This window comes from Pomacea canaliculata, linkage group LG8 (assembly GCF_003073045.1).
Source record: "Pomacea canaliculata isolate SZHN2017 linkage group LG8, ASM307304v1, whole genome shotgun sequence".
Lineage (NCBI taxonomy): Eukaryota > Metazoa > Mollusca > Gastropoda > Architaenioglossa > Ampullariidae > Pomacea > Pomacea canaliculata.
Genome location: NC_037597.1, coordinates 80,525 through 139,794, shown reverse-complemented (window position 1 = coordinate 139,794; position 59,270 = coordinate 80,525). Strand labels below are relative to the sequence as shown.

General features: G+C 38.2%; 2 protein-coding genes and 1 long non-coding RNA gene across 8 annotated transcripts; 1 reads left to right on the top strand and 2 right to left on the bottom strand.

Moving 5' to 3' along the window:
* Window positions 1-1,946: 1,946 nt before the first annotated feature.
* On the bottom strand, window positions 1,947-46,292 carry LOC112570622 (tricalbin-3-like). 6 transcript variants are annotated; one of them, XM_025249159.1, is made up of 27 exons: window positions 45,489-46,291; window positions 40,351-40,436; window positions 37,090-37,330; window positions 36,769-36,897; window positions 36,251-36,357; window positions 35,105-35,191; window positions 32,480-32,530; window positions 32,008-32,135; window positions 30,303-30,400; window positions 30,053-30,174; window positions 29,465-29,571; window positions 28,821-28,904; window positions 28,534-28,623; window positions 27,443-27,578; window positions 25,575-25,654; window positions 24,034-24,039; window positions 20,016-20,081; window positions 16,612-16,666; window positions 15,693-15,755; window positions 13,944-14,083; window positions 12,809-12,895; window positions 12,241-12,324; window positions 9,984-10,040; window positions 9,060-9,317; window positions 8,675-8,727; window positions 5,110-5,221; window positions 1,947-1,976 (listed from the first exon to the last, which is right to left on the bottom strand). In XM_025249159.1, exons 1-24 carry the CDS (start codon window positions 45,824-45,826, stop codon window positions 9,210-9,212), a joined length of 2,550 nt encoding a protein of 849 aa, XP_025104944.1. In that variant the 5' UTR covers window positions 45,827-46,291; the 3' UTR covers window positions 1,947-1,976; window positions 5,110-5,221; window positions 8,675-8,727; window positions 9,060-9,209. The 6 variants fall into 6 exon arrangements, with proteins under 6 accessions (XP_025104944.1, XP_025104947.1, XP_025104941.1 ...); XM_025249156.1 differs by lacking the exons at window positions 1,947-1,976; window positions 5,110-5,221; window positions 8,675-8,727; window positions 9,060-9,317 and having other exon boundaries at window positions 9,325-10,040; window positions 45,489-46,292; XM_025249161.1 differs by lacking the exons at window positions 1,947-1,976; window positions 5,110-5,221; window positions 8,675-8,727; window positions 9,060-9,317; window positions 9,984-10,040 and adding an exon at window positions 13,259-13,339 and having other exon boundaries at window positions 12,297-12,324; window positions 45,489-46,292.
* On the bottom strand, window positions 17,376-20,009 carry LOC112570625. The gene is made up of 3 exons (XR_003100665.1): window positions 19,263-20,009; window positions 18,554-19,147; window positions 17,376-17,851 (listed from the first exon to the last, which is right to left on the bottom strand). It is a non-coding gene; the product is annotated as an uncharacterized LOC112570625 (long non-coding RNA).
* Window positions 46,293-46,326: 34 nt separating the features above from the next.
* On the top strand, window positions 46,327-57,816 carry LOC112570623 (nucleolar and spindle-associated protein 1-like). The gene is made up of 10 exons (XM_025249163.1): window positions 46,327-46,498; window positions 49,355-49,447; window positions 49,747-49,872; window positions 50,187-50,382; window positions 50,930-51,193; window positions 52,433-52,519; window positions 53,011-53,195; window positions 54,459-54,747; window positions 55,166-55,421; window positions 55,571-57,816. Exons 1-10 carry the CDS (start codon window positions 46,424-46,426, stop codon window positions 55,653-55,655), a joined length of 1,656 nt encoding a protein of 551 aa, XP_025104948.1. The 5' UTR covers window positions 46,327-46,423; the 3' UTR covers window positions 55,656-57,816.
* The last annotated feature ends 1,454 nt before the right edge of the window (window positions 57,817-59,270 follow it).

Below are 59,270 nucleotides of genomic sequence, written 5' to 3'. Positions count from 1 at the left end.
GTCTTTTATTAGGTGTTCGCAACTGAGAGAAGAAGGGAGACAGTCTTGTGAAACAAGGCAAACATACAAAACAGGAGTAAAGTGTTAAAGTGCTGGCTAAGCTTTAGCTTGTCCTGAAGGCAACATTTGTAGCAAGACTTGTTCTCTATCTCAACCACAGAAGTTGTGGGATACATTCCACTCTGTATACACACACTTCCTGACTCCCCTTAGTGGTCAATGGCACAATAAATTCCCTTGTAGTGGTCAATGGCACAATGAATTCCCTTGTAGTGGTCAATGGCACAATGAATTCCCTTGTAGTGGTCAATGGCACAATGAAATAACATGATGCTAGAGCTGCCTTCTGTCAGCAAGTCACAACAACAGTAGTCCCAACAAGGCTGCAGTTGAACATTTGAGCTCTTGGACAAGCCAGGACATGATCAGCACAGGTAGGAGGTCACATGATGTCTGGTTGTACATGCATATGTAGTGAATAAGCCTGGAAGTTTGGCACAGTCATGTCACAAAACAGCCTATGACACGTTTTGTGAAACTCATTTACTTATGTGCAACACAACAGAGAGGCTGTGGCACGGGCGCATCATGGAGTATGTGAATCTGGCTATTATGCAAACACTTCCACAGGCATCATGGGACCTACACACACCATGGACAGAACCTTAACAAGTTACAGGTTTTATGACAAATAGACAATGTAGGACATAGGATAGACTATTTAATATAAGATACCATGTGATTAACTGGCTGTGACCAATAAAGATCATCAAACACATGTTTTATAAACTGTTCTTATTTTCCAAACATGCAAGAAGCATGTTGCATACTTCTTATTTGTCTGGTTTGTAACCTTTTTCATATGCTTTGGCCATGTTGCACACCCTATCCATGCTTTGACCATGCTGAACACCCTATCCACTCTAGTTGCTCGTGTTTGTCGGCCCCTAGCCTCTCATCTCAAGGTTACAGTTTACTTTTCTTTACGGAAGGACAGACTTTTGAAGACACTTCGTCTGTGGCGTGGGGAGTTTTGACCCAATGAGAGGGATAACTCTACTTCCACATTATTCTTCAGGGGCAACCATCGACACACTGCCTCAGAATCTGCAGAGGACACGCAAAAGGGAGTGTTGAGAACAAAATAAATTTTAAATAATTCATTTTTTTAATTAGTTCACAATATGTTACAAAAAGAAATGCTTCAGCTTTGTTGTGAAACAGTCTTTGTATTCCCAAAGGCATTTCCTATTTCTTCATTAGAATTAAAATTTATCTCGGACATAAAAATGTTGAGGTGAAGGCAAGTTGCACCAGACTGACTAGCCATCCAGTTCAAAGGGCAAAAACTAGGAAGGTAAAAAAAAATATTTTTATTTAGACAAGCAGGCCTGTCTACAGAAACAGTGAACTCACTAGAGAAGGCAGCTCATATGAAGAAATATAACTGTCAGCACACAAGACCTCTTAAGACACATTTAATTCTTCGAAAAAAACAGACACTTCTAGGAGAGAGATTTTCACAGAAGGTGAGAAATATATGAAAACAGGTTGAATCCTTTGGCGATAGATCAATAGGCTCTTCATAATCTGACTGAAGAAAACTAACCTTCTAGAATATGGCGCAAGGGTAAAGCTGTCTCTAGCTACATGGGTCGGTGGGAAGTCTTGATGTCCACAATAAGGACAGCATCTGGTGTTATCCCACTTCCCTTGTCCACCTGGAAACAAAACAGCTGTCATCCTCAGCACACATGTGCATGCACACACATCCATATCCATCTATTATGTACATTAAATGTTTACGCATACATGCTCTGTGTACAGGTAAACATTTGTGATAAATACACTTTTGCATCAAACTCTCAACACAACTGACCTCAAACTTGAGGTCGAAAATTGGCTGGGATGATGGCACAGGTCTAGACTTGCCCAGGACCCGTGAGCCAGAGAAGAGACTAAGGCGACTTCCAGGCCTGCCAATCACAGCCAAGCAAAATGTTATCGAAAACAAAGATGTTACAAGCCATATTCCATCTTACAATTTCTAAAGCCATCAGACACGATAACAGCGAGGAAAAAATATAATTTGTACCACATCTGTGACAACTCATTTATGCAAACTTTGAATGTCATTACCTACATACCAAGTATGCCTGTTCAGTACCTTATGTTAAAGCATCACTATGAGCTAGAAGTTTGCTTTAATGATTTAAATAAACCACCACTATTTCATGATCTTACCAGGTCTTTCTCTATATATATACACACACAGTCCTGACGTACTTTCACCACAATCTGTCCATCACAAATGTTGGGCAAGAGGTGAGGATGGCGAAATAAAGATATGATTCATAATTAGGGATAATGTTTAAGGAAAAATAATAGAGAACAGGCAGCAAAAATAATGAATAGAATCTGTATCTGTGTGCGTAAATATATGCACACATATACTGTATCCATGTGTATATACACATGCACTGTATCTGTGTATAATAAATATGTACTGTATATGTTTATGCACACATGTACTACACCACTATATGAATCAATCAATCAATCAATCCAACTTTATTATCTCAACGAGGAGAAATTGCAAGACGTAGTGAAACAACTGGCTTATAATAAAAACTTAATTCCACTCAAACCAATAAACTATCATCTCACACAAGCACCTACAATCCATGTAAATAACCCAACTAAATAAGACAGAAACATCACTGAAACTATATTCACAAAAACACACGCCCACACCCACACACTCACAAATCCTTACAACACTTGTTAAGCAAGACAACAGACTTATTTATAAAACTATTCCTGGAACGGGCATTGGACGCTTTTGGAACATTATAACGTCTCTTAGACGGAAGAAGATTATAATACTGTGCTAACACATGTGTACTATCTTTCACAATCACTCTCGCTTTCCGTACTACTCGTCTTTCATACAACTTACTCAGACACTCCTGTTTCTCCCCAATCACCCTCCCACTCACACTCACAACTCTATCTAGCACATTCCTATTACTAGACCTCAATCCTCCATACCAACATAAAAATCCAAATGTCAACACAGACTCAAGAAAACATCTATAAAAAGAACTTAAAACCTTTTTGTTGACATTCAGGGAACGGAGTTTTTGTAAACAGTACAATCTAGATTGACATTTCTTGTGAATGACCTCTGTGTTGGTGTTAAAAGTGAGTTTGTCGTCGATCACAGTTCCTAGATATTTGTACTGTTCAACACGTTCAACCTTGGCACCATCAATGTATAGGTCAGGATAACAGTGCTCTTGCGTCTGAAATCAATCACCAGCTCTTTTGTTTTCTTTACATTTAGATCAAGAGAGTTTTCTTTGCACCATTTATTAAATTTATCTACTGCATCAACATAGGCAGAGTGTGAGTTTGAGAGGTCTAGGAGAGCAGTATCATCAGAGTATTTAATCAAGAGAGACGAATCAGTGCCACGACAGTCATTGGTATAGAGGGTGAAGATTACAGGCGAGAGACATGTACCCTGAGGGCTCCCAACAGATGTATTTCTGGAAGAGGAGAATGCATGCTGGAAACAGACAGTCTGGGAACGTTTTACCAAAAAGTTAACAATCCAGAGAATGAGTTTGGGGCTTACATCAAGTTTAAGAAGTTTCAGAGCTAATAGATGGGGATGTATAGTATTAAATGCAGACGAAAAATCACTAAAAAGAATATGTACATAGGAGCCAGACCTGTCTAAGTGAGAGTATGCAATGTGCAGAAGAGTGAGTGTGGCATCGTCAGTAGATCTGTGCTGCTTGTATGCAAATTAAAAGGGATCGAGGTGTTGTTGTGTCTGTGAGAGAAGTGTGCGAAGGATGATGCGTTCGAAGCATTTCATAACAATGGAAGTCAATGCCACGGGCCTGTAATCATTTAGTTCAATTGGGTTTCTGGTTTTAGGAACAGGACAAATGATGGATTTTTTCCAGATGTTTGGTACAGTACTCACTTTTACAGACCAAGAGAATAACTGAGTAAAAACACAAGACAGCTGAGACGCACAATATTTCAACACTCTTCCACAAATATTATCAGGGCCACATGCTTTCCTCACATTTACCTGTCTAAAGAGGGATAAGACAGCATTTTCCTTAATCACAAAGTCATCCGATTCGCTCCCATGCTGCTCCTCCCCTACTCTCTCCCCCAAATCAGAAATCACATTAAATAGCTCCTCCCCAACATCATCCCTCTCAAAGCGACAATAAAATTCATTCAGTTTGTTTGCCTAATCTACTCTTTCCTCCAATGACATGGAGAGGACACTGGTCAGCGGTTTGTTTTGACCCGTCAATATTTTCAGGCCTTTCCATGCATCCCTCATGTTCCCACCCTCAAACTGCTTCTCTACCTTTCCTTTCTATTCCAACTTGGCTTTTCTAATTTCTTCGCTCAGCTTTTTCTGTACCCGCTTTCTATCTATTCTATCGCCTGTCTGAAATGCAACCTTCTTAGAGTTTATAGTGTTTTTCAGTAGCTAGTAATCCATATGTACTGTATCTCTACACCTATGAATATACAAAATAAGAGTGATAACTGATGGAAGTCTGAAAATGGTTAGCTGTATTTGTGTGTGTGCCATTACACACATGTACTGTATCCCTACACCTATGAGTATACAAAATAATAGCAATAGCTGATGGAAGTCTGTGTATAAATATATGTACACACATGTACAGTATATCTACACCTACGTATATATAAAGTCTGAAACTGGTTAACTGGCAGGGCTAATGAAGCTTGACAGATGTGTCCACAACACCAGAATGTAGGTGTGTATACATGCTGTATATATGGGCGTGTGTTGGGAGGGAGCACTGGATGTAAAGGCTGGGGTGTGAGCCTGATTGCCACAACTGTATACTGATGTCTTTAGTTACCATTTTGCTTCAGCATTAAGTAGTGAATTTTAAAAAAATAAATAGTGATGCCTCTTTGAATGTTATGTAATTTTATCTGATTTGCATACTGCAACTGCTGAATGCATAACAAAGTTTCCCCATGAGATTATGAAGTTGCATTGTATCTAGTGATATAACCAGTCAGTCAAGTGAGTCTTACAGTTCCAGACGAACTTTGCAGTAAACTTCCTCATTTGTTGTCATCATTCCACGAACACGATGAACAACTCCAGACACTCCGAAAAACTTGTCTGAAGTTGACACAGCACTGCCTGCAAAAAACAAAACAAAAAATTCTTGATGAGGTAAAAACTACAATATACCAAGTTACCGCAGGATACATTTTAAAAGGAATAATACATTAGAGTCTCAGATGGTCGCTTCAGCTACATCATATTTGATTTTCACTGCAGTCTAGTGTAGTATATGTCTAGCTCTTTTAGCAGACAAGTAGGGATGTTACATGTTTTCATTTCCTTCTTTCTTTTTCCACAAGCCCTGCTCTTACATGCATCTTCTTCATTCGCTCAGTGTTTCACATGTTTTAGATTCCTCATTTACATGAAGTGTTTGGTCAAGTCCTATTCTGCACACTACTGAGTTTCTGCTCATAATAAATTTTGTCCTTTTTCCTTTTTATGTGAGCTTGTAAGCATGTTGTCTTTTTGTCAAGCATCAGTTTTATTAAGTAAATGGCATACACAAAAAATCATTTCACAGTCAATTTTTTTGAAGGGAAATGAAGACAAATTATGCATACAATCTTGATTGAAGGGAAATGAAGACAAATTATGCATACAATCTTGACGACAAAACAGTAATATATTTCTGGTTTTATATCCTCCACCAAAGGGACAAACTTTATGATTGTCATCTGTTTTAGTCTCTCTCACACACACACACACATATGCATACATACATAATCCTTATTATCAATATGGTTGTATTATCATGATTTTTGTTGTCTATATGTGTATGGGAGTGTGCTATTTCATTTTGTATAGAGCCAAAGCCACGCTTTTTACTGTTTTGATTGCAGGTGCATATACTTATCACTAAGCTTGCTCAATCCACTACTAGAACTGACCAAGCGCGACTTTCACACAAAACAGTAGTAATTGCAGGCCAGAGGTTTTAATACCTGCTAGATGTGACAACAAAAATGGACTGAAAATAGAAACACAATGAGCAGGCCAACAATAACCAACTTCAGTGACACTGACAGTGCATGACATTTAATGTACAGTTATGACATGTTATGTATAATGTATGACATGCAATGTGCACTGTACTTTTCATGACATGCAATGCACAGTGTATGATGTTCAATGTATAATGTACAAGATACAATGTACAGTCTTTGACATGTAATGTATAATATATGACAAATTATATAGTGTATAGCAGGCCATGTATAATGTATGACATGTGATGTATACTGTATGACTTGCAATGTACAATGTATAATGTTCAATGCATAATGTATGATATATCATTTCTGAATGCATAGCATATGACATTTATTTAAGTTTTATTCCTGAAAGTGTAGACACTCAATGCAGTTTTATTTTGTAAATTCATAGTGCATGCAATGAAACAGTGGGTGCTATCAGGTTTGATTTATTGCACAAAAAAAACTATGCTATTCTTTGGTATTCTGTTGGCAGAATTCATTGTCTAATGTGCAGGCTTGTTGAAAATAGAACAAAAGTGTTCTAATAAACAAGTGTATAACTTTTAGTCTAGACCAGTAGTGGCCAACCATTTCTTGCCCAGGGCCGCACTCAACATGATATAATATATGCAGGCCAGAACATGGAATCATGCCAACATTAAAAAAGAAATTATGCAGAGATATATCAAAGCATAAGATTGGTTAGAAAGAAATCATAAGCCTGTGGCAGCATAGTGTGATATCCTACGTCCCGTTAAAATAAGCAGGCCACACGAGGCACCTTTGCGGGCCGTAGTTTGGGGCACACCTGGTCTAGACATCCTGGATGCACCATATAGCAAGTACAATGAAGACAGAATACAGCCAATCCAGTACAAAAAAAAAGCAAAATAAGTAACAGAAACAAAAGACAAAATCCTTCCAGCAATGAATGAGATAGTCAAGCGCTATAGAAGCCAGAACAGATGAATGTTAAGCTCCACAAAGCATATCACGATGAATGTCAATGCTAGCTTGCCTAATTAGTGCTGGTCAACATATGAAGCAAGTCATGCATGTTAGTGTTGGTCAGCATGTGCAGCCAGTCATGTATGTTAGTGTTGGTCAGCATATGAAGCCAGTCATGTATGTTAGTGTTGGTCAGCATATGAAGCCAGTCATGTATGTTAGTGTTGGTCAGCATGTGCAGCCAGTCATGTATGTTAGTGTTGGTCAGCATATGAAGCCAGTCATGTATGTTAGTGTTGGTCAGCATATGAAGCCAGTCATGTATGTTAGTGCTGGTCAGCATATGAAGCCAGTCATGTATGTTAGTGTTGGTCAGCATACGAAGCCAGTCATGTATGTTAGTGTTGGTCAGCATATGAAGCCAGTCATGTATGTTAGTGTTGGTCAGCATATGAAGCCAGTCATGTATGTTAGTGTTGGTCAGCATACGAAGCCAGTCATGTATGTTAGTGCTGGTCAGCATATGAAGCCAGTCATGTATGTTAGTGCTGGTCAGCATATGAAGCCAGTTATGTATGTTAGTGTTGGTTAGCAGGTGTAGCAAATCATGCATGTGTTGGTTAGCAGGTGTAGCCAATCATGCATGGTTAGTGTAGGTCAGTACAACATGCACAGTTATATCTCACCAGTTGTCTCCAAAGTTGTATTGTGCTCATCTTTCTCATCTGGGGTTAGTAGCAAACAGTGCCATATAGCCAATATGCACCCCACATCTTGACATGTCTAGACATCAGGTGCTTTAAGGTACATTGCCTTTGGCACAAATCTTAATACTCTTGTGACTTCATTACTTTGGAAAGTTAAAAAGAAAATACAAAAACTTAAAAGAAAATGAACCAGCTGTTGTATTGGAATGCACCTTAAAAGTCACCGTATCTAACAAGCCAAGGCTGACATATGCACATGCATAGGTGCATGCATTAGTGCACTTGCCTTTCCGTGGCTACAAGTTGAAAGCAAAACAGATCAACTAATGACAAATAAAAGAAGATATCAGCCCCTACCCCTCCACTCCCAATATCCAAAGCATGCCTCCAAAGTGTTCCTCCCTCAAAAAGCAGTACATAAAATGCATTCACTAACAATGAAACTGCCCCACACAAAAGTGCTCACTGCTCAAAATCAGTCAGCCATTTATAGTGCACACTGGCTGTTAAGATAAGGCAGTGAAAATTACCCCAATAACTATAACAAGGATTGTTGTGATATTAGTGTCAGACACTTCAACAAATAGTATCCAAGCAATAAACAAAGACAGACCAGCCTCTAAAGCACTTAGAGATCCCACAAGATAGAAAGAAGGTGTAAGAGGGGCGGTGAGCATTCTTCATTGTTTTGAATTTTGCTATCTACTTTTACCATTCGATTATTATTATGGTGATAGTTCTGTTGTAATTTCTAAAATCCATTACTGATTTGGTGACAGACCATTTTGTACTTTATCAAAGAACATCAAGTAAGTTTGCAAATTTTATAAGATCTGCTACAGTCTTTGTAACGAACACAAGATTAAGACATAGAAAGCTAAGAAGTATTGACATACTTAATGACACAGTGTCTCCTCTGTCCTTGTATCTCATCTCCACTGATCTCAACCTGATGAAGACACAAGCTTTGATGAGTGTTAATGAAAACATCAATCTTCATTACAGCCAGGTCATATCTGCAGGGATTATCTGATTCATCAAATTCAATTATTTATGACATTGTTAGCACTGTTTTCATGTGGGAAGAACTCTGAGAACAGGCACAACCGTTATTCCTGAGCATTTCACTGTCATAACAAGCAGCTGCTGCTGCTACTGCCAGCATCATTCTCACCAAGATTCTGAAGTATCACAGTTGTCAGCACCATTCTCATCAAGATTCTGATGTATAGCAGTTGTCAGGCACCAAAACATTAATCACAGCTGTAGCAAAACACTTACGAGGGAATTGCTTTTATGCCATGGCCACTTGAGTGCGTGAAGACGATTTTTGTGGCTGCAGTGTTTGTACTGTGAAGGTGGGAGGCCACACTTTCGGAGCTCATTTTGTTGATTGCTACATCAGAGACAGACCTTTGTAAGGCAGGTGATTCAGAATTGAGGAATATCAGGCATACCACTATAGCCATCAGAGCCACCCCCCTTATTGGAGCCCATGGATGAGGGAAATGAGTTGTTGATGGTAGCTGTGTTGGTCACCTGTGAAAAAAAAATGCAAACATCACTGACATCAACAGATCATTTGTTCTGAACTGAAGTATATATAGAAGGAGGTAAACAATATGTAAATCATTCAACAAAGGTCAAACATGTTTCTGCCAAACTATGGGCTATCTCTTGAATATGAAGCTGGCTGTTATTTCTGACAAGATGTACATAAACTGTGGACTATCTATGAGTATTAAGATGGCTGTTATTGCTGACAAGATGTACTTCAGCAGTTACATTTTGCTGCCCAACAAAATAAATAACCTGGTTTATAAATGACTGGTAGCATAGTTGAAATAAACAATGGGAACAACAATAATACAGCACATTTTATAAAGCGTCTTTCTCTAGCATCAGCCAGATTCAAAGCGCTTTAGATAGAGGCTCGTGAGTACACTGTTTTAGGGTGTCATCTTAACGAATACATAAACATGCAAGCACATTGCACCACAGAGTAGAAATTAAGCTAACCGAGACATGGATGCTGGTCTCAAAACAACAGGTAAAATCAATGCCTGACAGTTAAGAGTAGACAGAGACAACATACAGAGAGTGCATACCTGTTACCTGTTGAAATGAAGGACATAGTGTGACAAGAAAGGGAGTGCCTGCCTGTTGAACAGGAGGACATAATCTGACAAGACAAACAGTGCATACCTGTCTGTGGCTGGCACTATCAAACACTTCATTTGTTGCTAGGTCTGTTGGAGATATCTACAGTAAAACAAAAAAAAGAGAGAACCATTCAACAGGAAAGCATAGATATAAAACTCTAAGGAAAAATAAAACAATTTAAGAATGAAAATGATACACTTTTGTAGAACAATGACCAAAACTCCAGGTCATTTATATCAAAGTCTTCTAACCAACAAAAGTGGGAAAGACTGTAGACTAAGGACACAATAATTGCAATTTTTGGACAACTACAGAAGCATTCAACATGTCAGGTGACATTTGAATCTCTAGAATAAAGAAACAATCAACAAGCTGGGTGACACTGAAACACTATGAAATTTCTCATTGGTATTGCACCACAATGCATGGTCACTTTCATTTCCAAGGCATGGGGAGGCAGGACCACAGAAAGACACAGAACTGAGTAGTTATTTTTGTGGATAATTTGCAGGTTGGTCACCTTATTTTGGCAGAGGGTTAAGTGCAGGGCTTAGCTGTGCATTAATACCCAGCCTTTACAAGGGGCAAGAAACAACTGCATTTGAAGTGGAACCAACAAGAAAGTTAGCTAATGTTTGTATTCATGTGGAGCGTGTGATTGGTACAGTGAGACAGAAATACACTCTTTAGGATTTCACATCGTCATTAATAAGTCTTGATGAGAATAATATGACAGTTTTAGACCAGGTGGTGTTTGTCTGGTGTGATCTAGTTAATTTGTATCCTTCTGTTTTTTTTTGGGTTTTTTTCAGATGAAGAAGCCAACGTTGAAGTAACTGCAGTTTCCATCTTTAGTAATGATGTTAAGAAAGAATTAAGCAGACGTGGAGGGGTTTCATAATGATAAAGATATGCTGGGCAATTTGCAGTTTGGAATAGTTCCCTGTTAAAATATGGTATTAACTTACATTGATGATGCCATTTGGATTTGAGTTATGATTTGATGTTTGTTACTTTAATGGAGGTGATGTTTGTGCAATGTTTCGCTCTTGTTTTTCATGCTGGTTTTATGCATCCTGTAAACAGCAACCATGTCCACATCTTAATTTGCCATTTTGATATAATAAATTTGTCTTAAGACTTTCAGGTTTGTGGGGTGTGTATTGAATAAACAATCCTTGTATGTTATGCTAAGGAAACATGAAAAATAATCATGCTTAATACCATAATCAAAAATAATCATGCTTAATTGGTATCTATGGACACAAACACACACACTGCCAATGTGTACTAATAAAATAAACGCAGCAAAAAACCAAAAACACCATACTTGATATACTACTGTGCTAGTGATATATATGATTACCAGCACTAGCAACACAAAATTTACATGTGGATTACTGATGTGACAATGCAAAACAAAACAATAAACAATTCTTAAACATTTCTCAACCAGGTGTAAATTATGAAAACAACTGTAGTACAATAATTACACAAAGAAAACTTATAAAATAAGGAGATCCTGATTAAAACACTAGTGAAGGAAAAGAAAAAGATTCAACCGCTTTGAGTTTGATGCAACGATCACTTGGGCTTAACCTTTCCCTGGTTTCTGAATTGATGCTGTTTTCTGAAGTCTGGACAAATTAAACCACTAGCCTTTTGGAACAGATCTGAGGCTTAGACACTTGAAATTAAACCCTTAAATTCTTTCATTGTGCAGCTAATTTTGGCAAAAACAAGGTACTCCACAATATCATTTCTGGTGCACGGCCAGTTGTTGTGGTCTATGGAAAATATAGGTGCTTTGGCAGTTCATATGAGTCAGCACCGTCAATTGCATTATTTTTTGTATCTAGACAAAGATTGCTTGTCTAGATTGCCTACACGAAACCAATTGTTGTGTTATAGATAAAGTGAATTTCTTGTCCATAGTGTTGAGAAAATAGTGCGAATACCTAGAGCTATCAATGCTTCGGACTATGGCGTGGAGGCTTATTTGTATGCCAGATGAGTCACCCCACTTAAATTGTATACCATGTGATACACACTGTGCCGGAGCCTAATAGCAGAGAATTTACACAGTTTCCTGGGCTTGTGAGCTCATTGGATATTATAGCTATTTAATGTTACTTTTTAAATAATAGTGGTGATATTATGATAAATATTGTCATTTTTTGGATGAGGTGATATCAGGCTAATGATCATTTTGGTGATAACTGTGGTGATATTAGGGTAACGTTCTATTTATGGTCATTTTGGTAATAAGCATGGTGATGATTAAGCAAAGCACACAAACCAAAGTGTCTTTTGAGATGACATGGCATTTTAGCTGAATCATTCCAGTCTTTGTTCTTTCCAGCGTGAACCACTCTGTGGAATCCTGTCAAACAGAAAACTCAAGCATAAATATGCACCAGTGAGTACATTGCATACAATGGCATAAAATTGTGACAGTAAATCCTGCGCATCTAACTGGTTTACATCAGCATCAGTAAACATTGGGTTTTGGTGACATGTATAAACAGATACAGTGTGTAAGTTGGCGCACAATGTATCAATAGATATTGCGTGATAGTTGGCGTGCAACTGTATCAGTTGGTACTGTGTTTTTAACTGGTATACAGCTGTATCAGTAGGTCCTCTATGTTAACTGACATACAACTGCATTGACAGGAACTGTGTGATAGCATACAACTGTTATCTCTTAGTACTTTGGGTTTAGCTGGAAAAGTCTGTACTTCTACAATGTGTTAAAAGTTCAGACATATGTTAACTAGGTCTGCCTATATCAGTATACTTTACACATTAAAAGATAGTATTACCTTAACTATGCTCCACTAGGGGGCGAAAAGGAATAAGATTACCTTAACAGACAATTCTTTCAATTTGTTGGTATCTAAGGTGACTTTGCCTAGAAAATCTTTCGAGATCACATCTTTGTCAAACACATCCTGCAATAATAAATAAACAATATTAATTACTCTGGTGTGAGATTAATAGTTGTAACAACAACAACAACAACAACAACAATAATGACCAGTAATGATAAAAGGAAGACAATGGATGGTTAGATACCAATAGTCACACTGAACAGATGCAGTGTGCAGTCTTGCCATTACATGGAATCTACAATAAGTCAATAAAGTTGTGCATCTGAAATATGTGAAAGTTATTAAGACATTTGTATGGAAGCTCAACTCGCAATCTTCGGTGCAGAGGCCCAACTTTCGCAGATAGAAATATCATTCCATTAACTCAAGTCTTGTGAGAACAACATGCTAATGGTCATTGTAAGCTGAGCTTCCTGGAGATACCTGATGTCAGTCATTGCAGACTTTCCTGTATTGCACAAAAAGCTTGCTGTGACAGCTCCACATCAAATCTTTCTGAAGCAACTGCAGGAAGGTAATCAGAGTTGGATGTTGACACTGCTGATGTGTAGATCAAAAATCTAAGTAATGGCAAGATGGCACAAGATGACAGTAGAAATAAAATGGCACAGGAAAAGATGGAAAATAGCTGAGATACAGAAATCCATCCAGGAGCGTAGTAAATATCGTAACACATGTACTCATGAACATTAGACACAAAGCTTCATGAAAATCAATGGTATAATACGAAGAGTGAGGGACAGCAGTCACCCTCCAGTCAGCTAGGCAAAGGAACATCACTCTCCATTCCAAGGTTTGAGCCCAGAAGTAGATATACACGTCATGCTTTGGCACAATAAATGTGAACATACTGCTGAAGACATGACCAGTAGACAATGAGAAGAATAAAGTACTGACAAATTCTGCCATCAAACTAATGAATGAACAGTTGGCTTTATCCTGTATCAATATTTTGACATGTGTCTGTATGTGCTTTGAATAAGCAGTACAAATAATCAGACAACTGAGACAGGAAAACAGAGAATGTAAGCAGAGGCAAGGATGTGACAGGTGGACCAACAGACTGGCAAACAGAAAAGCAGAGATGGTAAGATGCTATAATACCCACAATGGTAATAGCTGTGTCTTCGTCCTTAATGTCCAGCGTGACTGTCTCGTTCCACTTAGGGAACAGTGTTTTCTTTTTGACAGCTGTGGTGAACACCTTTTTGCCAGCAAGGGACACAACACAGTAGGGATCACTAAATCCTGCAAAAAGCAAAGAAGCTGAACATTAGGCTAATAGAACTTTGATGACATTATGATGAGAAGGCAAAAGATGGAGGCAATAAGCACAAATACATTTCTGATGGCCAAGGATGGGGCAATACTGCTACTAGATGATCATGAATGTGAATGACAGAATGCAAACACACAAAAAAGCATGTTTTCAAAAACATGGTGGGTGGTAGTGGTAAACAACACAAAAAAAGGTTAACATACCTCATTTACAGCCAGGCGGCATCATGTAAGGCCCCCCCGACCCCAAGCTGAGCTACTGAGGAATGGAAGCAAGGCAAGCTGGCTGAGCTGTGCTACGCCTCAGAGAGCGCCTACCGAGTCCAAAGAGTCAGAATAGCATGCCAAGTCTATTGAGTAGAATCTAGTGAATGTGGAATCCAAACATCAGCCTACTGCGTTAATAATTTCTTTCTGGGCTACATTATGCAAGAATGCAAGGCTAGTTGCCACAGCTTGAACCTAGGCCCTGAACCAAGGAATCTGCTATGGGAGATTCACATAAGCTGTATGAACGACAGACTTAAACCAGTTGTAATAGTCAACACTGTAATGTCTATCCCACCTTCCCTCTAGAAAGAAAAAATTAGATCTGCCCTTCACCTAGTCATTCTTTTAAGTTAAATGCTCAAGGTGCATACTGGGTCGTGAAGACCTGCCCATGGCAGCAAGGTGACCTCTTGAAGGTGTTTTATAAGACTCTTTGTAAGAATGTAGAGGTGTGGTGGAACCGCTGTTACTCAGTGTAGAGGGATAAAGTATTAATGGCTGTCTAGCCTTATCTTATTCTCCTCTAAAAGATAAATAGTTACTTTCCCGCCAGGGTTTGTCTCTGACCACCTGCACCTTAGGAGTGGCAAATTAACAAAGTAAATTTCAGAGGAGAGCAGGCAGTGAGCACAGCGAGCATATTAGATCAGGGGTGGGCAATTAATTTTCCCAAGGTGCCGCATGAGAAATTGGGATGGTTTTAGAGGGCCGGACTAATATAGTTAACTCAGTTTTACCTAATACTGTGTATATAGTCTATATACAGGCGGGTGGGCGGGCAAGCCGGTCACAGACAGGAGGCGGGCCGGATCTGGCCCACGGGCCGGCCTTTGCCCAGGTCTGTATTAGATAATAAGAGACTTCACGGAACTTCACAGGCCACATATGGCTTAAACATGAAACCGCAGAAACAAGGTAGGTGAAACATGTTTTAACCGTGAAGTCAGGCAAAAAACTGGAGGAGAGTTCACTGGCTGGCAAGGTAGGAGTGGAGTGTGTGTGAGTTGGTTGATTTGTGTTTTCCCTGTTCACTGGTCAGATCTGACCAATTGGGATCGACAACTAGAACTGAGATAGCTAGTCGGATAACTCCATATAGTTATGTCATCTTGTACAGTACCAAGAAGAAAGTTGTGGTTGCCAGCAAGGCAGTTGACTTGCTGTCATGTCACTAGCAAGCAAGGCACTTGATTCACTGCCATGTTATCCAACAAGGCACTTGATTCCCTGTCATGTCATATTATCCAGCAAAGTACATGTACTTGATTTACTGTCATGTCATGTTAGCAAGCAAGGAGTGCAGGCTTACCATTCCTGTCCATGGCCATCAGGTCTTTGCCCTGTAGAATGGTCAGCTCGGCAATTAACTTATCTGAAAACAAAGGCCACCACCATCACATGACACATAGCAACTTGGATACTCCTCATTGTTACACAATATTATGCACATCACCTTGTCTTATATTACTGTAACCACCATAACATACAGCAACTTGGAAACTCATCATTTCACCATATTATGCACATCACCTTGTCTTATATTACTGTAAAAAGCTATAATTTTACTCATTCACAATAACTGTCTCCCAACAAATGAAAATAGCATTTAAGAAAATTTGGAATAATTACCTAAATTTCAGTCTACAGAGTGCACCTGTGTATAAGCTGTGTATAACTTATAAAACAAAATATTTACTCTATTCACAAATAAGCTGCACTGGTTTATAAGCCACAAATATATACACAGTTACAGAGAAGCTAAGGTTAGATGAGGGTGTAATGCTCCTGGAATCACAAAAATCAGCAAACAAGCCGCATCGCTGTTTAAGTTGCAGGGTTTAAAGCTGAAGGAAAAAATGTCACAGCTTATCATCCAAAATTTACAGTAGAAAAGATCTTGTATGATATAGTTAATTATTAATTTGGCATTGTACTCCTGCCCTCAAGGTGAGCATTTATATACTATAACCTACCCTACAGGTGGTCATTCAAACATGGTAATTATCTGTATCTGATTACTATGCTAAGCTATGCTAAGGCATCCTGGTGGTATCTATAGAGCAAAGCAGGGTTGTCTAGGCTGAAATAGGTGCAGATGTTAAGAGGCTGGAAGATAAGAAAAGCATTCTTGTCTTTAGCCCAGTAGTTATAACTGCAGACTGAAGGTGAAGCACCTCTCATCTATAGCTAGGGCTAAGGGTAATCATATATACACTGTTATCATTTACCTTCCAGATATTTGTCAACACACAGAGCAGCTGAGGTTGAGCGTCGAGGTGGTCCCTGAAACAAAAGCGTAAGCTTAGTGGTAATAGTTGAAGACATCACAGCCATGCTGCCAGCAACACTTAATCAGGTTTGGATTATTAAAATATTTCCCGAATTCAGATTTCTGTGAAATGTAATGTGATTCACTTTCATATTATATAAAAGTATCATATATATATATTAGAATACTATGGCAGGTTAAAAAAGCAATGGTAATACAAGTCTAAACGATGCAGGATGGCAAACAACAGAGTTACAAATAGTTCACTTTTTACACACATGAATGTTCATAACTAAAGCTCAACTGTGTTGGTACGGTTCCCAGTCACTTAATCCCCAGACACTTCATCCCCGACACTTCATCCCCTAGACTTTTAATCCCCAGACACTTCATCCCCAGACACTTAATCCCTAAACTAAATCCTTAACTATAAAAATTATGAAGTCAGCGAAAAATTTAATTGAAATTCAAATTCAAACCATGCTATTAACTTCAACGTCATTTGAACATCTACAACATTAGTTAAAGTTCATATAAGCTAGTAAATTTAATGTTCTTCAACAATATGATATGAAAATTGTTCTTGAGTGTCGGGGATGAAGTGTCGGGGATTAAGTGTCTGGGGATGAAGTGTCTGGGGATTAAAAGTCTAGGGGATGAAGTGTCGGGGATGAAGTGTCGGGGATGAAGTGTCTGGGGATTAAGTGACTGGACACCGTTGGTACACCCTATTGAATGAGTGAAAAATGTGTTAGCTTTCAAAGGTAAAAAAAAAATATTTTAAATTGGCAAGTACAAAAGATGAAATGGAAAGTGCTAGTTTCAGCAAACAAAAGTTTAATCTGTACATGAGCTTTAAGATGATCAACACTGTGGTAAACAAGTCACATTCATGGCCTTAAACTTTAACTGAGGTTAATAACTGTGAAATGTTACAGATTATTTGGATGAAATATGGAATTTATCCTGGCTATAGTTTACTAAAAAAAAACCAACAGCTCGAGTTGCTTTAACATTTTGAGTAAGTCAAAATGCAACTAAAATGTCAAACTGACTTAGAAAACCATCAACATTTATCTGAAATTTGCAATCACTATAGCAAAAGTATATAAGCAATAACAAGATTGCAAAAAACCTACAACTGTCTAGACAATAATAATAGACTAACAAGCAATGCTTCTTGGAGAAATGATCAATAACTATACAGGTAGTCCTCGGGTTACGACGGTCTCGAGTTACGCACTTACAGCGACGGTGATAACAAAGCAACTTAGTGGGCTTATTATTGAGATGGACAGATTATTGGCGCTTTGGTTGGAAGACCTAAATCAACGCCGTATCCCTGTGAGTTTTATAGTTATTCAGGAGAAGGCTAGGGACTGTTTGAGGCGTTGAAAAGAGAAAAGGGGGAAGGAAGTGAAAGTGAAGAATTTGTGGCGAGCATAGGGGTTGGTTTATGAGGTTTAAGGATCGTGCCAACTTCCATAACATGAAAGTGCAAGGTGAAGCTGCTAGTGCTGATGAGAAAGCAGCAACTGAGTTTCCTAATGCATTGGCTAAGATAATTGAGGAGGGTGGTTACTGTGCTCAACAAGTGTTCAACGTGGATGAGACAGGTTTGTTTTGGAAACGTCTGCCTAACCTAACACTGTTTATTACTGTTACAGCACTTACAGTACATTATTAAACGTACTGTACTACAATATTTTACTATACTTATGTTTATTGATGACTATGTAGGGTACTCTTTTAGGATAGGTGTTTGGATAGGCGAAGTGTTTGCAGTACTGTACTGTTATTATGATGGTACAGTACTGTATGAACGTATGATCCGACTTACGTCGAAATTCGGTTTACGACGCCGCGTTAAGAACGGATCCCCGTCGTAAGTCGAGGACTACCTGTATATATAGAGTGGCTCAAATGGGTGAGAAAACATAAAAACCAAAGAACATTCAAGTCATTTTCTAAATGCTTCATACAATGCAACATGCTCTGAATGACTAAATCATGCCCGAGACATATGCATTCATACAACATGCTCTGAATGACTAAATCATGCCCGAGACACATGCATTCATACAACATGCTCTGAATGACTAAATCATGCCTGAGACTTATGCACAGCAACATTGTGATCAGGCTGCTAGCAGCCACCTATCACACTACTAGGAAATGTCAAGTCAAATCGTGATAGTCTAAGAAAATAAATGGGAGAAAAGGGAATGTAGGTTGCATCAATGCGAAAGACTTCAGGAGAATCAAAGATAAGCTTAAGCACAATCAGAGGCCGAGTTTCTGGGTCCTGCAACTTGGGCCCCAGGGCTGGGCTGCACAGGATTCTTGTAGGACTTGACATTTAGCACTGTTTTTTGTTTGTTTGTTTTTTACTTTTGGCTTGACTTCCCAAAACTGCTTTGTATGTGAATTGTCTGCAGGTGAAGTTTTTAAAATGAGTCAAGTTCGCATGCTGTGTGCTGCATGCTTAAGTATACCTACATGTCCATAACATGCTTAAATATACCTACATGTCCATAGCATGCTGTGTGCTGCATGCTTAAATATACCTACATGTCTATAACATGCTGTGTGCTGCATGCTTAAATATACCTACATGTCCATAACATGCTGTGTGCTGCATGCTTAAATATACCTACATGTCCATAACATGCTGTGTGCTGCATGCTTAAATATACCTACATGTCCACAACATGCTGTGTGCTGCATGCTTAAATATACCTACATGTCTATAACATGCTGTGTGCTGCATGCTTAAATATACCTACATGTCTATAACATGCTGTGTGCTGCATGCTTAAATATACCTACATGTCTATAACATGCTGTGTGCTGCATGCTTAAATATACCTACATGTCTATAACATGCTGTGCGCTGCATGCTTAAACGCACACATGCATAATATGCAGCTATATTTATACACATGGAGAGAGACTTATGCATTGAGATTGAATGCCATTGCTAGAAGAGACTTTGGAAGATGAGGAGACCAGAACCAAGAAATAGCTGAAGGAAATGAGGTTAGATTAAAAGTGTAAAATGGATGACAAAAGATGCAAACCAGAACAAGTAAAACTTTTAACTGCCATTAAAATGAATATGGCAAAGTGACAGACAGTAAGCATATGGTAAGAAGCTGAAGATTGTTAGTGTCAGGCTAGGAAATCCAGTCTTGGCCAAATGACAGGGTTATGGCTAGACAAAATATGATATTTCATGCAAATGACCTATGAAAGAATAGGGGAAAACATGAAAACATAAGAAAAGAATGAAAACCAATTTCTTGCAAATGAAGGAAGCATTGCCATTCTTGACCTGAAATACCCTTAAAAAAACAATGATACCAAGTCTTTGTCTTTCTCATGATCACTGATGTCCCACAGCTGCCGTGGATGATAAAGAGTAGTTGCCTGTGTAACATTTAGCAAACACAAGTTGCCTGTGTAATATTCAGCAAACACAATTTGCATGTGCAACATTTAGCAAACACAAGCTGCTTGTATAGCATTCAGCAAACACAAGTTGCCTGTGCAATATTCAGCAAACACAAGTTGCCTGTGTAACATTTTGCAAACACAAGTTGCCTGTGTAACATTTAGCAAACACAAGTTGCCTGTGTAACATTTAGCAAACACAAGTTGCCTGTTTAACATTTAGCAAACACAAGTTGCCTGTGTAACATTTAGCAAACACAAGTTGCCTGTGCAATATTCAGCAAACACAAGTTGCTTGTGTAACGCTGAACAGATAGCAAATACAAGTTGCTTGTATAACATGCATTAAACTCTGCCTGTGTAACATTCAGCAAACACAAGTTGATTGTGTAACACTTAGCAAACACAAGCTAACACATCTTAGGGCTGCCCCTGTCCAAGTCTGGGCAACTTAAGTTGTGTACAAGGCCATCTAAAGATGTGTAAATGACAACTAAAATATGTATGCAATGGCAACTGAAGATGTGTAAAAGGGCACCTTAACTCAAACCCTTCCTGTGGTTTGTGAACTCATGGTTTTTCACAGAGGCATTCCGTGGACTACCCAATGCAACTAATATTTTTTAGTACAATGCACATACCATGCTGCTAACAACATTTCACAGTACAAACAATTCATACCATCCAACTAACATATTTCCCAGTACAAAGAATACATGCCATGCAGCTAATGACTACAAAGACATAATATGTAATTAGACTCAATGCATAATTTCATTAGAGACATTACCCTACATCAATAGTCCCATTCCCTCATACATTTCTGTCATATAAAAGTTTTTGAATATAGACAATGATGGTTTCAGTAAACCTGTCTGATGGAAATGATATAAAATATCACACTTTGATGCAAATCTGATTCTTTAGTGATAAGCATCATGCACACATCCCCTTGAATCCTCTCGCTTGTTTGTACCGCCAATGCCATCCACTCGATGATCCACTGCAGCTGGTGCTGGCTAAAATGCAGACTAATGAAGGTGATATTACAACTCCTATAATCCTTGACAGTTGATGCTGACTGTGCAGACACTTCAGACTGATGAGGACAACGTTATGACTTCTATAATCCTGTTTCTATCTTACTTTGCCCCCCTAAGCGATTCCTAAAATCCCTATGACACAATGAATACACAATTCGAAAAAAAACACCTTTTCTTTAAATAACAAAATCTCCAACCAAATGTTAAGATTTCAACTCATTTTTTCACCGCCCATTACAAAAATAACCATAATAACAATCACAAAGAAAAATACATATCCAATATGTTGTCTAGGCAAGAAATCACTTGCATTCCCAGTCTCAATCAAATCAAACTTTATTGTCTGTACGAGGAAGTCCAAAAACAGAAATTTTTTTTGCTCACAAACCCAACACATATACAAACATAATACATGTATGTTAGTTTAGTCCTTGTTGCTCCTCAAGGAGCATAGGGCTGCAACAAAACATGAGTGTATATATATATATGTACAACATAATAGGCAGACAATACATACCAAGACATTTAACATGCATGCACACCGACACCTTCTCACACATACATGTGAAACATCCTAAGGAGGATGATAGGTAGTATGGCAGCCCTATGAGTCCTTGTGCCTTTCATTTAGGATGGTGATGACTGCTAGCATGAAGGACCCCTGGTAGGCAGTTTTTCGCACACGTGGTGTTTAGCCCCTCCATGCTTCCCTTGCATTGCCCTCACTGTCGCTTTTCTACCTTCTTTCTGTATTCAGCCTTAGATGTTTTTGCCTTTGCTCTGAACTCTTTCTCTTTTCCTTTCATTTCTATTTATCTCCCTGCATAAAACCTGTCTTTTTTTTCATTGAGACAATGTTTCAGCTCTTTATTCAGTCATGGTTTATTTTATTTGGATAGCTGTAGGTCTGCTTGGTAGGAATAACAGATTCTTCACAGAAGGTGATGTAAGACGTGTCTGCCAGAGAGTCCAAGTTGCCTCCACAATTGATGGCCTCAAGGAAGCCTCTCAGTTGCTTCAAATGTCCGGCTCCTAATACACTGTGTTGTTGGATTTTCGTGCTTAAGGAGCTGTTTGTATGTCGGTAGCAGATGAATAATATTGTGGTCTGATCTGCCAAGCGGTGGGTGGCACTTTGAAACATAAGCGTGTAAGCATCCTGTACTTTACCAAAACACCTGTCAACACATGTCACTTTTTGATGGAGACAGGGAAGCAGGTTACTGAAATCCCAGCAGTTGAAATCACCGAGCAGAAGTACTGGCTGGTCTACTGATCTTGTCGCCACTCGATTCTATGTGTCCGTGATGTGCTCAGCTGCAAGGTTGAAGTCTGGACTGGGCACATAGGTTAGTATCACAGTGATTTGGATGAATTTAGAGGTAAATAGTGTGGCCTGAAGGACACTGTCAGTATTATTCTGTTCCTGAACTGTGTAGTTCGTGGCCCATTTAATAATAATACATGTAATATGTTGAATTTGTAAAGAGCTTTTTTCCCACCATTATAGGCAGGCTCAAAGCACGAACTAAAAAGAAAAAAACCACACAAACATAATAAGAACGGAAAAAACAGTTGTAGAGTCACTGTAGATGTGGTTTGGTGCCCTTTGAGATGGTAATGTCAGCTCCACTACTGTTATTATTTAGATGTTTCTTTTGTGGAACAATGCTAGGCACAGCCTGAACCTTGAATTTCACACAGAAAATCTTCACAGCGTCTTTCTACCTTGACGACTTGTTTGGGAATCACATACCTAAGCTCTCAACAACTACAGGAGTTCCAATGAACATTTTGTTCAGTCATGCGTTCTTCCATCAGTCATGTTCACTATCATGCATTCCTATCATACAGCCAAGGGCGACAACCCATGCTTCTTGTAAGTCAGGGGCGACAGCCCATGTCCCTGACTCACTACTGAACCTTTAGATGGACTAGTCATTGCTATATCTATTAACATCATTCACTTCTCTCTGCGTTCAGATGCATTAAGAACAGTTCTCTCCCCTGGAATAATACTCATGATGATGATAAAGTTGATTTATATAGCACTTTACCCCGCCATCAAAGGGTCACTCCAAAAGAAAATGTACACAGCTGGTCTTAAAAGCAAAGAGTTGATTGTGAGCCCTGTTAGTGTAGCTACTCATGTTGAAAATAAAATGAATGACATCAGTCTATAAGCAATCTACAGCCTTGCTGAACCTTCCTATCCAATGGCACACCCACCTACATACTACTACTTATATCTGTAATACCACCTTTTATATCCTAGAATATACACAACTGCTTTCTAATACCATGACAATTCGCACCACAAGTTAAAAGACAACATCAAGAATGAACAAAAGGCAACATCAAAGGCATAAGTGTACATGATACAATGTTAAAGGGTTGACTGAAACTATTCACTCCACAGAAACGAATATGAGGGTTAATGGCTGACAGAAGGAAAGTGAAGATGAGTCTGTCTGTACAGAGACTAAATCCATTCACATCATAGAACTAACCTAATGAAAAGAGAATCAAAGTTTTTTCTTAAGAGCAGACAACATGATAAAATCATGGCCACAGAACTAAACCCATAGACTTTAGAGATCATATGGCACAAGAAAATTAAGGTACAACTGAAGATTTGAGGTTTTATTTATTTTTTATTCCAGCACATAAAAAGCAAAGCTAAAAAATATTATGATCTTCCTAGTGTTAGCAATAAAAGTGAAGGGAATAAGTCTGAATATTAGTAATAAAAGGCTTAATAATATAACTGTACAGTCCACAATGCCTTGTTAGTCATAACTGATTTTATTAAATAAGTGTGAAAGCAAGAAGCAAAGGTGAAGCACAGCACAAGAAAGGATAAATGAAAAATGAGGAATACTCACCTTCATCTATAAATGAAAAAAAAACCCAGCAAATCAAATGTGAAACAATATAAAAAGGCAATGATTCATGGAAGTTTGTTGAGGACCATAACAAAAGAACACTAGAAAAATTATTATAAAGAACAATCAGTAGTTACAGAGAACTGTAACAATCTATAATTTAATTAAGGCAAAACATGAAAATGTCAGCCTCATCAGGGAATGATTTCTTCACAAACCAGCTGTTAAAATAGTTATACTTATGAAGCCCTCTGCTTGATAAGAGTGCAGTTCTCCTTGACCCCTTTTTATAAAAAAAACAGGACCTGTTCCACTAATATTAAACACTTGGTCTTTAATGATGGTGTGCAAATGAATTTTTCATTAGTGCTCATTGTGTGGACAGGTAACTTTTGAAATCTGGTATGCTTTATAGCATGACATGTGACAATATAAAAGAGTTTTATTAACTACAACAAAAGAAAAAAAGTTCTATCATATCAAACATGAAAATAACCTGTCAGTAAATGGAGTGACATACAGATTTTTAAGCATGATGAGCAAAACTGACAATGATGTTAATGCATGGAGAAATGCACAGAATCAGGAACCACAGATTATATGCCACGAAGGCAACAGTGCTGAAGGCTCAACACACAAAAGAAATGACCAAATTAAATTAAGCTGGCAACACAAAGATAATGCATTCTCTAAATCTGACCTACAGACACCTGACGCACAGCTTCAGAAGTGGTAGCAAGAAGAGTTATTCCAATGTCTGTATATCTGTCATACATAAATCTTAACACCTATCCATTCAGCTGTATGACCACTACATACTACTGCTTATATCCGCTAATACCTCATTTTATATTCTAGATGCCACTGTTTGAGATCTTAGATACTCAACATTCATGTATTTATGATGTAAGATCTTCTTTTATTTGGGCAAAAGGTAAAACTATGTGCAAAATATTTTAAAAGGTCCCATCCTATTCTTAAAATGCTATTCTCTAAACTATGTGATTCCATACATCAATGGCATTATTTTACCCAAATTGATTAATATCACTGCACATGTGGTAGACAAAAACAACTCACCAAATGTAACAAATAGGACTGAGAGAATGAAAAAGAAACCTCACCAGGAAAATAATCTGAGGCTCAAATGCCAAATAAAGTACTGAAGGAAGTGGTACAACAAACAATTATTATTAAAGTACTGAATGAATGCAGCAAAAAGAATTTCTTCTGCCACATGGTAAATGTTTCAAAATTTCTAAATTTGGGAACAATTAGAAGTATTATGCAGAGTTTGTATTTTTGTGCCAAAGCTCTTAAAAAAAAGAAAAAGAAAGAAAGCTCCTAAAGAAGGACAACTACTACTTACACAACAACGAGCAAACAATGTCAGCTATGGCTGACCAAAATGATGAAAGAAAAATAACCCTAACCCTACATGGGAGGGACATAAAAAAAGTACTAACCTATACTGTGGGAGGGATGTGAAAAAATTAGTAACCCCCGATTGTAGGAGGGACACAAAAAGAACCATTACTCACCACAGATGCTGGAGACATGAGATCTTCACAGTACAGATACTCATCACCCTTGAAACCAATCAATGAATCACGAAAGCGCTCTGAAATTGTAATCATAAAAAGTTGATCAAAATTGTTGTCATGGGTTTGTTTTTGTTTGTTTTGTTAGGCAGGGTAGTAGCTTACATCCCTTTTCATACCTGGCTCTTGTAAAAACCACAAATGACTTGCATAAAAGCAACGGGGCTATTTTGTTGTTTAGATTGTGTTCCTATGGCAGCATTCAATAGCATTTAGTGCTATGCACAAATCAAAATCTTGGTTTTTGTGTGTGTGTGCATGGCTTAGTTGACAATAGTCTGTAACATTGTGTCTTCTACAAGCAACACCATTGCAGCTTTACTGACATGGACTTTTTTTTTTAGGCCCTTCGCCCCTCCTGGGGCATAGGCCATCGACTACAGCCTTAACTGTTGTCGATGTTTTGGTAGCAAGGATTTGTTTTTACGGGGTGGGGGTGCTGGCCCCACGCCCAACCCTCCTCCTTTTTCAGCCGGGCTTGGGACCTTCCTTGGCGGAGACTGACATGGACTAGGAGCAGCTAAATAAAGGTCTGTGTGGGTAAAATCACTTTCACAGTTGCCTGCCCTTGAAGTAACAATTTTAGATAGCAGGCAAGAGAAAGAAAACAAAACAATGAAAGTGAGGAATGACAGCCTGAAAAAGTATAGAACAGTCTGCCTGTATCTGGCCCTTTCCTCTGGCGGAGGGAACATCTGTTGGGTGCTGCTATTACTGAAACCTTTCTGCCCAATTGAGAGGGATTGGAAAGAAGAGGTGGAGTGATTTGAAAGAATAAAGCAGTTTTCACTTGCTTGACTTATTTGCAAATACTATGCACTGCATATTACTCATCATCTCAACCATAAGCCCAATGTAATAAATGTATGGGCTTTAAATAAATAATTAAAACAATAATGTGCCGATGCACTTCTTTGTGTCTGTACTGTGTACAACATACTTTACGACTAACACAACTATTGCTAGGAAAATTATCTTCCTCCCCTCTCTTTTTGTGTGTATGTAGGAGGATGGATTGTTAATAAAAGTATTCTATTTCTTGTTTGTTGCTTATGTATAAATAAAACAAAAGGGATATATATATTGATGATTTAGCAAATGCATCACAGTGAAATTTAAAGGCAATAGGAAAAATATCACTATGCTTTTTTTTTTTTTTTAAAGTTGCTGGTGTAATGTATCTCTGTATCCATGGAGCATCTTTCATGCTACTCTTCTCCATGCTTGGCAAGGATGTTTGTACTTACAGAAACATGATCTGAAATCCTGATATAAAATGTTCACTGAATACTGTTGAGTTTGCTGTTTTCCCAGCTTTTAGCTATTTACCATCAGATAATAAGCATATAATAATTTCATACTATCTTTTGTTACATACCATTTCAACAATTTATAACACAACAGTGATCTTTTCCACTCATCATTTTGTATTTGTCTGTCTAGGTAAAGGTAACTGAATGCTAACAGCTACACTCCTGCCTTTTGCTTTGACCAGCAGCATGTGCAAATGTGTAGAGTGCATGCACTGAATTCTTCAACAAAACACCCTCATTGAGATCTATCTCACAACTACCATCTGAAGAGACCATTAAAGTGTGACTATCACTTGCTATTAACATAGTGTGCTGCAATAATGTTTTTGTCTTAGTTGCTGGCTCAGTGTTAAACACCCCCCCCCCAACCCACAATAATGTCAACCATATCTAAAAAACAAAATAAGAATAAAATATGGATCAAACTGGATGGATGGTTGGTTGGTTTTTATGCCATGCCAACATCAATCAAACTGGAGAAAATTAAGGTCTCACCTGACTTTGCCACAGATGCCACAGGCCGAAACACTAAGGAGACAGTGATCTGACCACAGGACTTGTCTGGAGTGAAACCTTCATTTGGTTTGTTGTAGCCCAGAACCAGTGTTTTCTTTATAACTACACTCTCTTCCTGACAATAGTGAAGAGAACAACCACATTTTCATAATTACACTCTGTTCCTGTGAACAGTTTTATGAGCAACCGTACTTTTATGCACTAGCATCTTCACAAAGATATAAAGTGTGCGCCTAAATATGAATGCATGTGTATATGTCTTGTAAATCATGTAGCAACTAGCACAGAGCCTGCTCAAGTTTATGTTGTAAATGACCCTGACTGTGGTGAGGCATGAATCCTTTCACAGTTGGAATTATCTTTAGTGTTTGATACCACTGATCACACGATTTCATGTAAGCAACTGTCCTTGACCTCCGTTGTTTGGATGATTTGAAACTTATGTAGATCTTGCAGTGCTATGCTACTGATAGAAAACAGACTGTTCTCATCTATGATTTCCACTTCCAATGTGCACCTGTCTAGACTGTAGTTCCTGATGGCTTCTTTTTCGATCCTCTACTTCTTCTCTACATCCAACCTCTGACTAAAGTACTTACACTCTAATATACAAATTTACTGACTGCAATGACCTGCGATCCTCTACTTCTTCTTCTCTACATCCAACCTCTGACTAAAATAATTACACTCTAATATACAAATTTACTGACTGCACGATGACCTGCAACTGTAACACTCAGTTTCCTTCTCTCTTCCACTGACATATGAATGTACATCTAATGTTAGAATTTGCATAATTCAGTATATATATACACACAACTGCATAAGAGACACAAAGCACTTACCTTCAACACTATGATGTTAGTGTATATTCAAAATAGGTAATAAAGCTGCTTTAGGTGTATGCTTCAATCAATATAATGTTAGTCATTTATATGTAGAACTATAGATGTTGTAAGGGAGCTCAATGGTCCAACAAAAATCAATGGTTAAGAAAGATCTTACTGAGTGATCACCAAGTGATCATCAGATCGATAAAGTAAAAGAAGAAACATCCATCTTTTACCCACCTTGCTCAAGGAGAGATGGGCCACACCCAGAAAATCATCGTCTATGGTATTTGTCCCATCCCAGTCAAAGACAAAAAATGACAATGTACTCTGCATTACAAGAGAAACAAAAATTCTTTGACAAATGTGAAATGGCCAGGAATGTGAGGAATATGTGAAATAGTAATAATAATAGTAACATCTTACATTTTTTCTATGCTGTTAATGTACATTTCTATATTATATGTCGCAAATGAAAGTGCCATTTCCTATCTCACAGTGTAAGTCACACCTAGTACCTCACTCACCTTGGTGAAGTCTCCCACAAAAAACTCAACCCAGGATTCCCACCGAGGATTGCGCGTGTCCATCACATATGGGGTTGTCAGCAGCTGAAACCGTAACAATTACAAACTGCAGCTTCAGAGAGCACCAAGCCAGCGTTTCACCACTGAACTACTGGGTGCCCATCTACTATACTTGCTGACAAGAAGAAAAGTATTTTATCACGGCACTATTGGGTGGTCATTTCTACTACCCTTGGTGGCAACAAGCCAGTATTTTACCACTGCATTATAGGGTGGCGCTATCAACTACCTTTGGTGGCAACATGCCAGTATTTTACCACTGCATTATTGGGTGGCGCTGTCAACTACCTTTGGTGGCAACATGCCAGTGTTTTACCAAGGACACTATTGGGTGGCGCTGTCAACTACCCTTGGTGGCAACATGCCAGTGTTTTACCAAGGACACTATTGGGTGGTGCTGTCAACTACCCTTAGTGGCAACATGCCAGTATTTTACCTTGGCACTAGTGGGTTCCTCCTGCCTACCATGCTCAGGTTGTGCTACATCCTCTAAATATCTTTTTCCTTTGTGAGGAGAGTGTACAGACCAGTGGCTATAAGCTTGTCACAGAAAAGTACAGCTTAGAAGAATGTAAAAGTCATACCCTTCGCCTGTCACAAAATAGAACACAGTATGGATCAGATGCTCCAGTCTTGTCTGCAGCCTTCACGTTGGATGCTCCATGGATACAGAGATACATTACACCAGCAACTTTAAAAAATAAACAAAAAACAAAAAAAAAACCAGGTGATTACAGGTGATCACACACTCTTATCACAATTTAATGCAACTCAGAAAACATATTATGTTGTATAAAATACAGGAACAACTATGATGCAGGTGATACTGTATAAAACTGATTGCACATCAGGGGTCATCATCACAATAATACAACAGTGACAAAACAAACAAGCAAGACAGATGATACACTGATACAACAATGCTGAAACTTCATGAGAGGTATCTGCTGCAGCAAAATTAGTGGTACATTAAATCAAAATACTGGTAGTAATAAAACCTCTACGAGTGCACATCTTACAGACATAAGATTGTGACTGTTACCAGCAAATGTTTATGAAGAACCTCTTGCTAAAATGATGCGATATACTAGTACATATCTTACATGCATAAGACTGTGACTGCTACCAGCAATCGTTTACGAACTGCCTCTTGCTAAAACAATGGGATATACCTTCTGTCGTCTTTCTGGGTGCCTCTGCATCAGCCTTACTGAGATCGATTGCAGGAAGTGCAGTGTAGTGCATCTTCATCTGAAGAGTGGATCCATCTTTATTTGTTATGGTTGTTTCAGCTCTACAGACAAAGATTAACATCCACTGAATGTATAAAAACTATGTGACAACATGTTTTGCTCAGCAAGCATTTTAATCGTGAAAAAATTATAATGTCAATAAAAAGGCTATCAAAAGTGAGATACTCACGAGCCTTTTACTTGTAAAGGAAAAGAAGCAAGGTTGACCTTTGTGTACTCCAGAGTTGTACTCATGAGCAATCGTCGGCATTTACTCTTCACCTGTATCTGTACGTCATGCATGCATCCATCAATTCTGCTGTTCACCTTTAACTCAGGTATCTTTTGTATACCAACTCCTTTACAGATAACTGATAATGCTACATGTATGTTATCCTTGTCATGGAGATTGAAACAAAGAAATGTCATTGCAATATTCTTGTAAATCACAGCAAAACCTATGTATATGCTTGAGATCCAATGTAAGAAGGAACAACCACATCAAGTGGTCGTGATTCTTTCTCTGCACAGCTCACCCTCATAATTAAGAATAAACTATGTGTAAATTATATATGTAAGAATCTATCCAGAAACGAATGACGGATTTGGCAAACTCCTTTTCAATACTACTGTGTCTAAACATTCTTTCTAAATAAAATGAATTTATACACAATGGATTTCACTTAGGGTATTTTAAACTTAATGCTTCAAAATTTGTTTGCTGACTATATTCTCCCAGTAGCAATGGGAAAGTGCTTTTATTCCCTTGTTTTTGACTTAAAGGGAGCAAGTACAGATGGTGATTAGGGTGTAGTGATGTCAGCGATTTTGAGGCACATTTGAGGTTTTGTACAATTCACTATCCTGACCAGTCCGTGCCTCCTTGTTTTTAGGAATATTTTAACCCCTTTGCGACTTATGGACTGCAAAGTGTATGTTGAATGTATGGCTGAGAACATTAGATGGGAAAGTGTTAACTGTGACAGAAAGTGTTTGGTGAATACCATTCAGCAGTAGGCTTTGGCGGAAACAAGGGAGGAAATTAACTCAGGCCTGGGATATCGAAGGAAGAAGACGTGCCTGAGTTACGAGTTGTAAATCTCCCTAGCTGAGATTAGTAAAGAGCAGACCAGGGTAGTGTCAATCGATGCTGGATGCAGCGTGGTACTGACCTGTTTTTGGATTAACCTTGCCTAGATGAGGTATGACATCTTTTTCTGTCATTGCTTATGGAATTATGATAGAATTCATGTATGTTTCAAAGTTGTACACATGAACATATGAGAGAAAAATGTGTGAATTGGAGAATATAGTTTAGAATTGTAGTATAGTGTAACCTCAAGTTACAGGTTTTAATTGTATGGGCGGATTTAACTGGAGCAATTCCGGATAAGGAAGAATCGCCTCCCAGGACCATTCCTTTGGTCCAGCACCCAGGCTAGAAGCACAGTTAGTCCCATGATATCATCGCGGAGTACATCCTCCGTGACCCCAGAAAACTGTTTTTTGTTTGTTTGTTTGCATTTAACCCTGTGCCAGCAACTAGGGCTATATTACGGCAACAAAAGGTAATCTTAGCATAACAAAAGGTAATCTTAACTTAACAAGTTTAGGGGAAAAAAACCTCTTTACTTGCAGTTATTAAATATAGTACTTTTGACAAAAAAAGGAAGCAGTTTTTTAAAAAAAACATGATTTTGCATGTTTTGGAGCAGAAAAAAGGAAGTGTGCTGCTCATTGCAGATTTCTTTGCTATACATTTTTGAACTCAGTATAGCTGGTTGTACAAAACCTAAAATGTGCCTGTTGATACCTTACCATTCATTGGATGACACTTCACCCTAATGCTTATGCTTTCTCTTTAGTGGTGATAAACAGTTATGCAGAATGATTACCTCCTCTTTGGCCAGATCATACATAAAGAAGCTGCAAACATCAGTCCACTCCTCTGTAGCAGGCACATCATGAGTTTGTCGCTTGCGATTTCTCAAAAAAAGCACAGTGTACCGTACATCTTCTGCTCCTAAAACAAGGCCATAATGATGATATGTTATATAGTTTTTACAAAAAGAAATTACTAGTCGGTTCACCTTGTGTGTCTTAACACATTTTGATTCATAATGATCTAATACCCAACCACAGACATAGGCTGCAACTGGCTTATCATGTTATGTAAAAGAAGCGCTCAACCTTCTTTTTTAAGTTTAATATTTCAGGTTTTTTAAAAGAATGTCCTGATATATCAGGTGGCCAGAGGAATAAAACAAGGGAAACTGAAAAAGGAAAGGTGCTCAGAAGTGAAGACACTAAACACACCCACAGAACCTCCCATATGAGTAGCAGGAGAGTCATCGGCCCAACACTCACCTGGATCTTTTGGAGGAGTGCCCTTTAGGTGTAATGTCAGGACTCCCTGGGCTGAAACAACAGAATTTTGTTTAATGAAACTGTTGGTCATATTCATCTATCCTGCTGCAACATTTTAATGTCGTACAACTGTGGAACAACTCCTTCTACCAGCAGGTTATGAGAAATATAATTAAATTTACTTTCTTTGAGATTTACCAGGTAACATGACCATAGGAGATAAAGGCTCACACTAGCTCTTTGAACATCAAAAGTTGTCTCCCTGACAGTGAGCTAGCATGTGCCTGGTGTGCACAGCCCTCTACTAGTCAAGTGAGCAACTGCCCTTTAACAGGGCTTTAAATGCAGGGTCAATACACCATTTTTTTTTTTAACACTCTACCCAAACCCCAAACAGTGGGTAGGTCAGGAAGACAACAGGACTTGAGGTGACACCTTTGCATGGTTGTCCCTGAGAGGCAGAAAAAGTTGACCTCAGTTTCCCCAAATCAACCAAGCACACTTCAGGAAAATGCAGAGATAGTTGGTTATTTTAGTTTTACACCATGCCGGCAACTATGGCTATATTATGGCGAAAAAAGGTAATACTACGTTAAAAGATTGGAATACAAGACCCCTAGGTGATATAATAACAATACCCTTAATAATACCCTTAATAATGAAAACCAACATAAGGAACAAGAACAATATATATGGGTAAGTAATATGTTAAAAAGGGAGTTGTGGCTCAAAAGGTCGTAAAACAAAACATAAAAAAACTTAAATTGGATGATAAAGCTCTACCGTCTTTGAAAAAAATAGCTGCAAATGGGATGGACCTAAACCAGGAAAACAGACAGCTGTAAAAAATTTCTGGCAGGTACCCTGAATGTCAGGTCAAGTTATTAAAACATGTACAACAGTAAAATGTCCTTGGCACCAGGAACAAACTGGTGAAGGCTCACTTCATAAAAGGTGGAACTGCGAGGCATAGGCGTGTCTCATTCTGTCTACTAAGTACTATCTCCTCTCGCCTCACAGACCAGCCTAGAGGTGGGCAGTCAGAAAGACAGGGAAGGGTGGCTTATTCTGGCTCAGAGAGGTAAATGCAGAAAGCCCAATCTGAATTCTGCAGGCAACCTGGAGACTGAACCACCCACATGGAACCATAGTCTCAGAACTGCAGAAACGAGAGTCAGTTGAAAGTGCATAAAGCTCAAATACCCTTTCTGGCAGTGGCCAACAGGAGAGGTGTCTTTTTTGTGACCCTGCAAAATGATGCCAATGACAAAGGCTCATAGGTCTTGGAGTTTAAGAACGTCAAGATCCAGGCTGGGATCTATGTGGCAAAAAAGAAAAGAGTGACTGGCTGTTCTTGAGAGATGTTAGCAAGTTAGTTCAAAATGTTATGGCGCGAACCAACATCCCACAGGCCCAGCTGTCACAAAGATGACAGAATCACTCTATAGCCTTTAAGGGTGATATCTTCCAGGGTCAGATGATGGGAACGTTGCATGCTGTAAAAATTGCCATTTAAAGTACATAAAGGTGTTCACTTATCAACATTATTGTGTAAAGTGAAGCTGTTTGAATTCTCTCACGATAAAACTTTAAAAACCAACCTTTCCTTCGAAGGTAGCCACCCCCGATGCTCTCTAACAACTCCATCAGACATGTCAGCCATGTGATTTGTACCTATGTCTGTGTTAGAATATTACAGACTGCTAATTTCTAATGCTGTTGATCTTGACAAATTCAATTTCAATCAAATTAATCTAGGCTAAATGAAAAAAAAAAAAACAACAAAGAAGTGGACCACATTTTGGCACACAGGCCAGTCTAAAGATGTATGCGGGTTGCATCCAGCCTGCGGTCCATACTTTGCCCACCCCTGCTTTAGACTTTTCACTTATCTGTACATAGGCCTAAAAGGGAAGAGCAACAACATTATAAGGGGCTGCTCCACTGCCTGTCTGTGGATCTCTGAGATCATTCCTGCAAACAAAAAGGGAAAAGACAATAAAACCAATGTTAGCATGCCTTATGGTGTGTGTGTGTGGAGAATTGGTGTTTTACGCTGAGCCAGCAACTAAGGCTATATCCCGGCAAGGCAGCCAGCCCTGTAAACAGATGACACATGCTGAGAAAGAACAGCGCACCTGAGACGAGAGTTAAATCAGGACAACCAACCTTTATTGTATTGATGACAGGTACTAATCACCAGGCCACCCATGCCTTATGATGGTTAATCAAACTAGGAGAGGTGGACAACACTGAATCCCGAGCATCCAAAGTCAAATTAACGATGCTGGCTAAGACCAACTGCATTGTCAGGTAAACCACTTTCGATGGTTAAAGAGTTAGTGTAACCATTTATCTCCTATGGTCACATCATCTGGTGCAGCATTGAAGAAACTGATGTAGCGAGAGGCAAGAGTGTACTTTACTGGCTTAACTCATTCTAGCACCAGGTTATGAAAAACTGATTTGGCATCAGGCACTGTCAACATACCTTCTACAGTCTAATGTCTAAACACCATCTATGGTCTACACACAGTCTACACACCATCTTCACACAGTCTACGGTCTACACACAGTCTACACACCATCTTCACACAGTCTACTGTCTTCACACTGTCTACATACCCATCTTTTTCTTTTTCTGTTGATGGCTGATCTCAATGGGGCCTGCCTTAGATAAGGTCACATCGAGAGATGCTGGATCTACCATTGCTGCATTTAAAGTAAAGATAAGACCACTCTAGCGACATTTAAAATAAAGATAAGACCACTCTTGTGGAACATCCCATCAAACAGCCCTAATGTTTCCTCTATCCATCCCCAGGAGTCTTACAACACAACACAGGGAACCTCATATAAATCCTCTACGATAAATTAAAATTATAATACCTGCTGTACAACCATCATAACTTTCCCCTATCATTTTAACTAAGGCCAGGTGCATATAAAGCCTGCTTAATTGTTCACTACAAAATGTTCCCGCTAAAGCTTAGCCGTAATCTTGAAAGCTGAAAACTTATCCATAGATGAGGCACACTGCTAGTTTTGCTGACAGCTAAAAAGAAATTAGCAGCCAGCTACAGGTGTTATGGTCAAGAGATAAAGTAAAATTAGAGAATTTCCTTGTGCTATGGCATTAAAATTAGGGGATGAGGGGTCCTTCTATTATGATCATTCACACATCTTCACACACTGGATTGCTGTAAATAGATCCTGCTATGGGTTATTTTGTTATTTTCATTACAAAAAATATGAGTATCTTAAAGTATAATCTGATTGATGCCTTTTTGAGACTGTCATTTTTTTTATATCACTGAGTGCCCGAATATCAATAGTGTATATTTTAGTGCTTTCAGGTGATGTTAACGGGTTGTTCAAAGCAACAGTATATTTATTTGAGTAGTCTCTCAGGTGATGTTAACGGGTTGTTTATAGCAACAGCACAACAGTACATATTTGAGTAGAGTAGGTAGTCTCTCAGGTGATGTCAACGGGTTGTTTATAGCAACAGCACAACAGTATATATTTCAGTAGGCAGCCACTCAGGCTGTTCATATCAACAGTACTCATGCACTTCAGCTAAAACTTACAGGATGTTAAAATATTTAGTTTAGCTGACTGCCATGTCTTAGCCATTCAGTTAGCATGTTTTGTGTTAGATGCTGGATGCTGGAAATGCTTGTTACTCTTATATAGTCTCTAATAAAATTGGTTATGATCAATGCCCTCTACCCGTCTGCAACTGCTCACCAAAGATCAGATGCTAATTACCTTTACTGAGTGTCTCCATGATATTAGTGTAAATCCAGCTCTTGAGGAGAGGTACCTCCATCATTTGAAGAGTTTTCATCAAATGTAAATTGAAAGTTACTTCTGGCCTGCACGCACAATGATATTTGGACAAAAACAAATGGGAAGACAATATCCATGAGTTATTCAATGCATCCCAGAGAATAGCAGACAACTGAAAGACAGTAAAAATTTATTGTTACACTGTCTTGTGCCTCTATGGCCAATTGATGATGATGAGGAGGAGAAAGAGAGGAGAAGGATAGGCCAAAGTTTCTCAGTAAAGCGTGACCTGAAGACAGTTTACAAAAATGGTCTAAAGACAGGCAACTGCAGACAAAGGTGGATAGGTAACTGCAGACAATGACACATACATGAATGGAAAGTTTATATCAATGTGAAAGTTGCCATATGGGTTGAGTTCACAGCCATTCTGCTTATTTTGAAACAATTCCATAGCAAACGTGTAACAAAAATTATTTCTTCATAACAAAACTCACCTGTCCACAAAAGAAATTGTTGCTTTCGCAATATGTGGGAAAGGAACATCCATGGAGAGATGAAGAATTGCCTGCACCATGCCACTTAGCTGCAAGTCCTCAAGTGCCATGTCAAATGACATGTTGACCCTTACAATGCAGACAAAATATTTCACTTAACAATAAATATGGAAATTAACATGAGATCTTGAAGCAGTGTTAAACTTTTCTGAAGGCTGTGTCAGTGAATCCTCTCCTTTTCTCCTCTCCTATATCCCATGACCCACACCAAAGCTATCAGGTTAAAATATTGCTATAAACTGAATCCAATCTTTAACTTACTTCTTGGAGCCCACTCGGGCACGGAAGACCATTCGAAAATCATCACAGATCATGTGAGTATCAAACTGGACTACAAGCTGATAGGAGGTCATTTTGTCCAGACCAGCAGGCGGTTTGTTGACATTGAACCAGCTGATAGGTTTGCGTGAACCCACCACACCTTCACAATATTCAAACACCTGCACATTGCGCACTGACGGTGTCTGCTCACCAGTGGTGAAGCTTGTCACTTCAAGGTTATCTGCAAGCCAAAGATTTCCAGACTACTGACATGCAGTCACAGGGACATTTCAGCAGTAAGACTGATCACAAACATAAAACAACAGCTGACTTCAATGTTGTGGCTATAAGCTCCATATAACATCAGTAACTACAAAGAAAGAGCCATTTCTGCTTATTCAAATGTATGTATATACTGGAAGTTTTAAGTTCTGGATGAACTAGGAGGTTTTTGAAGATTACTTCTGCTTCCCAATAGCCACTCCCCCAGGTCTCTTGCTTTAGGCCCCATGACCAATCTCTTGTGTGCATGAACAGGGCATTCTTGTGATGTGTTGTGAGTTTATAGCTTCAGACATATGTGAGAGCAGTCTGCAATGGCTTCTGATGCTAAATGGTGTGCAGCCATCACTGGAAGTCCTAAAGGGCACCTGTCTGACTGCTGTCCCAGAAAGGTAGTAGGGCTGTGCTACTTTAAGAACATTTTCATAAAGACATTTAGAAGAAGCCTATGTATGTGTATACATGTAAGAAAGAGAAGAGGTAGTAGTATGATTAGAGAGCAAGTTGCCAACTTGGAGCTTCTTTGGGTTGGTGATTGGAAAACTCCTTGTGCCAAGCGAGCATTGCTAGGCACCTGGGGAAAGTAAAAAGAGTGTCTTCCACATGCTATACTCCAGTCTCAGTGAACCTTTTACAGTTCAATGCCCTAAGGCCACAAAACTATGGATCTTCACTATTGTTAACCATTTTTTAGTTAGTCAAGCAATCAGGCTGCTTCTACCAGTCGTTTGAAATCTTTTTCATTTGCATATTGGTTTCGCAATCTCTCTGTCCATGACAGAAATAGTCTGAACAGTATTTTCCACATCCGTTCTAAGATAATTGGTATAAAACAGAGGGATTCAGCTTCTTCCTGTGACCAACAAATAGTAAGGAATGCTAATGAGAGAATTTATATTATTAAGCTCAGGTAAACATTATTCCCTGCCAACATGTAAAAGCAATCAACACCTGAAATTGTGCCCTCAGATGAATGTCAGCGGTGTATGAGTGTGTAATGTTGTAGGCTGATGATTGTCACTTGCCCATAACTTTTCTTTTTCTTTTTCATTTGTTCATATTTTTCACTGCTGACATCTTTTTAACACTGCACCTTGTGAAAGAACTTTAATTTCAAACTTTTACTTTTGTGACTAGAGCACCTTCCCATGTTCAAATGGCCCACTGGGACAAATAAAGTTGGTCATTGTCATTTACTGTAGTTATCTTAAGCACTAAACAGTATAATATTTTTTCTGTCTGTCCATAAATACTTCTTACTACTGTTTGATATCTTCTTTTGCTAAATGGACACATGCACATATAATCATTCTGTCACCTCTCAAGCATGACAGGTTGATAAAGGTTGCATTCTTCAGACATTAAATGGCCATCTGGTGCAGTGGGGTGTATGGATTTTTGTACAATACATGGAAATGCTGAAAGATGATCAATTCTCAAACAAAGTTGCCACCTGTATTCTGCAGAGAGTAATTTAGAACAAGCAAAGATATTGCACTGCAGTGATCTTTTGAGACAATGAAATATCAATAGGAAATTGCTGAGTATTTGTTTAATGTACAGTCTTCAGCTATTGCAGGCAGCTTTCATTTAGTAAAGACGAAAGAGACAAAGCAGGCAAATTATTAATCCACAATTCACAGCAGTCTGATTTATTTCCACAATTTACTCTGATTCTATGCCTGATGTCAAAATGTAAATGTTTTCACAAGTACATGCAAAGCAAGGACACACATGCAAACATGTACTTTGAGTGTAGCATGTTTCTATGGTGGTGTGTTTCCTCCCCACCACTAATGTTTAACCTCTAACTAGAAAATGTCCTTTATGCATTTAATTACTTAAAAGTATTTAATCACCAGGACCAAACTGGAAATGAGAAATAAAAGAGTCAGTGAGACCTCCAGAAAGCAGTGACTTTCAAAAGAGATGAGTTGCCATACTCAATCACTTCTGGTCTGCTTATGAGTATTCTGTGAAACGATTTAGACTGAAGCACTAAGTCTTTCTTACATTCACAATGGTTCTATTAAAAAAAAATTACTACTTCATTAGAACTCTGTGGTTGTTTGTATGTGTGTGTATGAGAGAGAGTGAAAGAGGATTGGTGGGTGCCTGGTGGGTGAAAGAAAAAGTTGTCCATGGCAGACACTACTTTAGCTTAAGTACGTTTTCTTCTTTAGTAAGGGCAATCACATGCAATAAAACTATGAGGAAGTTGCCATTAGAGGATGAACCACTGTAAATCTCTTCAAAATCAAGAGGGCTTCTCCACATTTGCACTTCCTTTCTGTAAAATACACACAGAGCCACAGTAACAGGAGAAAGAAGTATGGCTTGATGTGAGAGAGGATGTGCATGTGTGTATGTGTGCATCCTTTAGGCTCAAGTGTCCCACAGCCTACAAGTTTCTTCTTAAAGCGATAACTGTCGTTTTATATTGTACACATATTATTTTGTACATTATATTGTATGCCTATAATATTTCTGCTTCTGGAACGTTACGAGCAGTCAGTACTGTGCCCCTGAAGAAATATGTGAACTATAAACTGTGCTGTTAAAAAAAATTTTTTTTGTGGTAAAGCGCCTTGAGCTTGCCCATAGAGCAGGGATAAGGTGCTATACAAATGACCTTCATTATTATTCCCACTTCTGTCTGTAAAATACACACATAGGTGCAGTGACAAGAGGAGAAAGTATGGCTTGATGTGAGAGAGGATGTGTATATACCCACTCCTGTGTAAAATACACAATAGCCAACCCACAGTGTCAGGAGAAAGAATATGGCTTGGTGCAAGAGAGGATGTCTATGTGTTTGTGTACATGCAGTCACACATGCTGTGCAGATATGTATGCATTTATACATGCAAATACTTCTGACCCCCAGATACTTTCTAAGATTAGCAGTTAATGTGTGACCTTTGCTCCTAGCATTATGCTTGTTCAGCATCGTTTTTTTTGCTCACAAACTCAACTCACCTAGGAAACGTGGCTTTATATCCCACAGGCGCTCGTCCAAACGTTTCTTGATGAGCTGCTCAATTGTGCTAGAGCTGAACACCCACCTACAGGGAGATAACAGACACAAGCTCTAGCTGTAGGCACTCATGCACATGCTCTATATATAAAAAAAAAAAAAGGGGGGGGGAATTATTGTGATCATGTACTACTTTATTCTACTAAGCAAGTCAATGTGGACTAAGATATAGCTGGTTCTACATAGTACTGTCTCTGTGCAAGCTTTCTAACCGCTATTTCCTGAACACATCAAAAATCTTTAGAGCCTCTCAGATGATACAGTGATAGTTGACTTTAATGAATATTTCTTTATTCACTTTCTCAGATAAATCAGTGACAGCTGACTTTTATATAAATCTCATTTACTTTCTTTAAAGTTTACAACATTTTTTCAGAAAGATGTAAATGAATGTGAAAACACTTTGTCAATATGCAATTAACCTTTCTGCTAAATATTAAATTCAATCTTCAAATTGTTTAAATAAGTTGAATAGATCATGGGAGCAGGCAATTTCTTTGTTAAAAAAACAACAAAATGATACATCCACTATAGAACCAAAGTGAACTGAGAGAGAGAGAAGGAAAGGTTCATGCAACAGTTATAGTTTTATAGAACAGCAAGATCTAGGATAGACAAATGTATATTAGAGTGAGCTATAGTGTAAAAGTGAGTGACCCATATATTAGGGTAGTTCAGTCAGCAATGTATTAAAGTATTAGAGTGGTTCAGTCAGCAATGTATTAAAGTAGTTCAGTCAGCTATATATTAGAGTGGTTCAGTCAGTAATTTATTAAGGTAGTTCAGTCAGTAATTTATTAAGGTAGTTCAGTCAGTAATTTATTAAGGTAGTTCAGTCAGCAATGTATTAAAGTAGTTCAGTCAGTAATTTATTAAGGTAGTTCAGTCAGCAATGTATTAAAGTAGTTCAGTCAGTAATTTATTAAGGTAGTTCAGTCAGCAATGTATTAAAGTAGTTCAGTCAGCAATGTATTAAAGTATTAGAGTGGTTCAGTCAGCAATGTATTAAAGTAGTTCAGTCAGCAATGTATTAAAGTAGTTCAGTCAGCAATGTATTAAAGTAGTTCAGTCAGCAATGTATTAAAGTAGTTCAGTCAGCTATATATTAGAGTGGTTCAGTCAGCAATGTATTAAAATAGTTCAGTCAACCATGTTAGATCTGCAATCTTAGTATTAAATTATGTTTGAAATGTATTTATTTTAATTTTTAACAACTATACTATAAGTTACACTTCTGTAAAAGTCCCACAATCGTTGAGGTGCACTCTCTCATTGCAGCAGCCAAGTATATATTTAGCAGATTTTTAACATAAGAACAAAATGAACTCATAACACATGCTGTCACCTTCACACTTGGCCGATAGATCATAAACATTGAATTACAGCCGGCAGAAATACAAGTCACTTTATAAGAGGACAGATAAAAATACCAGACACCTCTGCCACATCCTGATGAATGATGCAAAAATTGACAACACTACTCATTTCATAATTATGATTTAACTTTATAATACTGAGCAACAAAATGAAGATGCTGTCTTTATTGCAAAATTGTACATGGATAATGATAATGCTATCTAAAAATTGTACAATGTGAAATGGCTACAATAATGTGTAAAAATTAATAATAATACAAAATAAGTGTGATTTAAACTGTGCAAAACTATCATAAAGGAGTGGTGATTTATATAGTGCATAACCATCACAAAGGTGCAAGCTCTCAGTGCCTAAGACAAGTAGGAGAACACGAAGGACAGAAGAAGAAACAACTATGCCCACAAGTAATGAAAGACAAACATAGAAGACACAAAGAGAAGTCATGGAACAAACAGTAAGGATAGAGAGTGTCATAAATCAGTAGAAGACAAGGAGCAGGAAGACTAGTCAACTGGTTATAATTACAAATATTGACAACTATGTTGACTGATGTAAGGAGTAAGTAATGCTCGTGGAACAGATGTGTTTTTAGTGCACATTTAAAGGATTCATTGGTAGGTAGATGGCAGATGTAGATTGCAGCACAGTAATTAAAAATCTGGTAACCATATGTGATTGTTCTGGTGAAAGCTATAGAGAGTGTAGAGCAGATGAAGAACAATGTCTGCAGCAATGCATACAAATATACAATCATAATTCCTAAAACAATGTGTAAAGTGCAAAATTTCTAGAATAATGTGTATATTGTAAAACGTCTTTAATAATGCTAATCGCTTATACCTAATGTCAACAATAATGAGTAAAAATGTGTATATGTAAAATTGCATGTGCATCATACCTATGTGCAATGTGTATAATGATGTGTTAAAAATAAGGATGTAAGTGTATGTGTGATGCCTACAATGTGTAAAAATATGTACATGTATAATGTGTCATGTCTACAATAATGTGCAAAATGTTTATGCGCTATATCTACAATAAGTAAAAATGTTTACATTTGGTGTTTACAGTAATGTATAAAAATGTGTAATGTGTACAATATTTAAATAAAATGTGTATGTCTGCAATGTGTAAAAAGGCGTTTAATGTGTAATGTCTAAAATGATGAGTAAAAATGTATATGTGGTATGCACAATAAGGTGTAAACATGTGTTTAATATATGTCTACAATAATGTGTAAAATCTTTATAATGTGCGATGTCTACAATGATGTATTAAAAATAATAATACATGATTTATATAGCACATACTCACGCTTGTAAGGAGTAACTCTTAGTGCTTGAGACAAGAACGAGACATGGATAACATAGGACGGAAGGAAGGATAAACAACAGTACTGATGACTGAAAACAGATGACTTATAAAAGACAAATGTAGAAAATGCAAAGAGAAACCATTTAAAAAGAAGTGAGAGTATCACTGACTGCAGAATCACCTTGAGTGCATGTTTAAAGGATTCAATAGTGGGTAGGTGGCGGATATGGAAGAGGAGAGTTTCATTATTTTGATGCACAAAAAACCCACACAAATCTGACTCCCTCTCCACCTTTACTGGTTGTTTGTGTAGAATAGACTTGTAGATTGGTATATCTTCTGTATGGAATTCAATTGGATATTGCAGTGGAGCATCTGCCTCAATTCATTATTCATCCTTACAAGCAATTTTCTATAGTATAGTTATTGTTTGCATACCTATACCCTGAAGTTAATTGCATCGGACATCTTGCATGAAATAGACATTTGATTATGTGAGGTTTATGTATTTTTGTATTATTACTTAGTAATAAATCAGAATTATAATCATAAATCTATGTATGAACAGCTTGTTTTAACTTTAACGGCATTCCTGTTCAGCCACAGTTGTGAAAAGTGTATTATTTAATAAAGATATGTGACCAATAGGTCTCACGAGAGATGAGTGTAGTTTAAGTACCAAAGAACTGTCCACTAAGTCATAATGCCCAAGTTATGTGACCATTAGCTTTATGTGGAAGGCCTCAAGAGTGATGAAAGTAATTTAAGCACCAAAGAACTGTGCACTAAATCATAATGCCCAAGTTACAAGTTCTTCCCTTCAGCAGGACTGCATAGGACCCGCATGCGTGATCCCGTGGTATATACCTACATGTCTTGCAAAGCAGATCAGTGTTTTCCCCATATTTAGATTTAAAGTTGTGCTTGTCACCTGTCATAGTTCTAGAATAGGTCTATGAGAGGCCGCTGTTTTTGTCAGGTGATATGACCTTTGTGACCCCAGATATAATAATGATGATTTGTATAGTGCCTTTCCAAAAAATTTGCTCAGAGCACTTTACATAAATCATATCGACAAAATCATCAACAACTATGCACCCATATTTCCACATAACAAACATGCTCTCTTCTACAACATACACTCAACCGTACACAAGTAAATTACAGACAAACTTATGGTCAGGACAGGGTCACAGTGAAGTCCTTGTTCACCATGACATCTGGTGAGTGAGTTGAACTCAGTCATCAGGTGGGAGCCAGTACACTTTCAACCCAATAGGACCCTTGCTTTCCTGAATGACATCACCCCCATAGTCTTCATCCCACTGTCTTTAAACACTGCTGCAGAGACTGTAACATGAAGGCAGACATCACTGTCTGTAAACACTACTGCAGTGCAATATGAAATTTCACATTCTAATTATGTCTTCAGAATGGAAATTCATGCTTGTTCTTGTAATCCATGCCCTTTAATTTACTTTAACCATTGCAGAATCTAGTCGCAAAAGCCCTGACCTCCTTCTGTGCATACCTACATTTAAACCACCATTGCCTGTGGAAGGAGAACTGCTCAGACCAGTTAACCAACCCTATTCTTATTATATAACAGTGACTAAAGATGAACTGAGTGAAAGGTGGTTAAATGTTATTGAATTCAACTGAAGATATAGTTTAGGTTGAAACCATAGAGTGCCTGTAACTTTTGTCAATGTTGAGTTTGGTTATAAAATTATTTGTGTCATTTGTGTTTCAAACTTGACAGATTATCTTTCTGCTTGAAGTTGCCACACTATGTGTTTGATGTATGCTTCAAATTTTTTTAAGCGCAGCCTGGAGTTTCCATACTATGTGTTGGTGTGTCCTATAAATGTATTTTGGACATAGCCTGGAGTTGAACAATATTAGAAGGGTGTGTTTCTTTGTTGTTCTGTCTCCAGTCCTTCATACTGCAAATAAATCTATCATAACCTGGACAACCAACAAGGCAATCATTTTGCTGCTGTTGGAAGAATTTGCACATTTCCCACATAAGTGCGGTGATCATAGCATTCAAGGGATGAATGAATGATGTTAATTGTTAATCATGAATGCTTCTGTGCATCAAATCTTTCTCTCACACGTACTGAATATGTTTTGTTGAGTCTGTCGCTAAGAAATGTCAGTTCTGCATCCTGATATATACTGAGCTATGTCTCAAAATTATGCATGGAGAATGCCAACAATCTCTTGAAGAAATGTGAAACAGTGACTAACAATTAAAGTGTCAAACATAGTATGATGAAAAGTTACAATGCGTCTATATAAAAATTAAAAAAAACGGTGGACAATTTAAATAGCACATAACAAAACACACACACCACATATACAAACGCTAGTGAATGCCACTCACCATCGGTTTAAAAGAAAATTCAGCCACTCAGCAGTTTCATTCTGCCGGAATGCTCTGCGTCGGTACAAATCTGCTTCTTCTATATTGAGGTACTGTTTGATGATTTTTTTGATCTTGGCTTTCCAGATGACAAAAAGTGCAGCCGTCAATAAAAATGACCACACGTAAGAGAAATCCAGGTAGCCCACTAGCCATGATAACGACACCGCTCCGGCAACCAACAAGTACATGCCCGTTAAACCTGTCACCACCCGACGACCCTGCTCGACAGCTGCTTTCTTTGGATCGTGAAGCACATCAATGTCCCCATTTGCAGCACTCGAAGTCTTTTGACTCATTTTGTTTTTTGGGAGAGGGGGGTGAAAGGGGAGAAGTGATCAGAAACAGTGTCAGTTAATAACCAGTTGAAATGGTTTTTCCTAACCACTGGCCCTATCCGCAGCACAAGCTGCACTCGCTTAAAATACTAGCCTTGACCTAAGAAAACCCACGCAAGTTACGCTGCCGACAGTGGAGTTTGACATTTTCCTGTGAATAGATACACACACCGAGTCCAAGTCGATCAAGTCATGCACCAGTGATTAAGCTGCAAACTCTCCGTTAGGCTTTTTTGTTTCGATGGGTTTTCGGTTCACATCTGCGAACAGAACACACAACAGACACTAGATCACCAAATGTAATGCATTCAGGTCTTTTAGCACTTATTGTAGTGAAGTGCGCGGTTGGCAGTAACCTTTTGTTGACAAACTGTGCGTCACACCTTCCACTGGTGAGCCGTGGCCCAACCCTCGCCGTCTCTGTGGCGGAAGTCAGCACAAAGGGAGGTGACTGTTGTCAGCCAATGGAATCACGAGATTCAAACGTTGTCGCGGGATCGCTTGTTGAGGTGTCCATGTCAACGGTTCTTTTTCCTTGGAGTAATTATTGTTTTCACGATGGATTTTGATTCCATGAAGTATAGCGATCTACAAAAGCTTGCAAAGAAGGCAGGCATTAAGGCGAATATGAAGGTAAACATCTTTTTGCTTTAAAAATGTACGATTACCATAATTATTATATTAGTTACTAACATGGATCCGCGAAGTTTTCACTCTAGAAATACACGTTATGTTAGGGTAGAAGAAAAAAACCCCGAATAAAACATAAATGTTAAGTAGAATTCTCCCACGGCAGTATTCTTGGCTCAATCTTATTTAGGTTTTTAACTCTTTGCCAGAGAGAAGCTGGTAAGTTATTCAGCAATGATACAAAGTTGGATGAGAACACGAAATTTTCAGTGCTTTATAAATAACATACTATGGGACTGTAGCAGTAGTCAATTGGGAACTAGCACCAACTTATAAAATCCTATACACTTCCTTGGAACTAGATTAGGATAGAACTAGAATAAGGATATTGGGCGACTGAGATGTATGGACAACTCCATGTAGTCATCTCTTCTGCATCTGTCTTGTATTCTTATTTTGTTTAGTGATTTCATTACAGTAAATAGTTTTTTCCTAGTAGTTTAATTGAGTTCAATACATTGTCTCTTATATGCCAGCTTGTATTTAGAAAGAAACGATCATATGTTTAACAGTTATTGGAAACTATGAAAGAGCTGAATTCACAATGGCCAGTCTATAGATATAGATTAATGTCACGGACCAGTCCGTTTTTCAGAATATTTTAACCCTTTTGCAACTTACGGACTGCAAGTGTATGTTGAATGTATGGCTGCATGGATGAGAACATTAAATTGGAAAATGTTGATTGTGACAGAAAGTGTTTGGTGATACGGTTCAGCAGTAGGTTTTGGCTGGAACGAGGGAAGATATTAACTCAGGCCCGGGATACCGAAGGAAGAAGAAGTGCTTGAGTCACGAGTTGTAAATCTCCTTAGTAGATACTAGAGTAAATTAGTAGATACTAGAGCAGGATAGTGTCCATTAACGCTGGATGAGGCACGGTACTGACCCGTTTATGTATTAACCTCACCTAGACGAGGTTTTAATTGTATGGGCTGAAAGAGCGGAGCTCTTCTGGATAAGGAAGAATCACCTCCCAGGACCATTCCTTGATTGCCTTTGGTCCGGCACCCATGAGCACTTGGGCTAGGAGCACCATTAGCTCGTGATGTCACTGCAGAGACCTACGCTGTGACCGACACGGCCAGTGTGTACGTCCTTCACGTGTGAATTTATATTATGCGTATTCTAGTTGTTGGAGATGTGAAGGGTGACAACCCTAAGAGGGAAGATGAACTGTGAGTAATGTACTCAACAATTCCTAGAGCGGACGTAAGTTAAATAACAGAACTGGAACTTCGTTGATGAACAGAAGAGGGTATGAGGCATGTAATTTTCATACTTTGCGTGATTGGACTTATGTTGTGACTGATCGCGGGACTGCCCCGGATATAAACATTGCATAGTTCGTTAACCGAGGTTCCACTGTATACAGCAATATTTTACAAGTACTGACTAGCTGATCAGATAAATCATTTTTGTACGATGTAAATAAAACTGGTCCAGGTATACTGCCTTGTGGAATACCACTTAAAATTCTGCTTATAGTTCTTCTAGACTTTTCTATATCTGTTCTGACTTGTTGCATACAACCAGACAGGAAACATAAGAAAACTTGCCAGTTTTGACGGCGTGGGTGGATGGAGGTGTGGGGAGGAAGGGGTGGAATTACTGCTTGGAATCTCCCTCCATGAGCACATGTGAGCTCAAGACACAGTTACAATCGGTCGTTCCTTACCTGTGCGCATCCTTCTTATTTAGCGATTTTTGTGCTTTGTTTTAATAAGATAATCCTCAATCATGGCTCCAAAGAAGATTAGGAGCAATAGTAGTGAGATAATGGCAAGGAAGCGGCCAACAATTGAATTGAAAAAGGAAATTAGCGAACAAAATTTCGGATAACGAACAGCCACATGAACCACACATGACCGACCAGCATGTCATCATTCAAAGGAAGAAAAGGACCCAGCAATTATTCAATAGTGGTCTGACAATACTTCTGGAAAAGTGGCCACAAAGGCAAACCAGTTTATTGGCATCATAAGAAGAACTTTTAAATATCTAGACAGTTTTTTTTAAACTTCCTAAAGCTGTGTAAGACACTCAATTGACCTCACTTGAAATATGCCAATACTGTATGACATCTGTTGAATGAATGAATGAATGAAGGAGACTTATAACGCGCAAAATCCGAATCCTAGGGAAACGCTCAATGCGCCGAAATGATACAGAAAAGTACACCAATAAAACATTAGCAGCTGCAGAAAACCAAAAGGGAAGTTAGAATCTGTTCTTAAAAGGCAGTCAGTAATAATAGAATGTTTAGGGAAGGGCAGCACATGAAGCTACCAAATGAAGGCCTGAAATATGTGAGATAAGACCTAGTTATCTAAGATTGGATCAAAGTTATAGCATTTAGTATCTTTGACTGTATTCAAAGGTCGAAGATTCCGATGTGTCTTAATTCATGTGTATAGAATTTACAACATTATTCATGCATTTTTTACTGAGATGTTAACTTTGCAGACCTAGGATCTTGAAGCAAAATTTTTTACTTAGTACTGCAGTGCTGACATTTTTTTCTCCCAAAAAGTTGTAAAAATATTTTATTGCATTGTTTATTAAATATCAACACATATTCAAGAATCTTGTGGATACATAATATCAGAGAAACTTTTTCTAAATATGATTAATCTGAAAAGTGTATGCACATATACATTTATAAGAGAACATGTAAGTAGACCACAAGGCCTAGGAGTTTGAAACCTATAGTACTACAAATAAAAGAGTTCCTAAAACTAATTATCATAATTGTATACCCCTTTAGGCTATAGATAAATGCTTATGTTATGTACTCAGGTGGAGAAACTTGTGAAGGCTCTTAAGGAATACTACAAAGATGACAGTCATTATGCACCATCTACAGAAACTACAAAGCTTAAAAGTGTGGAGGTATGTTTTCAAGGAAGATAGTAAATAAGTCATTGATGTATGTTGAATTATTTGCATAACAGTTGAGTTTTCTTTCCTGCTGCTGTGCTTTTTCAGCTCAAGTAGTGTTCAAGTAAACTGTAAAGGGTTACTTTTTTATGGGAACTCAGGACTGTCAACAGAAATAAGAAAGTTTAGTTGTACTTGCGAGTTTACTGTAGAATTTACAGCCAGACATTAATAAAATACAGTAAACTATAATAAACTAGTGTCTTTAACTTCTGCTTTGCAACAAATGCACCAACTTGAGTATTTTGCAGATGACTGACACAAGTAACACCTGTACTGCTGCAGTGGATGATGATCCACTAGAGAAAACTCAGAAACAGGATCTGAATCGAGTTAAGAAAGGAAGAAGGAGAGGCTGTCTGTATCAGCCTATGGTGGTAAGATAGTTTCAATATGTTCAAATAAATGGCATGAAGATATTCCTTATATATTTATACATATCTGTTATATATTCCTCCAGTTTCAGTCTTTAGCAGCGAAAAGCAAACATTCACTTAGGAAGAAACAAACTTTTTTTTACGAGGGTAGGAGTAACTGCCATTAATCATGTAAGAATTTAGACATACAAAAATCTATATCAGCAGGTATTATAACTTAGCACTGTTCTTATTTGATTGTATCAACATTACTTCCTCCAGATTGTAGCCAAAAGATTAAACTTTTTATTTAGTTTATTTTGTTTCTCTGACAGACTGAGTTGGTGAAGGAAACACTATCCACTGAAAGTCAACTTTCAGTAAGTGAAGATACTGACAGTTGCACAAGAGAAGGAAGATTACCCCAAACTAGTTCGGCACCCAGTATTGAATCTTCATCCATAACAGAGACTGCTGCAGAAAAGAAGAGACAGAGAACCCAACAGTCTCAGAAGAGCATGCTGGGTGCAGGTGTGAATGAAATTTTGTTGTCTTATCCCCAAGATCAAGAAATTAGAGGTGGCATGCTGTGACCATTTAAAGTCTTGTAAATAACCAACAAATCTGCCATTACAAACCTTAAGATCTATCCATTATGTGAACACATGGATATGACAGTGGCAAAAAGATTTCCTCAAGAAGCGGTATTTTGTTTATAGGAAGTTTATTGATCACTATGCAGTGTTCACCAATTTACAAAATTACTAGGATATTGTACTCTGTTTAGACTTGCATCACTTTGAATTTGATAAATATATTATGCAGGATTTTTGTTAATCTTGCTTTGACCTTTTTTGAGAAAGGTATGCTTTTATATTAAAATATGTTATTTTCTTTAGATTTGTCGAGCAAAATCTACATAGGCTGTTGAGAGATGCTTGCTGAGTGTTATCATCTGAGACAACGACTTGTAATATCTATGCTGGCTATTACTGTTACGACCGGAGTTCAATGTTCTGAATGCATCATACACTCCAATGTTGGATCATATCATCATCACTGCCTGGATCTTTTGCAGGTGCCTCGCCCTTGGAACTGCAGACCATGCCACCACTAACATTGTCTATGACAACACCTCATAAACGGCAGCGGCATAGTACTTTTGATGTGGAGAAGCCCTTACTTGGGTATAGTGTCACACCTGAGATAAAGCAAAACTTGGGAAAGCAGGATGAGGTGACCCCTAGCACAGAGGCAATGCTGAAGTCAATTTCTGGTGACATGGGAAGTGAGGAGCGTAGAACTAAGTTAATGGATGCCATCAACAAAAAAGTGGAAATAAGTAAGTTCTTTTTATTGCTGCATTCCATTTTGAAGGTTTTATTGGAACTAGCATATATCATTTATAGTTTGCTCCAAATGTCAGCCATATGTGAACTATTTTATTGGAACCTACAAGCACTATGTTCCAGCCAGACAACTATGCTCTTCATCTGACAACCATCTCCTAACGATTCCTGTCTCCAGAATAGCAACATATGGTTACAGGATTTTTAATTACTGTGCAGCAAAACAATGAAACTGTCGCCCTTTCGATATCCGCCACCTACCTACAACTGAATCTTTTAAATGTGCACTGAAAATGTTTATCTTCCTTGAGCATTACTCCTAACACAGTCCACACAATTTTAGTCCTTTTTCCCACCCTTACCTCTATTTCTGCTTATTGCTACTTCCCTACTTGTCGTCCGTTGCAAAATCACAATGCTCTGAGACTTGTTACTTGTATCCTCTTTGCGTTTCCTGTATTTGTCTTTTATTCATCATCAGTGCTGTTGTTCATATGTTATTTGTTTGTTCTGTCTCTCGAATGTTGTCCACGTCTCCCTCTTGTTCTTAAGCACTAAGAGCATGCTCCTTACATGTGTGAGTATGCACTATACAAATCTTACATTTATTATTATTAAGCAGAACAAGTGGTATCACTCGAGAAGTCTGTATTGCTTAATAGGGAAATATCTGTGTCTAGGCTGACTTTTCTGTTTGAAGTCAGTGTACTTTTATTTACCTCTATTTATTCCTGGTAGACTTTTTGTTTCCTCTGATCATACAAAGAAATATATTAAAGTTGAGTCAAGGTAGATGTGTTGGTAGTGTGGGGGTGGGCAGGTGAGTTTTCTAACAGATACTTCCAGAGGTTCATTCTGTTAAACTAAGCACAGACTTTTTTTTTTTTTGAAGAAAAAAAAAAACCAATGAGAAATAGATTCTGTCCTCTACATGTAAATACTAACCATTGTTGTCTAAATTTGAGCTCACAAATAGAAATAAAGGCTGAATGGACAAAAAGACATTTTTTGAGTGATCAAAGTGATAGAACAACCAGAAGTTCATTCTGAAACATCCCCAGGGGTGTTAATAGATCTTAACCATTTGTCCACGTTATCTTCTTCAACATCAACACATTAAATCTCCAACCACCCTGCTGTAGAAACCAGATAACTTAAAATCTTAACTTCTTTTTGTAAAATTATGCTCTTTTGGCTAAGTGATAACCATGACTTTTTATATATACATACAGGCATGGGGAATACAGCACCCATTTCCCACATTCCTCGATTTGCAGCGTTTTTGGCCAAACAGAAGCAAACGAAAACAGTCACACCAGGTAAATTCATCAATACTCTTTGTGAGTGCATGTGGTGTGTGGACGTGTTTGTATGCGTGTATATCTGTGTACATCATTCAGTCACCTATCCTGTGACTGGTACCGCTCAGTGATAGATGTGGCAGTCGCTCATCCTGAGACTTAGTTATTTTCTACTTTTTTTAAATGTTTGGGTATAAATTATCAAAGGTCGAAGTGCCTCTAGTCACTCATAATAACCACTTCTTAATAATAATTTCAAGTTCCTTTGGTTTTATGGTCGCCCTACAATGGGAAAGGGAGATGAAAGGAAAGGTTTGGACATGGGGTCACCTAGAGCGGCTTTCAGCTGATCGACATCGGTGGTGGACTCTGGTTGAGGCCTTATGTGCAACCTGATGCACAAAGAGGATTAGATAGTTAGATAGATGGTTTTATGGTGCCCTTATGTAGCTTCTCACATGTTCGGTATTGTCTTACATAGCTTCTCACAGTACAGTAGTGTTTTTCAGGCAACAAGGACTGGGAGGAAGTTCACAAAAAAGCTTTTGCCAAATTTGATTCCATTGATGTGTATTTGGAGAAGAGACGCAAACGAACTGAAGAGCTGTCAGCATCAGTGAAGAAGGCACGTGGGATCATGCAAGATGTCCAGGAAAAAGTCACAAAACTGAAGAACAGAAAAACTTCAACTATTGTGAGTTCAACATCAAAGCATTGTTGATTTCTCCCATGAAGCACATATAGACAAACATATATATAATTGGTTTGGGGGTGGTGGGGAGGGGGATATACAAAACAAGTTATTAAATATTCACTTACAGAATAAGAAATTTTTTTATTAATTATAGTGTGCTTGCTATCTTAGTATTTGTATTACTCATTGATTTAATAAGAGAACCAGAGCAAGAAACATAGCATCTATAACCAACAGGTATGTGTAACCTGGTGATTATAGTGTTGGTAAACAGAGCAAGGCATATAGCATCTATAAGTGACAGGTATATGTAACCTGATGACTGTAGGGTTAGTAAACAGCAAGAAACATAACATCTAGAACCTACATGTGTGTTTGTGTGTGTGTGTAACCTGGTGATTGTAAGGTTAGTTAGGTACAAGTGCTTGCCTGTGTCTAAGGCAATCACTGGGAAGGCAAAGTGCAACTATCATCTGCTACTTTGTACCTTGCCTGATAAATAAGGTAACCATTCATTATGGGGTAGATGTTTTGTTGCTTACACTTTTGTGAGCTCCTGACTCATGACTGCTTTGAAATATATAGTCTACTAACCACGGATCTGTTGATCCTCCATTTCTTTTTTTTTTCAAAAAGGAACGTGATCGAAATATTGGCTTTTTTACCCAGTTAAAAGTACAGGCAGTCCTCGGGTTATGTCAGCCCCGAGTTACGATGTTTCGTGGTTACTACACATCTCCCATTGACTGTATTGACTGTATACAGCCTTGTTTCCACTTGAGTGGTTTTGCGTCATAAACATCTTAACGCCAACTTCGTGTTATGTGTGCGCAAAACATTATTAAGCATATTTTGTGTTTTTTTATAATTACTGTGTTAGGATAGGATAAGTGCTTACAGAATGTTATTTATGTACAGTATGTAAGCATGTTCCGACTTACAGCAAAATTCGGCTTACGACGTGACGTAGGAACAGAACAACGTTGTAAGTCGAGGACTGCCTGTATTTAACTACAGATTGACAACGAGAATGCAAATACAGTTGTGGAATTCTTTCTATATGACTTTCCTTTTTTTAAAAACAAATATTTCTTTGCAAAAATTTCTTTGCCATATTTCTGCTTGTCAATTCCTACATTTTTTTTTGTAATATTGTGTGAATGTTCTACAAGTTCTGGTATTAGAAATGCTTTGACCTGTTTGAAATGTTAGGTTTGTACCTACATGTAACCTGTCTTATCAATGTATGTTGTTATTGTTTAGGGTAAACCTGAGCACCAGCCATTCAAGCCATCTATTCTCTCCACCAAAGACATGAACTTGAGCTTTGAAAGTTTATCAGAAAGTGCAAACAAGAAACAATCTTCAAGCAAGATATTCCATCCTACTGTGGTTTCAACCAAAAACATGAGCCTCAATTTTGCAGCTTTGAAGTCACCAGTCTGCAGAACAGCAGTCAAGTGCACACCTCAATCATCTGTGCATTCATCAGGCACTAAGATGGTAGTCAGTGTCAGAAAGTCCCTGAACACATCTGTTAAAGTGACCGGAAGTATGTACAAATTGCTTTGTGCTTTAATGGATAAAGGTTGTCTCATGACCTTTTTTCAGGTCGCTTTAATAGTGTTTGTGTGAACTTGTTCGTTATTTTGTTTAATACAGCCTGTATATGTTTTTTGGGTGGCTATATTTACTCCCTGGACATTCTTCCTGTTGTCTGGTATAATGGTAGACTGTAGCAGTAAATATTTAATGATGAGCATTTACAGTATCACCCTTCATTGTGTTTAGCTCGAGTCCAGATGAGATGTGCATGCAAATCTTCAAATCCAGAATAAAATGTCATGCTTAGGACACTGTCAATGTGCATTTGATAGAAAACTTTATTTGCTTCTGATGCAAGGTATTACAATGTTTTAGGAATATACATTGCTGCTGAGGATAAATGACATTTACTGTTTTTGTATCAGACACACCTTTCTGTTTCACTGGTAACAACAATACAACTACCAGTAGCCTCAACAACACCACGTTCACCAAATCAGCGTCCAAGACATTCAATCTTCAGGCTAGCCTGGCACGACCCATCACTTGGAAACCACACACTGGCAAACTTCCATCCCTAGAGACTGGCTACTTCAGCAGTGCATCCAATATGACTCAGTCGGTGAAGAAAGCCACCAACAGGCATGCAGAAATGTACAAGAGTCGCAGGAAGCCTTGCAGGTGGGATCCCAAGTGTTCTACAGTTCTTAGGTACTGCCTTGATACTGGCTGAAAGTGTATTTACGATTTGTCTTATTCCATCAAATTCACATGACGCGATTAAGGCGTGATCTGTGCATTGATGAACTGATATGTTTGTTTTTTTCCAGTGATACAAGGCGAGGTGCCATTATTGCCAATAGAATGAATGAGAGAAACAGCACGCTAGCAAAGAGAAGAGGAGTAACATCTTGAAGCATTGTAATCCCAAATAAGAGAGTGTGCGAGGGAGGACAGAACTTACTGCTAATTAACATAAATGCTTAGTATGTATAGTTACATGTTCAGTTCTTTTTAATTGTCATCTTTAGCATTGGTTGGTAACTATATACCTTACTAACCTTTATTTGGTCAACACACACTCTGTTCATATTGTCTTTGTATACAAAATTGTATGCAAACAACATAATAATAGTAAGAATTTATATAGCGCATCTCGGCCAAAGGCCAACTCACTTCACAGAACAAGAGAAATAGTCACGAAGAAGAACAATGCGAAGACTGCATTCCGGCAGTAAAGGGCGATCACTAGATTTAACGGTAAGGACTCCAGAGAATAAGGGTTAGTGACATAAGAGAACATGGAAAATATATCGAGAACTCTTCAGAATATCAAGAAATATAAATGGAAAATATGAAACTTTGAAAAAAAAAATGTGATTGTCACTTTAATTTATTCACTGAAACGCGAGGTTACTGCCAAAGTAAGTAAAGCATGGAATGGAGTGCAGCCAATAGATCTAAACAGTTCACACTTCAAAATAACATTAAATACAATTCTGTAATTATGTAACAGCAGCTCACACTGTATCCCACCAAGTGTGAAATATTTAAATGTTCAAGCCTTCTAACTGGGCTATATATAGTACTGTGACTTCAGTTTACTTCAGTGGCCGCCTGGCAGTAGTCCTGTAGTATGCAATATGACGTCATTGTAGGATCATTTAGGATGATGTTACTGTTACAGTCCTACAGGAGACACTTACAGGTCAAACATAGACAATGAACTATAGCAAGCATCTTCACAACCACAGCCGATAACAATTTTCATGGTTGTATTCGTGTTCAGCACACCGAGACACTACAGATTAGTACCTAAGTGGATAATAATTTGACCAGTGTTATATCAAGCTAACAGTTTCTTAAAGTGTGAGAAAAATAAGGATAATGGAACCCACATTGCAAATCATAAAATATCAGAATGGAACTAGTAACACCAAACAGAGGTGGTAGTGATATGGTTAAGATTTTGGTGTAGCAATAAAAGCATTGCAGTGATGTACATCTATCATTAGCTGGATTTCCTGGCCTCTATTCAAAGTTGCTAGTTGTTTTCTTTCCTTAGACTGTTGCAGTGGTTGTAAATATTGCCACGTGGACTGATTACTGCTTGCTGTTAGTCTTGTAACATGCAATATTTACCCTTTCTTGGTTCTTCCCTGACATAGATGCCCAGGGGTTGCACAAGGTGGCTGCACAGCAATGTGTTGCTTGTTTCTAAGGATAAATTTGACTCTTCGTCGATTTATTTGTTGACAGCATTGTTCTGAGATTGCCAGTGGTGAGATTGCCATGTATACTGATGATTACAGGAAGAGTAGCAGGCAGTAGCTAATAGCAGGTTCAAGATTGTGGGTTGGGTGACTTTACCTAGTAAAACTCTTTTCCAGTCCTCTGGGCAGCTCAGACATGAACATCAGACTGCATGCAGAATTGCTTTGTTATGCGTACATATTTTTTTGTCAGCCTGTGCAAGGCCCTCTCCTTAAATCCACAATTTGTATGTGTGGTGAATTTATATATGTTGCCATGTAAGACAGAAAGTTTTTATGCTGTCAACACTTGTTACACTAGTCATGATATTTGTACAATAGTAGATTTCATACTGTTTTATGAATATTTTAAAGAGAAAATATTGTAGTTGATTTCTATGTGCACATACAGCATTTCTCACTTACATTGGTCTTAGAAACACATTTGAAATATGGTCATATTGCTCACTGTGTGCAGCCACTGTCTCAGGTTTCATATTAATAACTGAATAAGATTTTCCATATGGATTGGAGTTGCAAACAAGCATTTTTATTCGGGGGGTGGGGGTGTTGCTAGTTAACACTTTCCATTAGTCTAATGCACATATTTTGCTGATCTACAGGTTCCGGCCAACAACGTTTTAATAGTCATGTCTAAGGCATGGTTTATTCACTTAACCTTTCAATTGTCAACCTCAATACACCTGTACATATGAACATTGCCTGTCACTTCTGGTGTGATACAAAAAAAAATACATCAACATTTTAACAACACATGATATGGTGTGATATTCTTTAATACATTAAACAATGTCCTCCGAAAAGCCAGAGAGCAAGAGAATTTTTAAAAAATATATATTAAAAAAAAATAAATCACAATCTGATCAATATGTATGAAGAGAACCCGATTTCCACAAGTGTATTAAGACTATAAAAGTACTAAAAAAATTCAATGAACACATTCTGACAGATGAGTGCTGAATTTAGAATCACCCACTAACATAGAAATATGTTGGTAAAGAAAATTATGTTCGCCTATGAATCATGAGGGCATGTCAACAGTAGAAAAGGATTAATAACAGTAAATGCAAAATTTATACCGGTCATACTTGATGGAACATGCTCCCAGCACTTGAGACATGAAAACCTTATGAAAAATGGAAGTATTAATGACAATACTGATAATAAAAGACAAATATAGAAGATGCAAAGAGGAATCCGGTAACAAACAGTGAGGATTAACAATGAGCAGGGTGAATGCAGTACGCAAAGGAAGATGAGCAGGTAGACCAGTCAAAAGACTTACAGAACAAAAAAAGAGATTAAATGTTAAAAGATGACTAGCATTATGTGGACTCAGCAGTAATGTTCATTGAACAAATGTTTTGAGTGAATATTCAATGGTGGGGAGGTGGCAGATATGGAATGGAAGATAGTTTCACCGTTTTGATGCAATGTAACTTAAAAAAAATTCTGTGAGCATGCTATTTTGGTGATGGATAGTTAACATTTGGCTGTCAGACAAAGAACAGAGTTGTGTGGCTGGGATGTAGAGAAAGAAAATTAAAGTTTAGATAAATAGGGCAGGAGTCTGCATAGAAATTAAGAGACAGCTTAGAGCAGGGGTGGGCAATTAATTTTCCCAAGTGGTCGCATGAGAAATTGAGATGGTTTTAGAGGGCCGCACCCATTCTTGCATTTGAAACTATACCCACTTTCTGTTGCTTCACAAAATGTAAAGAATTTCAAGTAAGGCTCCAAATTGATGGGTACGTCCTCTTCGTTTTTCAATTATGTTGCCAGCGATCCCGCCTTGAACATACTTTTTCCCACTAACTGATATACCCTCGACGACATCAGTACTTGCGGTTATGAATCATGAGCGTGCGCATCAGCACACGTGCATCAGTGCCATGCTCAGGCTGCATCACAACACCCCGATGCAGTGAGAGCAGTGGCTGTCGTCCATCGTCTTGCTGACACGCTGTCGAATGACATGGTCGTGAAAGTAGCCAACATGTAGCCAAGCTACGGCTACTTTCTAAAATGTAGCGGCGGCTACAAACAACTTTTTTTTTTAATTTGTAGCCGGCTACAGTAGCTGTAGCTAGGCTGTGCAACACATATTACATCAGGACGCTTGGCTACTATCAGCCATTCTTCCAGCATTTGTCTTATTGACCTGGAGTGCCCAACCTATACGGCCTGCTCATTTTAACTAAGACACAACATAATTTCATTTTTAGTCATGATTTGGCAAAACCGCCATGTTCTGGCC

What these genes read in the sequence shown, in the direction of transcription:
- LOC112570622 (XM_025249156.1), bottom strand. Translation starts at nt 45,826, where the DNA reads ATGAGTCAAAAGACTTCGAGTGCTGCAAATGGGGACATTGATGTGCTT. An exon ending in AAGACACAGCTATTACCATT is followed by an intron (nt 12,896 to 13,943) that starts GTGGGTATTATA and finishes TTATTATTGCAG; the next exon opens with GATGTGTTTGACAAAGATGT. An exon ending in TGAAAGAATTGTCTGTTAAG is followed by an intron (nt 12,325 to 12,808) that starts GTAATCTTATTC and finishes TCTGTTTGACAG; the next exon opens with GATTCCACAGAGTGGTTCAC.
- LOC112570623 (XM_025249163.1), top strand. Translation starts at nt 46,424, where the DNA reads ATGGATTTTGATTCCATGAAGTATAGCGATCTACAAAAGCTTGCAAAG. An exon ending in CAAAGCTTAAAAGTGTGGAG is followed by an intron (nt 49,448 to 49,746) that starts GTATGTTTTCAA and finishes AGTATTTTGCAG; the next exon opens with ATGACTGACACAAGTAACAC. An exon ending in CAACAAAAAAGTGGAAATAA is followed by an intron (nt 51,194 to 52,432) that starts GTAAGTTCTTTT and finishes ATATACATACAG; the next exon opens with GCATGGGGAATACAGCACCC.